Here is a 72,089-nt window from a genome sequence, read left to right as displayed (position 1 = left end):
AAAAGATCAGGAAGGTCAGGCCTGTGCGTTGTGGGCTTCCGTGGTGGAGCCGTCTAATAGCTAGTCCATTCCGAGCGGGGGGGGGGGGGGTGAAGAGAGAGGCCTAGGGTTGAAAGTAAGGGTAAAAAGTAATGCCAACAGATTCTGATACAAGAAGGCGCTGTATAGATCCAAGTTCACAGCGCGTTCGTGCCATCAACGCCGATCGCGCCTTCCAGCGTCAATATTTGCCTTATCATGGACAATTGTGTGCGCCTTCACTGCGTAATATCGGCCGAAAGCCGAACTTACGTGCGCTCTAGAAACTTTGCTTACCAGGTTTAAACAATGTTAACATTTATGGCTTCAATTTCATGTATGTATTGCGATCGATGCGCGAAACTGTTTGTTAAAAGTGACCGCCGTCGACGCTGTAGAGAAATTATATTTGCTTATACCTTTCGCCTAAATTATACACTGTGTTATGACCAGCCTGCGTACCCGGAGCACCAAAGCATGGACCCGGCGCACCCAAGGACGTTCCTCGGCGCTAATTAGCGCGTTCGTCGGTATTGGCTCGCGCCACGTGTCAAACCGCATTGGATTCGAGACAAGACAAGACAAGTGTATTCAAGACAATATTACAAAACATTGCCTTGGGGGGCACGGCTAGATGCAAACCAGTTGCTTGATGCAGGTTCATCGACCCTGCGGGAACCGTGCCCCTTCACCTCTAAGTGACCAAAGCGGAAACGAGCAGGCGTGTCCGGGCACGCGACGTCCTCAGCCATCCCCGCCCAGGCGATTCTGGTGAAACAGCAGCGATGTGTTCGGAAGAGTGGACCATGAAACCTGTAATCGGCGAGCATCGTTGATCAAACCCCGCCAGGCGTGCCTCGTACTGAGAAAAAGGGTCTTCTCGTACCGGCAGCGCCATCGCAGCCTCTCCCTCGTGGTCGCGTGGCCTCTCCCTCGCTGGTCGCGTGGGCAAGACACCAGAAAGGCTTCGCGCGACGTCGGTGCCAGTTTTAGAGATTTTGGGTCTGTGTTTAGACCAGACATTTGGGAGTTGAATTCCTTAGAAGGACTCTAGGGACTTTTGCTTGAACAAAAAAGCGGTGGTGGAAGCCGCTGAGTGTCGCTCTCGGGTTGCTGGTGTTGCTCTTGGGGTTGCTGTTAGAGTTGCTTCTGTTGCTGCGGCCGTTGATAGCACAGCATCCTAACTTGTACTCTACTTGTAAATAGGTGTATAAAGTTTTTCTCCTTCATCAGAAAGCATCAGTCTCTTGGTCAATGCCTCCGGTCACCGGTCACCCTACCAAGATGAATTCCCGAACCCCGGTGTCCGAATGGCTGGTGAACGCGGTGGGATCTGACCACCCAAGTCACAACTCTCGTCAACGGTGGGGTTAGTTCACCCGACGCCCACCAATTGGTGGCAGCTGGGTGATCAGACCACCTTACTCCCAAAAACTGCCACTATGTGGGCGCTAAACACCTTCGCTCACCATCCACCGTCACAGAGTGAAACACCTCCAGCATTTAACATTATGTGAATGTTCTTTAAAACTAACCTAAAGTTTCTCCAGAATCACCGGCATATGCTCAGATATTTTGATGCTTTATGTGCAAATATAATAAGCGGGTGTGCGATGTGTTCTCCGCCTGATAACTCACTGTAACTGCGTTACCAGCTTTTGGCAGGATAGCGCACTATCCTTATCCTCCGCTTCCCTGTGATACCCGCAGCAAGTGAGTTTACTATCGTTATGAATCAAGCAAACGTGAGGCAGCGTTCACTATCGGAAAATGACGAGTGTGAGCTGATTTAGTGGCTTCAGAGTAGAATGTCAGTTTTTGCCTATAGCTCACCACGTCTGCAAATTTGTTGTAAAACAGATCATGGTTCGAAGCCACATCAATATTTCTGACGGCTCTCGGCTGGAATAGTATATTGCCGTTGGGATTTTTAAATCAATCTTCAATTACTTGAGAAAAACTGGAGCATTTTCAATCATTCTTCAATTAATTGAGAAAAAATAGCATTTCATAAGAGAAAATAGTATACACGGGAAATTCTAAAGGAACACATTAAAGTCGGGAAATGTTTTCTCCCAACACAAAGAAAGCATCGCTCTCCCACAACGGGGAAGAACGGGCAGCACTGCTTTCACTAGGTTACGTAACATTTTGACAGGATTGAAATTGCTTCAAATCGATGCAATGGCAACTCTAGCATTTTAATTGAGATACTGTTGGCATGAAATAACATGCACCAGGCATAATTACATTGTTGCGCAGACTTTTTTTCGTTCTATGTCACATATGCTGTACAGCTGTTGAAATGGACAGAAATCTAGAGGTCAAATTGAGAAGCTGTATGTACCAAAGAGTTCCTTTGGAGATGAAATATTTTGGATGCTGGTTACCAGGGCGCACTTCATGCAGAGCGTCAATTTTTGTTTTCGAGGCCCCTCCTTGACAAGTCGCCGACAGTACAGCCCAGCAACCACATGCAAGGAGATTCGGGAACGACAGCAGATGAGCCGGGCTGCATACCAAGGACAGGCTTGCCTCTGCAGCGCCTGCTTTCACTGGACACGTGATCGCTGGTTGTCCCATTCACTTCTACACTCCGCGTCATCATGGGTTATCGCTAAGGGGAGAGGGACAGAAGAGGGCCCGTCTTTTCTTTCTTTCTGCTATTCCGCACTCTCGCTCTTTCATAAAGCATTGTGGTTTTATGTGCCACATATTGCAATGTTGAACGCTACGCCAACAGCTGTTCTGGTTGAAACGCTGTGACCTGTTTTCAGAAACAAGTGTAAGAAATCGCATGCAGGTAGCACCCCCCGCGTAGGAAGTCATATATCTGAAATTGCCTTGAAACTTTCTTCTCCCATACTAACACCTATAGGAATTTAATTATATTCTCTCTGGTTGTTGGTAGGCACTGTAATTGTTAATCTCTTAGGTGGTGATGCTTGAGCTATTGGTATTTGTTGATGAGTACAATGCCGTTTTGTACGGCGCAGTTCTTAAGCGCCCGTTGCTGGGCTTTCCCGGCGCCATCATCACTCGTTTTAACCGAGAGAACGAAGGGAACACCGAAGATAAGCAAGGTAGTATGAACATATAAGAGGAGGAGGAAACTGGCGAAAGTGTGACGAGGAGGCCGGTATGCAGAAACAGGGCAAGACATTCCCTCCGGCAGCACCGCACTACAAGATAACTATGTAGAAGAACGAAGAGGCCGCCGAATATTGAGCGAGCAGGAAAGCAGGTGATGAAGGTATGGCGAGGGGCGTGCTAAATTGTCCCACGGCGACGTGCCACAAGGCAACGTCAGAGTTACAGAGTATATGGTAGGCTTAGGTGCGTTCGCTGATGCGGCGATCACTTCGTGACACTCAACAAGTATGCGCCGTAACCCATAAAACTGCAGTTCACCCTGCACAGAAATATCGCAATAGAGAGTGTTGTCAAGGTCACCATTTTTTTTTTCTTGCTTTCCCTGCTTTCTTTCAGCTTTCTGTTTCGGAGTGAAAACACATCTCCGCTTGCTCCGTCGATTCCACGGATGTAAAATGAAGCATAATCAAGGGTACTTTGCTAACGACGAGATAGAAAAAAATGCTGCCAACGAAGCATTAAAAATTGAGAAATCAATATCAGAACTCAGAAGTTTGATCACTACCTGATTTAACGCGCGCAGTAGCGTTACTTATATGTTTTATTTTCACTGGCGATGCACGCAAACTGGAAAACCGTCTGTCGTACGCCTCCATACCTGCGCCTGCGTGTCCCCGTAGCTAAGGCGACCTCACATATACGGGCCAAGGCCTGCGCCGTAGGCCGCACCTCCTACATGTCTTCCGGGCTGCCTGCGACGCACTTCGCGCTTTTTTTTTGTACAAGGCATGTTCGAATGATTACAATAAGTAGGAGGTCCGGGATAACGTTGGTTATGCGAAGAGAGTGGCTGTTCCGGTCATCGGTGTGACAACCTTGTGCGGTAATTCCACCCCAACCCCCGCGTACACTACCGAGGGAGTACAAGTTATTCGTGTCTAAAATGTTGCGAAGTGAGCAGTGTAGTAGCGCTGTCGTGAGGCAGCGTTTCTTCGGGCACCAGAAGAAGCAGCAGGAGAAGTGTTGTGCCCCACGAAGCTGAAAAACACTACAACGGCGTCATCATCCTACCTCTCCCAAGACGCGAGTGAAGTCGGCGGCAAAAGTCAGCTGTTTGCCAGCTGCTCTGCTTTGGTGTCGGCCACGGATTTCTATGCTCTAGCCGAGCGCCTTCTCCTTTTGCCGTTCGGGCACTTGCCGATAGATGTCGATAGTCTCTAAGCTAACAATGCACTCACGGCTGCGTTACCGTTTTATCTCAATCGGCGTGCGCGTGCACACCCACAATTTCTTCTGAAGCGTTATTTGGCTTTTGTAGTAATCAACCTTGCCGTGCGCAAGGTTCGTGCGCAACTGCGTCGATATCCGCGCTCGAAGGCGGCTGCGTAGGAAATTCGTGCGTCGCGCCCCTTTCGAAAACGCGGCTCCATTCTGTGGTGGTGATGCGAAGTTGTCAAGGACAGTAGAGCATAACGACACCATGCACTCTGACTATTCGTATCTGTTGACCCTACGACCGAGAATCTGGTGGTAACGCCGGGTACGACAGACATTTGGGCCTGTTTTTTCCTCCGTGATGAGGACGCACGCGCAGTCACGGTGGGAACTTTAACGACATTTTGCAGTGTTGCCAAGAGACAAAATCCCCCATTATAAATTTATGGGGTTGCCATCTAGAGAACTGATCTCCTACCGCAACGACGCCTATTCCGCTGCAAGAGAATTCCAAGCTAACGTCAGGGTGGCGCATTAACGTTCAAATTCTGGTGAAGTTCCAACAAACACGTATGGTAGTGACGGTGTATCCATTTCAGCTGTAACATGGGTGATGTGAGGGCAGTAGATGTGCGCGGAGTAGACATGCTCATTTCAAGAATTGTCTAGAATATTCGTTATGTGGCCCATGCTTTCATTGTAGTTCACTGCAGAGAAGCAGGTAGAAAGCAAGAACAGTACAGCTTTAGGGGTGAAAATGCACTGAATGCTGCGAGAAGAATCAGTCACGGCTAACCACGCTAAGTCTCAGAGTAAAAAAACCACCGCACACTGGTTTCAGGCCAGTTGTTAGGAATTGCTTGCTAGCGCACGTGAAAAAAATTTGTAACGATAGCCTTTCTTGGCACCTTTGGCTTAACATTTCAGATGTCCTCTCATATCCGCGAGCGCGGAGGTTTTCCGGCGTGTGCGGATAGCCTGAGTCAAAGAATCGGAGCTATTGTAGATGATATAAAAGCGTGCTTCAAGTACAACTGCCCCTCAGACCGCCTTGAGGAAAGGGAAAGACGAATGAGTAAGGAAAAGGAACTGGCACCTAGACAACCAAACAAAACGTCATGGGCAGCGAGAGATAAGATCTTGCGAGAGCAATGCGCGTTTTTCTACAACATTTCCTATTCTTCCCTGTCTCTACTATTTCTTCCCTCTCTCAACTAATCCTATTTGTGCTCTCTCTACTAAATTAGTAATTTAGGAGGTGTACGCTCACCTAAAGATACTGAAAGAGCTTTCCAAACGTGCACTTCGTTCAGTGCACTTCATATGGGACCATCCGGTGCCTGTACCACCCATTATAGTTTCCTGCTGTCCCTTATGTTTATCAGTCGTCCGTATGCATACACAATGAAACACGTTGCGATGAGCAGTGTGTTTGAACAGTACAACCGCTTTTTATGTCCGTCCGCAGGAATCAAGCAAGGGTGAGTGTACAATTTCTCTGTCTGGTTAAAAAGGATAAAAAGTACCCGAATGTCGTTGCTTCTCTACAACTATACAATGTTTTATGCAATATACTGCGACATCCTCGCTGCATGCAAACGCGTGATTGGTGGTATAATTCCTAATCTCCTAGTGTTCACAATACTCACGGCTTTCGTCCGGCGGACATTCATGCTGACGAGGCAGACGTTGCACTGGTCAGTGTTGCGTACACGCAGCCATCGCTCGATGCAGGCCTTGTGCGTTAGCCCCATGGAGCCCTTACAGAAGCAAGGAGACACGAGTGGACCGCATTCCTTGTTTGCGCCTCGGAAGCAGATGCGGCACACTGGTTTGGATGTGTCTGCGCACCAGCTGCTGCCTGTGTCTCCCTCGTTGGCTTTCTTGTCGGCAGAGAGTTTCCCCGCGCTGGTGCTTCCGCTGGAATCGGGAACTTCCATCTCTGCGACGACTTCAGGCTCTAGGTCCAACTTAATTTTCTTCTTTACAGTTGTCTCTTCACCCATTCTGGGGCTGCACAATTTACGCGGTAATATTTTTGTTATTGTGGGACCATTCTCTCGCTACCGCCCTCCACAAATAAAGCGTGGATTCTTAACGTAACGGTTGCCTCGATAAAGATGCGCGTGGCCTTTGTCGGGAAAAATGAAATACGGTGGCTGCTCGTACTCGCCGTTGCTTGTTATATGATTATTCATGGCTACAATGCGACGTCTTTGAAACATTAATAACCATCCCGAAAGCTAAGATCAATTAGGGCAACCTTACGTTAGCTGTGATTATGTCAACTGTCTCCTTAGTAAATCCATTGAATGACTATAAATGGGGACAAAATGGAAATGCTATAAATGGAGATAAAAATGGAAGCTAAAGCGTCGTCACAGATGTACAGGGCTGAGAAAATAGACATGAGAAAAGAAAATTTCTACGATAACTCCCAGGGCAGTGGTTTCCTTTTTGAGGCTCGAGCAGGTCGAAAATAAGAGCTTTGGGTTGAAGTATTCACAAAATGACGGGGTATGCCTGGTCTGCGGTAAAGAAACAAACTATGCTGTCCATAGTGTTAGATTGCAAGGGTATGCAACCAAATCTATACGAGGGAAATATTCGGCTTCCAGTAGCCATAGGATTGAAGGGTAGCACAGAGGAAGGTCACTTCCAGGCTGTCGAGCCGACTAAAAGAAGACTAGAATGCTGATAGACGAAAAGCACGGAGGGGAATATTGCCTAGGACAGTTACCACCTGTAACTGGTAAAAAAAGTATTTTGCGCCTAATAAGTCATTTTTGCCTGCCCTAAGCAGCGCTAGGATTAAACCAAGAGTATAAAACATAGGTATAATAGTCCGTTTTGGTAAGATGACACGTCAGCACCCCGCAACAAAGGGGAAACCATTAGCAATCATCAATCATCATCAACTGTCAATGACTACTACGACTGCCAAATGCTGATTCAAGAAAATTAAGGCGATTTAGGATAAGTTACTACAAGTACAACTTAAATAGGCATAATTGACTTCAGGGTTACAGAGCTTTAAGAAACTTCTTTGCTGGCTGCTGAACTTTAGATACATGTTTCTAATAAACTGTTGGTATGTCAATATATTGTCTACTGCGTTTCATAACTTGTGGGCTCGAAAGAACAATTTTAGATGCAAAACATGATTTCTTAACAATACGTTCCGTGAAATTAAGTTGACGGGAAAAAATGATCATAATATTGCTACAATGAAGCGTTTTCTGTGGTAATAGCATTCTTCGGTCGATACAATTACAGAGTTTCCATTTATTTACTGGGATTTAAGTTTGCTGCGTAAAGAGATTAACTGAACAATTTATTTCAAGTCAAATTTAAAGGTTTAACACACCGAAGCTACGCCTGGGCTGTCGTGGGTGCTGTAGTTAACGCCTACGGATTATTGTCACATATGCAGGCTTTTAGCGTGTGCCGACACCTCGACAAATGGGCATAGTTTTTGTTGCGATCCATTAAAAAAGACTCAACGCACGGCATAGTGAGTCCTCGAGAATGACTCTACGTACGGTCCCCTATGCTCTGTGGCGTCGGGTACGACGCCTAGTACTCTGCTGGCCTTCAGGGTGTCAAATTCTTCCGACTCCTGCACAGATGCTCTAGGTTAGAGTTCTTGATCCTGCTGGTTGATTTTTTTTTAATGGCCACATTTTACTGAAGCAATGAAATAATTTTTTTATATGTCTGAGCTTTAGTTTTGTTAGCTGGATTGAGGAATATCTTCTACGCCTATTTGTCGAAAGGCATCTAAATCACCGCGCTAAAGGCCCAAACTCTTTTTTTCAAGAAATCCGTGTATTTTTTACGCTTAAATGCACTATTTTGAGAGAATACGGTGGGATGGTACTTTTGGATAGTTGTCGAAGCAGCTTTCACATAACGAATTGCTTAGAATTCGAAAACGAAGGAAATGGTGGGTTAGAAACTCACGTAGGATCGGGCAACATTTTGCTAATAGCCTCACACATTAAAAACGGCCACCATGGTCAGCATGCCACTCGCGTCTTCGCCCTCAGCAGGCAGCCTAAAGTGTTGACGTCTGAACCACCGCAGGGCATAGAGAGTGCGACACTCAATCGCAAAATGTTGGGTAAGTATGGTTCAAAAGACGATAAACTCGCACACCGGAAGAGAAAACCCTGATAATTGCAAAACCTACCTCTATTGTTGACTGCACAGGCGGTGTAGCCAAAGCGTCGTCCGGCAATGCTGCTCTAAGTCTTGTTCTTCAACCTTTTTTGGCAGAAGCAGGCATGAGGTGATTGGCCACGCCTTAGCCGTCTTACACTTATATTAACTTAACAACTAATGAATGGCGCGTTGAAGAATAAATTTCATATATAAACACGAAAAAACCCCCTTTACATTTCTGCATAAAAAATCTGGTGACACAACCGAAGTCTCGCGATTTCAGGGAGACCCGTTTTAAAACACCCGAAACGAGAAAAGAAAACGGTCGACTTCATTGGAATCGTACTACCCAAGCGGACGTCCCTTAAATTCGAAACGTGAGCGGAACTGCGGAGGAATGGTTCAATTTGGGTCACAGAAACACATAATTTGCTTAGCGAGGGACATCACCACACGAGGACATCTCCAATAACAATCGTGCACACCTCGGTCTAATGACGTGGATTATTGAACGCGAAGCTTCCCCGTGATGGATTCCTTGGTTGGGAAAAACCACACTGCGAGTATATGCTACTTTGGAGGTATGTACTCTTCCTATAGTATAAACGCAGCAACTATCAGGTATGCACTCCTTAGGCCTATCGTTTGTCTATGGGGTCTACGACGAGAATGGTTACTGCTGCTTGGTGTACACTGTGTAATTTTTAAATCAAAACTTTCTAGCTCTACCAGCCCATCGTTCTTTCGTTGTGTGGGGCACAACGAACTCCCAATCCGGCGGAGGCGGCGGCGGGGGGAGGGAAGGGGTCGGCGGAGGGTTTCACTCATGAAGCACACTTGACATGGCGCCGAAAATTTACCCAGCGTTCCCCGCGCGGGAATGCCTGCTCGCCAGCGGTGGCGGCAGCGGTACGACTTTGTCATCTGCTTCAGCGGCGGTTTTTTTGGGCCTGTTTTGGTGCAGTTTAGTGTCTATTGCGCGGTGCCTTCGCACGGCGTGATAAACTTGCTGTATGGCACATTCAGGGTAGCCCGCACTCGACGTAATTAGTGGTCGTATAGTAAACATGCGTTAAGGATCGCGTTGCAGGGCGGGAAAACAAAACCTAGAGACCACATAGACGCATCTGGCTGCTAGAGACAAGCTACCTTTTGCGCACAGCTTGCTACGAATGGCACTCTGCTTTCTCAATTGGTGATTACCAATTCGGATGTGTCTTAAAAGGTATAACAAAATGGGAAAGACGCAACTGGTCTTTATAACAAGCGTTTACAAAGTTCCCTCAGCTTTCTCTCAATTCGCAATCTTAATAAACTCACTAGTCTAAATCGGTGTAAATTAGAGTAACTAAGCTCACTTGTTCCATTGTATCGGTGTCTGCGCTTGTGTCGCGTGGTGATGTAGCACCAAGCTAGCACAACAGGATGGCTAGGTTCCGCTGTCCCACACTTTGGAAGACGCTCCTCTCTGTTTTCTTTCTCCAGACTCACGGTCGGGCTACAGCGGCGGTGTCCGCCGCTCTATCCCGACCTTGGCCGACGCTCCTGCTGCGTTCGGAACGCCGCCCCCGCCGCAGAATCTCTGGTTTCACTCGTTTTACAGATGCGTGTGTAAATTTAGATGATTTCGCATAGAAAATTGTTGTGGGTGTCGTTTAAAGCTTTGCTTTTAAACCACCTTCACAGTGTGGATTGGAGCCATTTTTTGAATAGGTGCCGGTTCATGGTGTTAAACATCAAATTGTGACGTTAGGGTAAACATCCTAAACACCAAAATGCGACATTACGCATAATGTCCGAGTCTAACAGACCAAAGGCATGCAGAGCTATTTTATTCTCATCCTACGTCGAGCTGTGGGTAACAGCTGTCGATGGGTCACATGAGAACATGTGCGTTACTCTATAGTTGTCGCGCCGTGGCACGTGTGAGTTACCTCTTTCCTATGTTGCACCTGATCCTTTAGCGGAGAATAATAACAGAAATTAAAAAAAATACGAAAAATGGAGACCCGTGTAACGCCCTGCATTTACACAATAAAATGAAGATTTCGCAGAAACTTCCGAATGGAACCATTTTAACAGCGTAAATGAAGATAATAGGTAGAAAAAAATTTTGAAAAAGGAGAAAATAACAAAAATTTTAAAAGTTACCGGAAATGGCCTACCGAGTTACGCCCCGCATTTCCTCAATATTGCAGATTTCAAGAAAAGTCCACGCGTAATCGTTACAATAGCGCAAATGAAGATAATTGGTCAAACAGTATTGAGACCGACAAAAAAAATGGTTTGTAAAGGACTCATTGTCAAGGCTAGCGGCATAAGAATGCTGCACATTGGTGGATAACTCTAAACTTCAGCAGAATTTTAAACGTTTATTCTCTCTATCTCTCTTTCACTAGTAACTTACAGGTTCTGCAGAGGGTATACCCTGGTGGAGCAGGTACTCTGGTACCAGGTTTTCGAGCCTCTGAAAACGATGGAAGCTTTACGGCGCTACTGAATTTACGGTGAGAAAAAACATCCCCCTAGCGAGGGGCACGATCAAATGCAGAGCATTTCCGCGGGGGGCGCGCCTGCAAGTCCTATGGATTACGTATTGGTTGTTGTTGTAATTGTTGTCTTCCAGCGTAGAGATTGTCGATGAAGTCGCTGGTGAAACGTGAAACGTGCCGTGAACCCCCTGCCGCGGCTTTGACGCAACGTGGAGCGGCTATGACGCAACGTGGCGCGGCTATGACGCAACACAATCCAACACAATACACTTTAATCCAATCCAATCCAAATCCAAACCAATCCAATCCAAGCCAAGCCAAGCCAAGCCTATCCAAGCCAATCCAAGCCAATCCAATCGAATCCAATCCAATGCCCCTCGCGAGAGAGTGTTATAGCGCCAAAATCGCGCCACCACACGAACGCGTGATGTTAACGTCACGATCACGCCACATATGTTAGCGACCGGAGCACGCGCGAACGACATACGCGGTTTAAGCGCGAACTGACCGCGGCGAGAGATCGCGATGCGAGCGCCCCCACCTGTTCTTGCGCGCGAACCGACTGTTGATCAGCGCGAACCCAACGCGGCGAGAGAGGGCGTTGCGAGCGGAGAGAAGGCGAGGAGGACGCGGGGGAGAGGGCGCACCTGTGGCCGACGGTTGAATGAGTCAAGGATATAAGGCGTGTTGGTAACCTTCCATTCTGTGTCGGCTTTGTGGTGCAGTTGGTAGAGCACCTTCCATAAGAAAGGCGACATGAAGGACTTTAAAAATTACAAGCCGATCAGCTTACTGTCAGTCGTCCACAAGGTATTGCGAAGGCAAGATAACCGTTGGTCATTAAGGGTAACAGAGTGGATCCCTAGAGAAGGCAAGGGTTGTAGGGGGCAGCCGAAAGTTAGATGGGCAGATGAGATCAAGAAGTTTGCGGGGATAAATTGGTCACAGTTGGCACAGGACCGAGATAATTGGAGAATAATGGGAGAGGCCTTTGCCCTGCAGTGGGCGTAGATATGCTGGTGATGATGATGATGATGGTAGAGCACCATGTACCTTGCGTTCCGCCCGCAGAGTCGTTGGTTCGAAACCTGGTGCCGGTAAGTATTATTTTTGTAATCGCTAACCAAGGTAATCGCTAACCAAGGTAATCGCTAACCGAATCTCTGCAACCATAGATTTCAGTCAACCTAAAGAACAAGCAGGGTTCCGTAAAGGTTATTCAACAATGGACTATATTCACACGATCAATCAGGTGATAGAGAAGTGCGCTGAGTATACTGAACCACTATATATAGCCTTCATAGATTATGAGAAAGCCTTTGACTCGGTCGAAACCCTAGCAGCCATTCAGGCATTACGAAACCAGGGGGTAGATGAGCATTGTGCAAGAATACTAGAGGATATCTACAATGGGTCTACAGCTACCATCATGCTCCATAGAGAGAGCAGTAAAATACCTAGAAGGAAGGGTGTCAGACAAGGAGACACAATCTCTCCAATGTTATTCACAGCATGCTTACAAGAAGTATTCAGAACGTTGGATTGGGAACAGGTGGGAGTAAGGATTAATGGAGAATACCTCAGTAACCTCAGATTTCCTGATGACGTTGCCTTGCTAAGTAACTCGGGGGACGAATTGCAAAGCATGCTTTCCGCACTGCGCGAACAGAGTAGAACCGTGGGCCTGAAAATTAATATGCAGAAAACTAAAGTAATGATCAATAACCTCGGGACAGCACAGCAGCTTGAGATAGGTGGCGAGGCAGTGGAAGTGGGAAGCGAATATATCTACTTAGGCCAAGTTGTGACCCCAGACCCCAACCATGAGGCAGAGATAATTAGAAGGATCAGAATGGGGTGGGGTGCATATGGCAGACATTGTCAGATAATGAATAGCAGCCTACCATTGTCGCTGAAGAAGAAAGTGTATAGCAGCTGCATCTTACCGGTACTCACCTACGGGGCAGAAATTTGGAGGCTCACTAAGAGGGTTCAACTTAAATACAGGACGACTCAGCGGGCAATGGAGCGGAAAATGATAGGTGTAACATTAAGGGACAAGAGGAGAGCGGAGTGGGTCAGGGAGCAAACTGGTGTTAAAGACATATTAGTAGAAATTAAGAAGAAGAAATGGACGTGGGCAGGGCATGTAATGCGAAGGCAAGATAACCGTTGGTCATTAAGGGTAACAGAGTGGATCCCTAGAGAAGGCAAGGGTTGTAGGGGGCGGCCGAAAGTTAGATGGGCAGATGAGATCAAGAAGTTTGCGGGGATAAATTGGTCACAGTTGGCACAGGACCGAGATAATTGGAGAATAATGGGAGAGGCCTTTGCCCTGCAGTGGGCGTAGATATGCTGGTGATGATGATGATGATGATGGTAGAGCACCATGTACCTTGCGTTCCGCCCGCAGAGTCGTTGGTTCGAAACCTGGTGCCGGTAAGTATTATTTTTTTATATAGTGTAGGGGAGCGATGCGGACTACGGACGCCAACGCGGGTGACATCGTGAGTTACTGAAATGCTCTGCATTTAACACTACTGACCCTACGCCCTCTTAGAGAGTAATACTCCAGGTATTCAGATACGGCAGTTTACAGCATAGCTGTTTAGGCTTGAGATTGACCCATTGGTGTTAGCAAAATAATCACCAAGGAAAAAACTCTCCCTCCCGAGGCACCCGGCACGACCGTCGCGTGGTGGCTTCAGCAAACAAGGCCGAGCAAGCCTGCGCTTGTGAGGAGCGCACGGTTCGTCCGGGCTTGTGCGTAGGCTTGCACCCCGTCACGGGCTTCTGGCTTCCTCGTCGTTGTCTTCGGCGCGGCGGCCCCGTGGCGCGTGGGTCGCTACAGGGCTCCCTCCCGTAGAACTGTAGGGGGCGTTGTGCTTCCCACGTGACGTTATTGGTCGGTTCAGCTTGAGAATTCCGGAGCGGAGTCGTTGACGCGGAGAATCCCCGGTTTTGTCGGACAGAGGCGACGTAAGGGGACTTGGCTCTGTCGGTGGCGACGGTGTGTTCGCGGCAATACATTTCGAGGGTGACAATCTTAGGTTGCTGATCGCCGCACCAGGAGTGTGCATAGACTTGATCTTAAAGTGAAACTTTAGTGTCCTCAGCGGTGCAGTTGTACGCCAATACAACTTGCAGGACGGCCACCTTTCTTTGACGACGATGATGCGTAATTCCGGGTAAACTGAAAGAAAAAAAAATGAAGGCACCTCACACTAACGCTAAGGACTTGAAGGAACCGAAGCTGTAGGCAACCTTCACGGCCATCACGACGGTTTGACTCCATGACTACAGCCGATTTGCTTCTTCACGCTGCCGCAACGACCTTTACTCCATCGTTCTTGCTATAGGTGTGAGCTTCTGTTATTTATTTGTAAGTTAAAATCTATGGACATCACTTGGAGCGTTGAGCGCACGCTAACATTAAGCGTATGTTATGACGTTTCTTTCCCCTTTCGAGCAAGTGTTGCCACGATTACGCTGAACGCTGGAGTGGTTTTTTTGCGAATCCTGGCCAATCTCCTTAAGTGGGTATGCATGGCTTGACAGGCGTGCTTTGGGGACGCTGGGCAGTCGCCTCGAGGCACGCACACACAAGAGCGCTCACTAGACCTCGGTATTTTCTTGCTATTTTTAATGACGGACACAACAAATACGATTCGCTAAACAGCTTCACAGTTAAAACGCGTGCCGTGGCCGGAATCGAAACAAGATCCCGGTCGTTATGAGTACCGCGTCTATCCCATCGCTCAATTGTCACATCGTTGAAACAAACTCCAAGCAGCAGGTGCTAATCGATTCCTTAGTGTCCCCACTGATTTATTTATTTATTTATTTATGTATTTATACATACTGCAGCCCCGTGGGGCTATGGCAGGAGTGGGGCATACAAAGCATACATCACCCGTACAACGTACACTGAAACCGTTCAACAGAACCGCACAAAAGGAAAAATAACAAGCACTCCAAATACACAGTATAATGAAAACAGTGACGGCATGGATATGTCGGTGCGTATTAAGAAACAGCAGATAGGAATGCAGACAAAGAAAGAGAGCAGGTGGAGTCAGCAAGTAAGTTCCATTGCTGTACAACACGTGGAAAAAAGCTGTATTTGAAAGTGTTGGTGCGGGCGAAGTAGGGGTTCAGGTTTACCTTGGACTGGCTTCAAGTGGGGCGTGGTTCGGAAAACGTTGTAAGCGAATCTTGTGAAAGGCGACGGGAGCCATTTATGATGCAGTGCTGAAATTTCAGAGCTTAAATGCACCTGCGCTGCGAGAGTGGTGTCAAATTCAAAGAAGACAGTGTTGAGGACGACAAAAATAACGGTCGTAGCGGTGGCAAATAAATCGTACAGCTTTCTTCTGAATCCCCTCAATTTGATTAATTTCAGTTTTCTTGTAAGGGCTCCAAACTGGAGAGGTATATTCGAGAAGCGGTCGTATGAGGGTGTTATATAACGTTAATTCAGTGTCCTTAGCAGTCTTTTTTAGTGCACGGCGTAGCTACCCTAACTTTTAATGATTTTTGCAGATGTAATCAATGTGTAATGATCAAGGGAGGTTCGGGGGGATTATAATTCCTAGGTACTTGTATTCTGTGACCCTTTTCAGAGTCTTATCGTTGAGGATGTAATGAAAACTGGAGAAGTGAGGACTGTTAGTGAAGGACAGTATAAACGCCTTGCGGAAGTTAATTTTCATGTCCCAGCTATCGCACCACCTGTAAAACCTTACAAAAGACTCCTGCAAGTGGCAGTGGTCCGCAGGTGAAGTGATCGTGTGGAACAAAACAGAATTATCAGCATAGAGGTGAATTTTGCAGTCAATGTCAGATGGCAAATCATAATAAATAGTTAGAAGAGTAACGGTCCCAAGACTGAACCCTGTGGTTCTCCCGAAGACACTGTGATAGTGCTGGAATTTTTGGACTTATAGGATGCATATTGACAACGATCTGAAAGAAAACCGGTGATCCAGGTGTCAAGAAGCGGGTTTTCTGGAATAGGGTTAAGTTTAGACAACAATTTAGTATGGGGCACAGAATCGAAGGCTTTAGCAAAGTAAAAAAAAAAATGGCCTCGACCTGTCTTCCCGCATCGAGGGCAGCTGAAATATCATGAAACAATTCACTCAATTGGGTTAGGGTACTAAACCCCTGCAGAAAACCATGTTGGGTTTTAGTCAAAATGTTGTTTTTCTCGAGAAATTCCATTATGTGTTTGGTGTCTTCCACGGCTAAAAGGAGCCAAATGAGATAGCAGACAATCAGAAACCGTGAGAGCATATGAGGAATCAAATCCAACGTTTATTAGCAACGATGAACTGCGAGAGTTTGTGATTGGCTGCTACCGGATCATTTAGCTCCTCCCTATCGCGAATCCACATTGTCCGTTTCGCTCTACACACCCCGAGTGGGGCAGTCATTCCAAGACCCGCATGCATGGCTCGCACGTCAAACTCGACCTCCATTTTCCCATGTGCGAACATGATTTTTATGTGTTTTCACAATAAACAGGTAAGTATTGTCGTTTTCTTGGTGTCAAACAGAATAGACCACGAAATACGACCTTTGTCTGAAATTTCAACGCAAACGGATCAGCGATCCAATCGGCAAAAAAATTTAATGTTCTATTTACTGTCGTAACAGCCAATATAACAAAATGGGTTAGGGCTTATTTTCTTCTGTTCCTGTCTCGTGCGTACTTCTTTTTATGTAAGATGATTTGCCCGAATCACCGGGCGATCATTTTAAAAGCAATTTTTTGCCATCAGATCGCTTCTGGTCAACACTGTTTCGAAAAACAACGTCGAAATTAAACTTGGGGGCCTGAAAAATGTCAAAATCAAAATTGAAAAAAAGCTCTGAGAAATGGTTTTCAAACAGCGCTTGTGGGGAGTGTATCATAAAACCAAACGGGATCGTTGTCTGTAAACATTGGTGAAGTATTTCGAATGAACGAATTGCTATTCTCGGTCACGTTGTATACAATCAAAAGTTGCCGATCGTTCGGCAAGTATGCTGCCCTCATTCACTTGCATTAGCTGAGTTGCGCTTCAAAGACTGCCACATGCATGCTGCTCCGCCCGCACTGCCGCCGCCCGAACCAGCCGTTGCCACTTGAGCTTTTCGCCACGCAGTTCCTCAGTGCTGCGAGCTTGGCAGCAAAAGACTCGTGTACGCTCCTTCTGATGCGTCGTTCCCTATACCAGCGTCGGTACTCGCAAGAGTAGCAACGTCACCTCTAAACGCAGCCAATCTCCCTCCCGTTCTAACTCCTCTACAGCCTGTTTTTGTTCAACGCATGGCCATGGAATTCGTGCTGGAGTTTTCTGCACACCGGAGCCGCGGGACGTATACGTTTGCCCGACACATAAGGTTCGCTTTAAAACTTGATACCGATAACATTATAGTGGTGAGGGGAAACTCCCTCGCATGTTCTTTCCAGCTATCCTTTGGTGACTGGGATGTGCCACAGTGCCAATAATTCGACGAGGGCGCATGACAACGGCACAACAACATGTATTCTTAAACCAAACACACGTATACGGCAGGCAATTACAGCTCAAAGCGAAACAACCTGTACATAACTCTGAGAACCACCAGTTCTAAAGGTAATACAAAGAAAATTGCCCACCGAAGGTTCACAGGAATAACGCGTTGTACGTACGGCGTCGTGGATGCTCCTGACAATGCGAGGAGTGGGGGCGTTGCTTGGCTACGATAACTGCGTCGCACTTGCCGTTACGTCGACGAGGAACATGCATCATTGTCTTCGTTGACAACGGTCTGCTCGGCACCCGCTCAAAGATCGGCCACCTCGTAGCATGGCAGTGGGTAGGGGCCAACCATGCACTGCCGGTCAGCGACGGGCACCAGGCGGGTGGTCAACCAAGGGCGGAGCACGCCAACGTTGCGTGCCTCCACGATTCAGGAGTCGCGCCTCGGCCCCAGGATGCAAAGGCGCCAGGTAGACAGTTCTCGAGCTCGGGTCCAAAAAAGCCGACGACCTTCGAATTTTCAACCTGGACGTCGCGCTCCTTCAACCTGCGCCCACCACTTCTCCCGATGTTCTTCTGTGTTCTCGGGTAGCCACCTCTAGCTGTTGGGCTGTGGCCGCCTCGTATTTGTCCCTGTCCTCCTCTTGTGAGACGTGCCACTTCATTATCTTCAGCAGGGCCGGATGAGGGCAATCCCTTCATGGTCATGTTCTCACGTCGAAACGAGTCATTGAACCGAGCGCGTCACCTCACAGTTCTATATCAAATCCTTCTTAGGCTCACAGTACTTATAACAAATACATGTTAGAAAACAACAGAGTTTGACAGCTGCATGGACAACTATCTGTGTAGAGAATTTCACCAGATTTGCCAGGCGGATGGGTTCACGTATGCTTACGTGTTGGGTGGTTCACCTCTGATATTGACGTTTTAGGGCGGAAAGAGCATTGGGCTGCAACGGCGGTGACCGAGCGTTTTTTTCGCTTATATTCTGAGCGTTGCGATGCTGGCAGGGTTAAATTAAAAGACTGCCACTCCACCCCAACCCTGCCAACTGATGACAGAATTTCTGCCCTGCTGAATCTGCTTATAGTGGTGCTGCGGTAAAGGTAAAACGTGATTAGAGCACTTGGAGGGATCAAGAATTAGGTCACGGCCATTTTGGAAAATAAATTCTATCTTATGGCCGGAAACTGGTGCAAATTCGCAGCCGCTGCATTTCCGATGCAATGTAAACAACTGGATGTTTTCCTAACGACTATTTTGTCAGTAAGGTCGTCTAGTCCAATGTACAGCCAGAAACAGAGCGCAAAACGCCTGCACATTGTCAGTACGTGCCCCGAACAGTACAGGATGCCAAAGCTGAGTGTTTTCGTTGTATAAACAAATATGCCTTTAATAGTAGGGACACATTCTCGACCCCAGACACCCAGAAACGGAATCAACGCTCTTGTTCCATAAACGTTTGTCAAGTAATATCTTTGAAGTGCTTAAGGACTTATCCGATTAGAGACATACGGGTTATTTCCTTGTCTGTATGAATGCTTGTTTTCAAAAAACAAGTACAGAGTCCGTCGTTGAAATTCCATGGCATATTCGCACACAATCTCCACCCATACAAACTATCAGAATCCACAAACATGACAAGGTGGTATAGCGGCTGCCCAAATGTTTCCGAATACGTCTATGAATATACGATAAAATGAGCCTAAAGTTAACGCGCTTACATCATATGAGTTTTTAATGGAGTCTTTGTCATCCACCAAAGCTTTTTTTCCGTGGTGTCGCAGTCATCATTTTAAAGAAGTACACAAAATAATTTAAAGAAGCCAGTCTCTCTTGATCTACTAAATCCGAAAAATTTGGTCTGTCTGTCTGTCTCTCTGTCTGTCTGTCTGTCTGTCTGTCTGCCTGTCTGTCTGTCTGCCTGTGTGTGCGTCTGTCTGTCTCTGTCTGTCTGTCTGTCTGTCTGTCTGTCTGTCTGTGTGTCTGTCTGTCTGTCCCTCGATACAGGCGCTCTTGCAAAACGTTAGAAAAATTCTGAAACTCAGGAGTATATATAGGCAAAGGTTCCCAAACCATTTCTCCTCGTGCCATACATCTTTCTCATCAACATTGCTGAGGAAACTGTGAATGATATATATGCTACTATATCAGTGTATAACTGATTATAGCCAGTGTTCTGTTGTGTAAGAATAAATAACATTTGATATTTGCGTCAGCAAGTTTAAAATACGTGCTAAAAACAATATTTTCACCCTAAACTACAAAACGACTTCGAAGCCGAACACAGGCGTTATGGCTGCATTCTAAGTCTACGATTAACAAAATGTTTCATAAAATGCACTTGGCCAAGAAGCTGCGAATCCCTTCAAGTAGAAGACGAACATCTCCAGTTGGAACGCCGGATTGATCCCATATTTCTTTTCAGCTTAGAAGGTCTTCCGAGCGACATTTTCGCCTGTGTCTTTCACGCCTCAGTGTGCGCCATTACCGGTTGCCGATGTATGAGTGCAAGGTTTGCAGGTGGAAAAGAGGGACGTGCACGCACACCTAGGTTTTGTGCTGCTACCGATGAAATGCCGGTTTTGCTGGTACTTAAATGTCGAAATTACATGGTTCAACGCGGTTGTCGGCTGTCCTTCTCAATCGAGTGGTTAGTTTGTGGGTTGATGTGTTGCACAGACATCTTACACAAACCATAGGATGCTTACCAGAGGGAAGGAAAACGGACAGCCACATGTTTGTGCGCGAGAATAGAGCTGAAATGCTTCCAGATTTTAAATCATTATGGGACAGATGCATGCCGTTCTTCTGGAGGAAGAAGAGCAAGGATCGAAGCGGTGGCCCAAACAAAAGCGCGGATGGGTGTTAGTACCGCAATTACCGCCTCAATTTCAGCTCGTGGAGTAGCGGCGAATCCCTCCCGGATGAACAGCAAAGTGCCCGTTTGGAATGCCGGTGTGAGCCAATAACACTTCTTCAGAGGGCTTTTAGGGGATATTTTTGACGGCGTCTGTCACTTCTAAGCACGCGCACATGACCGGTTGCCGGTTTATGCGTGCTTAGAAGTGACAGCTATAGGTTTCATGCCCCTACTGATGGGTGGCATGTCCGTTGCGCTGGTGCGAGATTTTAGAGCGGACGTTAAACGGCCCAATTAAGCCTTCCCGGAGCCCTACGTTGTAGACCGGATTGGGTTTGTGCGTTAGGCTGTGTTTAGATTACCGACGCAAAACCCGTGTCATGATCAATGGGCGTAAAAAATTCCATGTCACGCAGTTAGGTTGGTTGAGACGTGAAATGACGTCATTCTTTAAAGTTAATAGGACAGTTGCGGCAAAAGTTTGAACCCGGCACTTCACAAACAGTAAGATGCTTACGACGCGGGAGAGACACAGGCGGTTCCATTTTTATCTGCAAGACCAAAGCTTGGATCCGTCAGAGGTTATTTCAGCTAATTGGCTAGAAAATATGCTCCATCGCAAATTACGATAAAGAAGTTTTGTTTAGTGCACTCCGTCGATTGCATCCAGCTTTGCAGGTGATCCTTCTTCACACAGTGGAAAGGCAATAATTTTTAAATGCGGAGCATTTCTTCGGCTCGCCTTGTCCTGCGTCGGTAATGGCGGCGCCGTCCACACGCTCACTGCGCATGCGCAGCTCTCCTCCTTACACCCACAGCTCCGCGATACTACACTATAAAAACAAGAAATAGTTAGCGGCGCCCGGTTTCGATCCCACGACTCTCTGGCCGCAACGGGAGGTACGCGGTGCTCTTCCCACTTTGCTACCAATCCGGGACAGGAGCAAGTGCTACGAACGCGCCTTATGTCCCTGACTCATTCAAACTACGTGAAGAAGCTACTGATACAACAAAGGCACGCGAAGCTGAACGTCAACGGAAACGACGACCTGAAAACTTTAGAGGGGGATGCTGAATTTCCCGTGGGAAAGCTGTGGCGGGAAGCGACACGCGCCTTGCAGCTCCAGCTACCCCGTCCGCAGCGCCTCTGATGCTGATTGTGGCAGGATGCCCTTAGGGATTGGCCACCCAAAGAATCCATCACGAGATAGGTTCGCGTTCAACCACCGTCATCATCTTCCCGCTGGGGAACCGCCGAAGAAGAAGAAGAACGAGAAGACAAAGCTGCGAAGAGGAGGGCGTGTACATTGCTCTCAGCCGGTGCACCAATGTCAACAACCTTTACCTCACCAAAGCTGACGGAGACTACCGATACCACCACAGAGACAACATCGACAAGAACATGATGAACGAGTTTCGGCGCCTCGAGAACCACCGCCTACTCACCGTAACACAACAGCACTTGCGTGCCTTTGCCACCGGTATGGACCCAGACGCGCAATTCCCTCTGGTGCTAGTAAAAACCAGATCACTCAACATAACGGCAACACAATGGAACCACACGGAACCGCCACGATGCTTCGCATCCTCATCACGGTTCCCCACGGGAAGATGGTGTAATTTTTTTTGTTTGGAGCTGCAGTTTTCGGATCGCTCTCTCTGTGATGACTCGTACCGTTGCAACTGTTTCTATTGAGTTCGACAATTTCAAATCACTGATGAAAAAACTTCGATGAAGCCAGCCGAGTGCGACGACGCCAGCCGAGTCTGACGAATTGAATCACGTCAGGAATGAAAGCGACGATGAAAAAAAATCTATGAATTTATTAACACTATGTTTATAGCTGAGAAAGAAGAAAACGAACTTCTTGTGGCGAATAACAAACGTTTGGCAGCGTATAATGACCGGCTTTCGGCTCGCGTAGCACATACAGAGCAGTATTCACATTTGAATAACATTGATATTCGGTATTGGTCCGTCCCAAAGGGGCGGAGAAAATGGTGAGTGTCCTGTAACTTCAGATGACTTAGACACCGTTCACAGAGTTCCTACTCTCACCCCCTACCAAATAAAGATTATTGCCCACTTGTGATCCCGTGACAAGCTCTTTTAATTTGTCGCCAAAGCACGTAAGTCTCCCATAGAGTCCTCTACACTTGGCTTCACGGCCCACGAGGAATATCTAATTTTTGTCAATGAGCACCTCAAATAGTACAACAAGGCTCTGCTGGCAAAATGCAGCTGACTTAAAACGGAAAAGAACTGGATGTATGTTTGGACACAGAACTACAGCATTAATAAGGCGAAGAAAACAACGGACAGCAGTCTTTCGCATCCTTCCCGAGGCTGACGAGCATCTCCGACAACTGAGCCATGTCACTTTGCCGAAAAGGAGTGGAATATGGGATAAACATTTTTACTCCTAGGCAAGGTTCCCAGTACCCATCGACTTCTTAGAGTATTTCTAAACCCCACATTCCTGCGCTGAATTCTTTCATTATCTGTATCTTGATTGTGAAGGCGGCTCAACTCCGCATGGCCATTGTGTTAAGGTAGCTGTTTAGGAGGCAGTTCAGAAACCGCATCTGGTAACCGCGTTATGGTCGACAATCATTGAAAGGCAGCCACACAAGGTGGACAGCAGGCTGGGTATGGGGGAAGGGGGGGGGGGCAAGGGACTCCGCTAGACCCTTCAATTTAAGGCTCCACACTGTCAACACAATTGCGGTGCTAAGATTTTCCCCCGTGATCCTATGACCAGGTCAGCTCAATCCGGCTCACTGGCTGCAGCGTCCCACGAACAGCGTTATTGTGAGCCTGCTATTTTTTTCTCGTCGAAAAGAAGTGTCAGCGGAACCTGGTATATGGAGCCAGAGATAGTCCAATCGGTTTGCCAGACCACCGGTCAGGCAGGTACGCTTGACTTTACGCCTCGCGCCGAGGAAGTTGGGGCGGCCTAGGTCAGCGTTGGCCCAGACGACGCAGATTGGCTGGCAGGCAGTGAAGGGTCTAGACTGAGCGCCACTGATGTACCAGCGCTGCTGTCTGTCAGGCAGCGGGAATCAACTTTGCTCCTCATGAATCTTTGTCGAATGGTTGTCGAGCCGTCTTCTCGAACGGGTTTCTGTTGGCAGACACTGCCGCAGACAAGTGTGGTGGTGGAAATACGCTGGAACGGCGGTCAGTTTGAAGATATGACGCCGACGACGGATGCCCTCAGGAGCTACATGCACTCAAACGATACTGAGACGCCGTCGCCACAGGCAAGTACTTTTCCTCATAAGTGTCCGCAGTACTCATTTGCGTGGAAACGTGGTTAACGAGACCTGAAAACTGCTCAACTCTGGCGCTGGACAAACGTATGGGGCCTCTTATTTCTAGACGCACCTCTGCAGCGTAGAACAATAAAAAACTACTGCTTGCGCCCGCAGAAAGTTAGTGGTCAGACGTATAAATAAAGATCAAACAAGGATGGCGGGCATGTGCTGGAAGGAGGAATCGCAAACGGGGACAGGAGAAGGGAAGCGTCCTGAATCCCGCGCTTGTGGTTATGCGTGTGGGTCTCTGGTTGTGGCTTTCCCGCTCGGGTTGCAGAAGAACCATTCGAAGCCTCGGCGAACGCCAAACAACGTGGTTGGTGCAAGAACTTAGGTGTAGTCGCGCCCCCAGACACACCCGATTCGTTCGACTGTAACAAGTAGAAAGGAAAAGAAACTGTGGCTGACTGATTGAACGCTCGTGTAAGGTGCGTTCGGCTAACGTTTTTGCTTTCCTTATGTTTGTGAGGAACAGCAACGTTTCACTTTGTGTTTTGTGTAAAAATGTGTTGATCATTTCGCGGTCGCATTTCCTATTTGTCGTCCTTGTTCTCTAGCCGGAGCATTACTTCTAGATTTGTTCTTGTATTACATATCCAGTTACTTTCCTTTTATACTCCTTTTAAAATTTAATTCCTCCCATGTTGCTTTTCCTCTTCGTTAGTTTAGCACTTCATTGTGCGTTTTGCTTTCCTCGTGCGGTTTGATTTGATGATGCACTCCTCATTTTGTGTTTGAGTGCACGGGCACTGCAATAACTTTGTTTTGGTGCCGGTAGTAATTCAAGTATCCGACAAAGCATTTTATGCGGGGTAGTAGAGATGGCAGCGGGATGATTCCCGAAGGTGATGTCTTGCTTCACCTAGTGGTTGACGGCCAATAAGGTTGTGTGTTTTGTTCAAATTGCCTCCATCGGTAGCAAAGTCGAAATCAAATCAAAGCGCAAAAAAGAGTGTGGTTTCAATAGGTGAACATTCGAAGAGTTGAATCAGTCTCCCACTGCAGGCCTGAATCCTTTTTTCTATGATGAAAAACTTCCGAAGAAAAAAAAAAAAGACCCTTGAACCCGCCGCGGTGGCTCAGTGGTTAAGGCGTTGCGCTGCTGAGCACGAGTTCGCGGGTTCGATTCCCGGCCGCCGCGGCCGCTTTTCTGATGGAGGCGAAAAGCAAAAACGCCCGTGTGTTCGAGATTTCGGCGCACGATAAAGATCCACAGGTGGCCAAAATTAATCCGGAGCCCTCCACTACGGCGCGCCTCATCGCCTCCATCGCGTTGGCGCGTTAAACCCTACAATCAATCAATCAAAAGACCCATGAAAATTATTGTAAAAAGAAATCCGCATAAAAAACAAATATTTCATTCTTTTCCGATTATATTATTGACATACTCGTTGTTCATAATTCTTATGCTTGTTTCTCACACTATTCCCTTGTTTCCGCTCATTCCAAATTTAATATCGTAGAATATATCTTTCGTGTACACACGTCTGCCTTCTTGTGCGCTGTTCTTCAAAGAAATCTAAAAATTTTTGATAAATCAATTCAATATAGCCAGCAATCAAACAGTTGAGCTGTTATTCACACAATACACAAATGTAGTAAAACACAGACAACGAAAAGGTGATTGTTGTTCAAAAAAATTCACTCCGCATTTCGAACTATCCCGTCACTATCATTCCTTTTCCCTTTTCGCAACATCTGTTCGGAGTGCTGCATGGCAACATGTGCACAGTTTTCAACCCAATTACTTTGTGACAGGCAGTTAGACTTACCTCCAAACACATAACTGTAGTAGGAAACCCGGAAATGCAATTGCAGGGTAAGAGCCGCCTTAGTGCTACGTGGGACGGCGTAGTGATAACATGGGTTTTCTTGCAGTCGTCATTCTGGTGAGCTTTTACGGATTATCAGTAACCGTTCCTTACGTTTCGACTGAAGAGAAGCTCGAGCTACCACAAGACGTAATCGATTCCTTCAAGGTAAGCAACAAGATTCGAAGCGGTTTAATAAACGCTTAATGCGCCGGTTGTAGAGCGTCGTACGGTGGTCACACTGGGAGCAGACGTCGATTTGCTTGTGGTGCAGGAGCGTTCAACCGCATGTTCCCGTAACGCACGTAGATCGGAACCTTCGTACCTTCGAAGGCGATCACCAGGATCCTGGTCTTGCCAATTCGGTTCGCATGCAACGCTTGCGGATTGTGCTTGCACACCACTAGTTCTCGAAATAATTGGGCGGTGTCTTCTAGCGCGATGCCCCATATCACTCCTTTACTGTTCCGTGGGGCGCCGATTCGTAAGTGCAATGTCGATGCGTTCTACCATGGCGTACTTGTTGGCGTCCTCCCAATTCAAGGTACTCACGATGAATATCTTCTGCTGATGTGTTGGACAAAAAAGTAGTGCGTTTACACTCTGTGAAGAAGGATCACCTGCAAAGCTGGATGCAGTCCACGGAGTGCACAGCTATTGGCTCACGCCGGCGTTCGAAGCGGGCAGTTAGCTGTTCATCCGGGAGGGATTCACCGCTACTGCACGAGCTGATATTGAAGCGGTAACGGCGGTGCTAGCAGCTTTCCATTGTTTTTGACCCCATCCGTGGTTTTGTTCGGGCCAACGCTTCGATTCTTGCTCTTCTTTCTCCATACGAACGGCATGCATCCGTCCCAAGAAGATTTAATATCTGGAAGCCCTTCACCTCTATTCTCGCGTACAAACATGTGGCTGTTCGTTTTCCTTCCCCCTGGTATGCATCCTACGGTCTGTGTAAGAAGTCTGTGTAACACACCAACCCACACACGAACCACTTGATTGAGGAGGGCAGCCGACATCCACATTGAAACATGTAATTTCGAAATTTAAATACAAGCACAACCGGCATTTCATCGGTACCAGGATAAAACCTAGGTGTGTGCGCACGTCCTTCTTTTCCACATGCAAACCTTGCACTCATACACCGGCCAGCGGTGATGGCGCGCACTGAGGCGTGAAAGACACCGGCGAAAATGCCGCTCGGAAGACCTTCGCAGCTGAGAAAGAAAAATGGGATCAAGCCGGAGCTCGAACTGGGAAAGTTTCTCTTCTACATGGAGGGATTCGCAGCTACTTGGCCAAGTGAATTTGTGTGGAAACCGTGACGGCGGGTTTCGGGCGTTTTAGGGGGCCAGCCCTTTGCACCCGTTACGTGGGCTTCGCGGGAGTGGCGTGTGTTTATGTCCGCGTAACTGAGTGAACGAACGCTGCAGCGACGAAAGAAAGAAAACGGAGAGGAGCATCTAGCAAAGGGTGACGACGAGTGCGACACGTCAGGCTACGCTGTCATCTCACTCACTACATTTCCCTCACTAATGTTTCATGTATCGCCACCAAGGTGCGCCCTCCCCTGTCACTGTCCTCAGACGCTGTTCCATTCTCCACAAATCCAACCCAGGTAACGTTTGCCCGGGAGGTTCAAACACGATACGCAACGGCATGCTCGCCGCTCCCTTGTGCTTGGCTAATCAGAACCACGTGAAATTCGCGTGGGAGGTTCAAGCACGATTTGCAACGTGCTGGCCGGTCCGGCGACACACTGCGAGGTAGCAGCAGAGTAGCGCACGCCGCCGTACGTTCGCTAATCACGCGAACACTTCCTGAGATGTAGCAGAAATGCGCCGTGACCAACAAAACTGCAGCTCGCGCTGCGCAAAAATTTTACATTTGGGAGTAAAGCAATCCTCAGTGCATTTTTTTACGCTCATCTGTGCTTCTGTTTATTTTTCGCAATCATCTGGTAAACGCAGTACCGCCGCTAGGTGCTGACTGCGCAACATGCCAAAGAGGTATTGATGGAGGTGAGGGGGAAAATAGTTGTGAAAGAGGTGTCAGCGGTGGTGAGGAGGAGCCCCGGAGCGGCACCAAGTTTATTCGTTGACACCGGAATAAAAACAGGGGAGGGGGGGTTAAGCGTATACTGCTTTGCAGTAATAATGTATTCCCTTCCTGCAATTGGGTCGACTTGCGGCGCTGCCGTAATGGCTTAGATGATTTTGTCCTGGGGTACAGTCGGGGACTTAATTTTGCAGACCACGCGAGCGCGTGGCAAAAGCCGCCGATGCGCGCCCTGGAGGCCTGGCGCCTGTTGTCGAGATCGGCACGGCGCGCATGCGCGTCCTGTTTTACTCGCAGGCACGCCGATTTTCTCGCTTCCTGCAGCGGTGCTGCAATGTTCACTCAAGCACCGCATAGCGACGCCTTTGGAGCATTGATTTCTTCCTGATGGCACATTTGGGGCCTAACGTGACGATTGCGAGGGCTTTCGGGCAAGTGTTCCACGTGTCCTCATAAACACTCGCACGTAATGTTTTTTTTGTTTATTTTGTGCTTTATCGTTTATAGACGATGAAACTAGAGGCTTGCGAACGGCTTCCCAGAATGAAGCGCGTACGAAGCACAGTCTCGCGATACCGCGCTACCGACGACGAAATGTCAGCTATATGAATAGTGAACCTTTATTCACCTTGTTTATTGTGAAATTTGGCCACCGAACATATATTCCGCATCGCTCTCCGCTGCCCTTAAAGTATGCGATTTGCAAGTTGTATAGGAAAAATCCTCTGTTTTATTTTTAATGTATATTTCCTTACTTAAAAATGGTTGAAAGACATACCCATATGGCTTGTCTGTTCGTTCTGCGTGTCCGCATTATTCAAAATGGCACCTCGGGTTCCCATCGAAGAACGCCATAACATTATTCGCTACTTTTCGCCATAATATTATTCGCTATTTAAGGCCTTCCGAATGTTTTTGTCAGTAATGAACGGGTGTTTAACCACTGAAAAACCACCAGCTTCTCCTCCTGTTTCGTTGTCCAGTTTTGCCTTCCCCTCCGCTGGGCATCTGCAATTGCTGTTCTTTTCTGATGTAGGCGAAAAGCGAAAATGCTCGAGTGTGTTCGGGATTTAGGCGCATGTTACACATTCCCTGGTAATCAAAATTAATCCGGAGCGTCCAACTACGGCGCGCCTTATGGGCTGCGTAGCATCGGGGAGCTGAAACCTCATAATATCAATGCAAGCCGACCTTGAAGAATTGCTCCGGCCTTGGAGCAATTCATCCCCGTAGGCATAAACTCCTCAGCTAACAGCATCTATTGGCCTATTAGTAAACCGGCAAATGACCCTTTGAAAAACAGCTTCTCAAAAGTAGCGAATTTTACGGCATTCAAAGGGAGCCCGAGGTGCCATTTTTACGAATGCGACGGGCAGAGCGAACAGGCTATTTATGTGAGTACGTATTTCTATCGTTTTTAAGTAATGAAGTAGGCACCAAAAACGCCGAAATAATTTTTTTATAAACTTGCAAATCGCCTACTTTATCGGCAGCGGAGAGCGAAATGGAATATATGTTCAGTTGCCAAATTACACAATAAACAAGGTGAATAAAGGTTCGCTATTCCTATAGCTGGCATTTTGTCGTCGGTAGCGCGGTACCGTGAGACTGCGCTTCGTACGCGCTTCATTCGGGGACGCCGTTCGCAAGCCGCCAGTCTCATCGTCTATAAACGATGAGACTCACGATAAAGCACAAAACAAACAAATAAACATTACGCGAAAGTGTTTATCAGGACACGAGGAAAACTTGAGCCAAAGCCCTCGCAATCGTCACGTTAGGCTCCAAATGTGCCATCGGGAAGAAAAGAATGCTACAAATGCTACAAAGGCGTCGCTATGCGGTGCTTGAGTGACCATTGCAGCATCGCTGCAGGAAGCGAGAAAATCGGCGTGCCTGCGAGTAAAACAAGACGCGCATGCGCGCCGCGCTGGTCTCGGCAACAGGCGCCGGGACTCCAGAGCGCGCATCGGTGGCTTTTGCCACGCGCTCGCGTGGTCTGCAAAATTAAGTCCCCGACTGTACATCGCTCACTCGGAGCCCGCCGCGTGGCCGCTTTACAATCTTCCTGTCTTCGCACGGAGGTCTAAGATTAGCGTGCTCTTGAGCAGCTCTCTCTCGTTTTCTCTCTTTGTCCTATGCTATAGGCGCTTGCCGGTGGCACCATCGAGTTAATCGCCACGCCTGTTTCAGACGTCAGCGGCGGCTTCGGGGCTATCTTGGATTGCGTGGCTTCTGAGCGGTAGGCTTAGCTTCCCGACGCCGTTTTGCTTGAACTTCTCGCCGGCGGCTTTCCACCCCAATGCCCTAGTGCCCTGATCCGGCGAAATTCCTTTGCCATCCACCTCAATTTTCATAGCGGTCGACGTATTTGGTCCGTCTCCGCTTGCCTAATTAGCGATTTCTCGATAATTAGCTGCGGCTCGATGCTACCCTAGGCTAGGCCTACTGGTTCCTCCGGCTGAGGCCGGTGAGCGATCTTCGTGGGTCACAATATTGTATTTTTATTAATTTATTAATTTGTATGTTTATTTATTTATTCAGATACCTACATCACCCTCGTGTGCATTAGTGTAGGGGGAGGGGAAGAAAAATGGAAATACAAATGTACAAATACACTTGTCATACAAACCAAACAGATTGCTTCTCCTTAAACAATAGTTATGCATCAAAGCAGTGGAATTACGGATGCAATGTTAAAAAAACATAACTTCAAAATATGAATATAAAGAGAAAAAATTCATATCAAGGCAACAAGCACCTTAGCCGGGTTAACAAGGTCTAGGCCCATCAAACAAAACGGTGGGATATTACGTAAGCATATGATTTTGCAAACGCTTATAAAACAAGAAGGGGGAGCGCAGTCAATTTCTTTCGTCAAAGTGTTCCAGTCATGCATTATTCTATGAAAGAAGGTCTGCCTAAATGGGGTAGTCCCGGATATAAACTCACGAATCCTCAAACAGTGATCAGTGCTAGGGGCCACGTACTTTGGTTGTTTTAAATACGTTTCCTTGTTTATCCTTCTTTATGAGCGGAATATATAAAAAAAACAACGAGAGTCAGAGGTATTTCCGTCTTTTTGCGAGTAGAGGCCATTCAATCTTCTGCGAATGTCGGCTAATGCTTTAGAGAAATCGTAGTCGCCTGTTACGAAGTCGCGCGAGCCTCTATTCTTTCCAGTGCCTCAACGTTTGTCTTTGTGAATTGGTCCCAGACACTACAACCACATTCCCAAAAAAGAGCGCACAATTGGACTATACAAAGTCTCCATGACCTTATTCGGAACTTACCTAAAATTGGGCTTTAAGAAATTAAAGACACGGCTCGCTTTTATTGTTAAAATAAGGACGTGATGGTTCCAGGAAAGGTTGCTGCAGAAAAGGATTCCGAGGTATTTAAACTCTGGCTGCCGGCAAACATGCTGCGCCCATGTAGTAGGCAACAAGTAGCGGGTGCCGTTTATTACTGAACGTTACCAGATTACATTCAGTCAGATTGAGCGTCATCCCCCATGTCTGGGCCAAAGAAAAAACAGAGTTAAGATCAGGTTGCAACAACTCAGCGTCTGCTAAGTTGGTACATCACGATAGGTGCAGTTGTCATCAGCGTACAATCTAGTACGACTAGAAATGCAGTAAACAATACCATTATAAATATTAAAAAAAGAAGTTTGCCTAAAACGGATTCATGCGGGACACCGGACAACACCGAAATAGTTGAAGAACTTACGCCTTCAACCACACACACTGTTTTCTCTCAAAAAGATAGGCATCCAGCCACTTCAACAGTTCACTCGGCATGTTAAGAACAGATAGCTTGCGCTGTAACAAAGAAAGTGGAACAGAACCCATTGTTTTGCGAAAATCTAGAAATATACAATCGACCTGAGTGCCTCGTTAATGTGAGTTGCGATGTCATGTCCAAATTCAATCAGCTGAAAGTCGCACGAGAACCCCGCCCTAAAACCATGTTGCATTGGGGAGTAGAAATTATCGCTTTGAATTATTCATTAGATGTGTATAAATTATTTGTTTAAGTTCTTTACAGCAAACGCTTGTCAGCGAGGTAGGCTTATAGGCACGTTGCGCTGCTGCTTGCCTCGCAAGAAGCAGCGCCGTTTTATATATCCTGTTGGGTGGGGGGGGGTGGGGCATTTCTGCTGTGAAAGATGCCACGCATATCAGGGGTCGCTTCGTAGCTTTCATATTTCATCAGTGTCGGCACTCTGTCCCAGACACCAACAGCCGGGACCATCACTAGTCGCGCACGGGCGCCCACACGAAGAAGGCATCTAACGTAACGTCATGGTAACAAGGCCGAGAAAGAACGAACAGCTTTAGTGGCGCAGGCGAAAATACTTCACTCGCTGCTATTCTAGCCGACCTGCCAGATTGCGGATAATACAAATGGAAGGGAGGAACCGATGCATTCATCATGGTCGTATTTATTTACACCGTGTCTCAGTGTCAACCCCATAAATTGTTGGCACGGCATGCTGCAGGCATTAGGTGATAACGGGTCGAGGAATCGCCACTTCTTTACCGATGTCCTAGCGTGCGCTGCAGACAACTTTAGTAGGAAAAGTGCTGTGCTCACCGCGGCCTCTGTGCGGTGCAGCGTGCCTATAGTTAAAAAACTTTCTTTTGTCACCGCTTTTAGATACTCCATTTACAGTTGCACTCTTCCAGTCACACGGCTGAACACCCAGTAGCAGGGACGTTTGGAAAATGAGGGTTAGAAATGGGGCTATGGACACTGCACAGTGCTTTAAGATAAAGCTTGAAATGCCGTCTGGGCGAGAAGCTGACCGCACGTCCAATTTTTGTAAGTGAGGCATGATGCCGTGTTGGGATATTACTATGTCTGGCATTTGCGTATACCCGGTCAAATTTTGCGCGTAGTATTGGAGTAAGCTTGCCTATTAAACACGGATTGGAAGTACACGTTAAAGCTTTCGGCTTTGCCCTTTGTGTTTCCTACGTATGTAATGCCACCCATGACGCCAGAAATACTATCATTAGGTTTATTTTTCCTTTTGGCATATTTCCACATGACTTCAGGGTTGGTTTTTAGTCTTTCGCTCAGAGGCCCTACGTAAGTTTTATGCGCTTTGCGCATTTATTTGATGACTACTTCGCCCATCTTTTTTATTTTAGGTCGGAGCTCGGGCTGGGGCAAAAACAATACTTTTTAAACAGCCCATTCTTTCTGTGATCAAAGAACGAAGTACCCTGCTGAGCAACGATTTATTAGTGCGGCGCTTCGCTGACGTAATGCTTGAAGGAATGAATGCTTGCGTCAGGGACAGGAATTTTGTTTTAAACAAACTCCACTGTTCGTTCATGCCAAAAGATAAACTATGCAGCTGACATCCAGGAAAAAATGCGTCTAGTGCGCGCGACAGTGAGCTGTTGTTGCCTTCTGTCACAAGAGATTTCGTTGCTCTGTGGGCCAGTTGTGCTTGACAGAGCAGTGTACGCTTGCGATAACAACGTCATGATCGCTCATACCATGAATTGTGCGCACACATTACACAAGGTCAGGGCCATTGAAAAACAATAGATCTAGCAAAGTTGGGCTGCTAGCACCGATTCTAGTGGGCATTTCTACGAGGTGTAATAACAAATGCGTATTGATAAATTCGTGAAACGCTGAGTACACGACAAATAAATTGCGCAGTATCGGACTGGTGGACTGTCATTCTACAATGGGCAAATTAAAGATTCCACCCAAAATTCCATAACTTTCTTGCAAGTTAATAACGTGTCACTCAGCTGGAACAGAGGTTACGCTGCAGGGGGAATCTGTTAATGCAGATGTTTGCGTTTGCTGTGCGCCACCACGGACCCCGAGCACCCACGTGCAGACGTGCGTGGCAGTGCCGTGTGCGGGGAAAAGAGGATCCTTGTGGTTGAACGCACGATGAGTGCGCAGACCTTTAAGGCCCCTTGGTGAAGGCAACACTCCCCTTTGACCTCCGCTTCTCGTAGACGGTACCTCGGGGTTGACCCGCCCGGCAGGAATCCGCGGTAGCCTTTTCCAGTCCTGCCCTCCATCTTTCATTTTCCTGTCTTCTTTCTAACAACTTTCCTTTCATCTCATTGCTCCAAAGCTTCCGTTTTTCTTGGCGGCTAGGGTTAGCCTTATGTGGCGAACGACCCTGAGTTCAGCCATATTTGGTTATATTCGTGGTGTACCACTGGCGAAGGCAGGAATTGTCGTACGTTTCTGCCCCGTCCCCTTGTTGGGCTCCATCGTGGGCGGCTGGCACCCTAGCCGAACAGATGTTTCATTTTATGGCTTCTTTTTTCGATGAACAGATCCCTCTCCTAAACTAGGAGCACCGATGCAACCACAAAAGGTTTTGCGGAAAATGTCAACTTTCAACACTTGAATTTGGTGCACAGTAACGACCCCGACAAAACTGCCCAACTTGTCTCACCATTTGTAGTTGCAAAAACGCTAACAGCCACAATTGGTGAAGGCATCTCATCAGAAGCTAGCCAACGGAGACATCCTCCTATGCCTTAATCTACAAAAATTAGTGTGATAAACTGCCACAGCTAACGTCTTTTGGGGAGATCTCTGTAACTGTCAGCGAGCACCGATCACTAAATACAATCCACGTAGTCATCTCAGATGACGACCTAAAGTTCTTGTCCGAGGAGGAGCTTCTAGAAGGGCTGAAAGAACAAAATGACACAAATGTCTAGAGAATCAATATCAAACTGGAGAACAAAGAAATGGTGACTAAGCATATCGTCCTCACCTTCTCATCAAGCATCCTTCCAGAATCTGTAGACGTGGGTTACAAAAAGATGAAACTTAGACCATACATACCAAACCCACACCGATGCTACAATTGCCCACGCTACGGTCACGGCCCTATGAGCTGTCGGGGCAGGGAGACATGCGCCAAATATGCCTCTAACGAACTTGCCGACAACTGCGAATCTGCACAACAACTCGGTGTGAACTGCAAGGGTAACCAAGCATCATACTACCGTGCTTACCTAGCATGGAACAATGAAAAAGAAATAATCACACCCCAGGTGACGGAGAACCTAAAATTTCACGACGCGAGGAGGCGACTCTCACCGGCGCATACGCGATCCTTCTCCGTTGTGGTGCAAAAGGGCACAGCATCACAGCGGTTTTCGGCACCTGCTGAGGCCACACAAAGTGAGATTCCAGCAAGGCCCTACTCGGTTGACTACTCGGGAAATCTTTGTCACTGCATGACCCTCCTGTATACATGAACAAAGTGAAAGTTGGATTCATTCTCCTGTGAATACGATTAGCGAAAGTACCAAAGAAATGCATAACGTCATTACGGACTCACAAAAGGCATTATGCAGTTTTCTGGAGGCAGAATACCAAGCGCTTAGGTGGTATATTCCCATGTATAATGCAGAAAGCTAACAAAAGTGACCTGTATAGTCGCATCCAATGGTCTGAAAACCAACGATGCACTGTTCAAGAGTCACACGAACTCACTACCGTGCTCATGAAAACCACCACCACACTGCCCTCTTCCAAAAACGTGGAGGACGAATCCTCATCCTATGCCTCCAACAACGAGGTCTGAATTGCGAAGAACCACAAACTCTGTCGACTAAAAACAACTAGCGTTATCTGACAATCGATGTGCAGTAAGCTGTTCGGTATAAACATCAGATATTAACTTAGAACTGTCCTAAATAGACAAACATTCAACCTCTTGCGCCAAACCTACTCATGCCCAAGGGTATGGCCTGGGGACAGCAACTGAAACATAACATATTCCCCTTATTCGAAGCATGGGATCCTGATGTGACCCGCTGGTTGCCTCAAAATTAGCGGTAGGTGATTGAGAGGTCAAGGGAAGGAGCTGCTGCATCTGGTGCGGTAGACTCAGGTTCCAGCTTTCAGCTCCCTGCCATCTCTTTAAAGGGACACTGAAGTGATATGTAAACATTGCGGGATTACTAGCGCAAATTGTAGTCCGGAGTCCCCAGGCCATGTTTCGACCACTCTAGGCGCGTTTACGCGATTTTATTTAGTAGAAAAACTAATTCGAAAACGCTGTCCTCCTCTCTTTACGCTCGCCCATTTTCTGTGGCGTTTTCGTGTGACGTCAGGAGGGGATGAGCTGGCAACTGGCTGCGCAACGGCTGCGCTACTGCACGGCTCCCCGGCCGACAGAGTCAGTCGGCCCAGCGTTTCGTCCACCGGCCGCCGGCGGGTCGTCGCAATCAAGGAGGTTAAAAAAAATTGCTTGGTCGCAATTCGTTCGCTTAGTTGAAACGAAGCTAGGACACGTTTGTGAATGGAAGAATGTGCCTTTCTTTACTTGGTTTGTTTGTACACTGTATCTAGCTCCAAGTCAAGGTCGCTTCACACAAGCGCTGCACATGCGACGCTTCGCTGACTGGTACGCCAGTACGAAAATATAAGGCCTCTTGAAGGCGGGAGAAGAGTCAGCGAAGTCAATATAGGTACTAAGCAAATAAAATCAACTGATATTTTTACCGTACAGCGTAAAACTATGGCGCGGGAAGCACTTTTTTGCGCTGGGCGAACAAGCACAGCGGTCAGCAGCACGACTACGCATCTGCGAACGCTTTTCCGTCTACGAAATGCAATTGCTAGACGTGAGCTACTGTGGAAACTCGGGCGACGCTTACTGCACGATCGCAGTACAACAAATAGTCACCTAAGCGGCTTGAAATGCCAAAAATAAATAAAAGTGTAAACCTGTTGTACAATATATACCCTATATTAGCAGGGCAATCGCGTCCCGCTCCGTGGCCTAGCGGTCTGGGGCGCTCGGAATTCGCCGCAAATGTTTTGCGAGTCACGAGTTCGAATCCCAGCGGGTACGTGCTTTTTTTTTTTTTTGTAAGTTAACCTTTTTGTTTTCCGCCTATGTTTTCTATATTGAGTTCACCTTTTTTGGGGCCGCAACGTTCATGGCTACACGAACTAGTTCACAAAACGCGCGCAGGCTGGCACTGGCGCGCTAGCGAGTTCTCGTTGGCGTGCTGTTGCCATAAGCACCGACTGCTTGCAGGCAGTGTGCACAGGCCAGAATGAACAGACCCTTGGCCTGGTGCGAACACGCTTTTTACGATACAGGCATGAGGGAGGCAAGCTCCAAATATGGGGGAAAAAAGCGCATGACATTTGGGCGTCTGCGGGTACGCGGAGGGCGTTCATGCACTGCGTAGGTCTCGGCTAGTGAATGCTACGACTACAAGCCGTCCTGGGAGGCTTATCTTGTGCATTTTACAGCCGACAACATGGCAGAAGCGCGGTACGATGATTACTGAGATATTGAGAATGCCCATCCAACAAAGCCATTGGTTATGTTTTACAGAACCGAAACCGAAACTTGTGTGATTGCTAACCTTGGGCATCGTCCAATCACGGCGCCCCTCCTCTCAACGTCACAGCCTTAGTTGGTGGGGCCGCCGCAAACCGCGCATGGTAGTTTTTCTTCTTTCGCGCTTTGTAAAATAATTACCGATTTGTCGACCGGATAAACGATGAAAAGTGTGCTAATTTGAGCCAGTCTAAGCAGTGCAAGCAAAAACGGGAGCTTGACAAATTCACTTCAGTGTCCCTTTAAACACTTTTCGTAAACCACCACAATATCTTCCTGAACACAGATCTTCTCTCTCTCTCTTTTTATAAACAGTGAAATTGTTCAGCCAGGTCTAGACATCACGGAATAAACATTTTGATACAGTGCCACTCACCCATTGCTTAAACTGACAGACACCTCGCATTTGGGAGCTTTCACGCTCACATTTTAAGCCACAGAAGGATAGAGAGCCTTTGCCCCTGCGGGGACCAGGGATTAAAAAACATGGTTGTTAGTCTTTGTGTTTTCGATAAGCTTACGTGCTCGTGAAGCTTAGATCGGAAATGCAGAAGCTACGTACGGAAACGCTTGCGGGAGTCGAAGTATCGCTATCGTGCCCTACGTCTTAGGATGATAACGTAGATGTCCCTGGAACTTTTTTGCGCTTCTTTTCACCTGCACCCTTACCAAATCATCGAGTTTTATTTGTTACTTTCGCACATTTAGTCGTGGTTCGCGTGCCGCCGGATTGTGCCACAGGAAGGCTATCAAGGAGTTCCCGCACTGATCAGTTTTTCGAATTTTTTTTTTTTTTGTGTAGGTGTCGACGTTTCGTTGCATAAAATTTGAAAGTCTTACGATGCTTTTTGGGTCAAGCAAGGTTCTTGGAGCCCAAACCGAAGTTACGCGACTCAAATAGCCCGAGTGTTTTCCTTTACACCAGGTTGCACTTTGCTTTCGCTGCCCTTTTACGGCAGGGGTCTTCGGTGCGGTCGGCACCAGGCTTTTTTCATTTGCACATAGACAAAGCAGTACCCTCATTGTTGTGCCACATATATTTTGTATAAACTTTCCGCGTAAACCACACAAACAAGCATGGCCGTTGGCAGGATTCCGCCTTGAATGGGGCAAATCCATTCTATCCAGGCAGAAGAATGAGAGAGTGAGGGGGCTGTGCAATTGTGCTGGGCTGCCTCGCGAAAGTGGCGGCACCAAGTGCCCCATTTGCGCCCTGCTCGCCTTCCGACGCCCATGCTGACGAGCACACGCAAATATACAACCGCACCCACATACACGCAGGCACGCATATTCACGAACACCCGCTCACATGTATGCAGAACACGGTATACTCTAGTCACAGAAACACTTAGGCTTTCTGCTGCCAAGGTGCATCCGTTCTTACTTATGTTTTATTCAAACAAAGTTTGAATTGCCTAACAGGTGCCGTCGGTGGCGTCGGCCGAAAAGAATTGCCTCCTCCTTACGCTACCCTCTCCCCCTCCTTGCTCGCAGCTTTCGTTTCCGCTCCCGCAATAGACGAATGTCGGCGCACGAATTGGAGGCGCTCCCTGATTCTGGAGAGGAGTCGTCAATCTCAAGTCAAGTCAAGTCGTCAAGTGGCGCGGCGGATCACGCCATACTCCTACAGTCGGGGGAGTTTTTTGCATGCTTCGCTGGGCAGTCAGTTAATCGCCGGCCGCGTAAAACCCAGAATACATGGCGCAAACTTTCACTACGAAGTTCTCGCGGCGGAAAATCTACCGCGGCAGAACGCCGTATGTTCGTCGTGCTGCACTACATGGACAGAAGACACGTCGTCCGCCGCCGCGCTACCGCTGGGTTGCGTTCAGTGTGGCTATCCGACGCTCCATGCCCAGAATCAAAGTTGGCGTTCAGTAAGCAGACTAAGTTAATATGCTTCCCACTTGGATTGCAATTCGGTGAACGATCCTGCGTGAATATGAAACTTCTTTTCTACTTAATTATTCGTTTGCAGTTCTTAAAAGCAGTAAAAGTAGAAAAAAATAACGAACACCCGCGAAGAAAGACTCGAACTGTACTGCCTCTCAAAACATAAAGCCGGCATTCTACGTCGACTATATCCCAACAGATGTCGCCTTTTGGCAAAATACAGCATGTTAAACTGGGCTCTCAATACACACGACTGGCTGCTTCTAGTCCTTTTTGTGGCATTTGAGAGGCCCCCGCAGTGATACCGCCTGTTCCCCACTCGCCGATCCTGCTTACCAGCCTCATGTTGCTGTAATGCTAGACTGGTACCCGGATTGCTTTTAACATGATAAAAGCTATCGTACATGCCTATCTCGGTGACACAAGCGACGGCAGTTGGGACGCTACCGTGTTTCTCTTGCAACTCCAGCTATAGGAATCACGCGGACTGTACTTGTTGCAACCTGATTTTCCTTCAACAATCTGAGATTTACAGTCCCGCTTTTTAGCTCGAGTAGGTAGGAGCGAAGCTTACGTCTATAACCCACTTCCAAAGCTACCATCCTGCACGGTTTGTACACGCCATGGAGGGAAAATCCGAACACCTGATTGGTTTCTTCGGTTTCTCACTTCGCTGCCGCTCCGCCACCGACGAACTTTTCTTACCCATGAAGAGCTTTTCGAACGATTTTATTCCCACCGCCGCGCGTCGGGCGCGCACGGCCGGGCGTGGTTTGTCGTCTTTTCGACGCATAATCGCTCCATGTATTCTGGCCTTATTGGGTCGCGAGCGCTAGGTCCGCTCTCCCGAATTGCGGGCAGCCATGCAAGAACGCAAGTGTGAGCGCGACTGTGAACTTGCGTGTGCTCGTCGAGCTAATGCCGATCTTGTGGAAGTAGACAGCTGGACAAAACAACAATGGTGTGCCGGCGAAGTTTATTGGATTTGGCAAAAGGGATTGCTCCACGCTTCCAGTGGGGTCCAGCTTCGCGTGTGCTCCTTTTTCTACTGGGGGAGAGCTTCGGTAAGTTTCTCCCGCGCTCTCTCTCCGCTTTGAAAGAGGTGTCTTAAAATGGGCCCATTTTCGTGTAGCTGTGTTAGAGGAATCACTAACATCACTTTGCGAAATGCATAGGGCCTTCATGGTGACTGCACCTTTACATCTTTACACCTTTACTCAGAATACTGGGTTCCCAAGGAAGGCGAGATAAGTCATAAGGTGAAAGAGAGAAGACTTACGGTTCTTCCCATTTCGATCTAGACCCTTAAAATGAAATAATGTGCAATGGGAGAGCATGGACGGGTCCAACCTATGACGCGCCAAGTCGAAGAGGAAGCATTGAGACGAAAGAGTCGCACCAGCGCCTGCGTTTAACGCGACTCCAACCACACACGGTAGACCTAAAAGCACAATGAAATCGAATAAATGATAAATCCTACGAACTATGTGGCAACACGCCAATAAAAAAGTTTCAGCACAATTGTAATTGTGCTGTATGGAAGGGATAACTGTTGTGGCCGGAAAATGATTATCGCAGGTCATGTTAGCTGGTGGGTTGCGCCTCTGTAATTATTCCTGTTGAAGTTTTCACGACAGTTCGTTTTGTCGGAAGCTGTTTTTGTATGATTACGGTTGTAAAAATCAAATAATTTCAAGTAAACAACAATAATTTCCGCTAAGTAATTAAGCACATAATTCTTTTAAATCTTAACTAGTGTTTATATCAATATTTCTATGTGTACTGATCAGACTGCTTGATGATGATGATCGTTGGATGTTTATGGCGCAAGGCCAACTGGGGCAAAGAGCGCCAAAACAATAGTCGATGATAGGGGTGGAACCTTAAACACTAAGTAAAATCAGCAAAAACAAAAGTAAAATCACAACACGACAATGAGCATGGCTGGTGTATAGGGCCAGATTTCATGATGCGTGATAGGAAATGAGGTTTAAAAACTTGACGTCGGACAAATACTCAAACACACGTTTCACGGAAACAATGGCATCATCACCTAGGAAAAACGATGGATGTAGGGGAATATGTTGTCTGTAGAGCTCTCTGAAGTGTTTGTGTCGTGTTGTGTGAAGTGCCTTGCATGTGATTAGTATGTGCACTACGGATAGGGCCTCTCCGCACCTGCTGCACTGGGGTCTAGAAGATCCCGTCAGCAGATACGAGTGCGTCGCATGGGTGTGCCCTATCCGCAGCCTACCCAAGGCGACTTCAGTGTGTCTGTTGTGTGAGTCAGATGTGTACCGTCCCAAGTGTGGCTTTATTGCATGTAGTTTGTTGTCTGTCTCTTCGTCCCAGTGTGTTTGCCATGTTCTGCGCAGGTGTTGTCTTATGTGTGGCTTGAGGTCTGTGTAGGGTACCGTTGTAATGTCCACAGTGTTCCTGAGTGCAGCAGCACCGGCCCTCTCGTCTGCCAACTCGTTCCCAGCGATCCCTGCATGTCCTGGGACCCAGCAGAGGACCAGCTCATGCTTTTGTGCATACACGGACATGATAGTGCTGAATACAAGATTAACTATGTGGTTTTTGGGGGGCTTGTGCGATGACAGTGCACGAACAACACTCAATGAATCTGTATAGATGATGGAATTGGGAATCTGAGTTTCAAGAATGTGTCGTACAATCAGTAAAATCCCATACGCTTCTGCTGAAAAAATTGATGTGTGCACGCTCATGGTTCTGGCTGCATTGAAATTAGGACCATGAGCAGCGCACGACACCATACTGGAGGATTTAGAAGCGTCACTATAAAATTCTGCACATGTGTATTTAAACTGCAAAGACAGAAAGTGCTGCAGTATTGCAGCTCGTGGTACACGATTTTTGTCAAGTCTCATAAAAGAAAGGTCGCACGACACCGGGCGAACTTGCCAAGGCGGTAAACTGTTAGAAAAGGATGACCTGTACACATCTAAAAACGAAGCACTTAAATCCGAGGCTCGCTCTCTCACTCTAAGTGAAAAGGACAGAGGAACGGATGGGCGATTTGCAAAGAGCAGAGATGTTGATGTATCGTTAAAGACAGGATAAAAAGGATGATTATTCAGTGATGAAATTTTAATAGCATATAGCAAGTCCATGTACGTTCGTTGGTTCTCAAGGCTCCACTTATCACACTCGACATACAGACTCTCGACAGGGCTAGTGCGAAAAGCACCCGAGCCGAGACGAAGCCCCAAGTGCAGCACTGGGTCAAGCATTCGCAACGCTGTTTTAGTCGCCGACCCATATACCACACTGCCATAGTCTAAACGAGACCCAACCAAAGCAGTATAGAGCCGTAGTAGGAGTTCTTTGTCGGAACCATAAGATTGATGGGAGAGAACCTTAAGTATATTCATTGTTTTCAGACATTTATGTTTAAGTTCCTTGATGTGTGGAATGAATGTGAGTTTCTGGTCAAACACAACACCTAAGAACTTGTGCTCCTTGTTCACAGGAAGCGACACGCCATTAAGAGTAATGTCTGGGTCCATATGGATCCCGCGCTTCCTGGAGAACACAACGCAGGAGCTTTTTACAGGATTTAATTTAAAACCATTCTTGTCTGCCCAGCCGGCAAGTTTCTTTACACCAAGCTGGACTTGACGTTCGCAGATTGACAGATTGCATGATTTATAGGATATCTGCACGTCATCTACATACATGGAATAAGAGATTGTAGGTGGCAGTGCCTTACCAAGAGAGTTCATTTTTACTATGAAGAGAGTGCAGCTCAACACGCCACCCTGTGGCACGCCATTTTCTTGCACGTAAACGTTTGAGAGTGCACAACCAACTCTTACTCGAAACGTTCTGTCTGACAAGTAACTAACAAGAGTGTTTAACATGTTACCCGATACACCGAATGACTTGAGGTCCCTAAGGATCCCATAACGCCACGCGGTGTCGTATGCCTTTTCAAGGTCGAAGAAGACAGTTAAACAATACTGCTTATGCGCGAAGGCATCCTTGATGTACGAGTCAAGAGCTACCAGTTGATCGTTCGTCGATCGCCCCACCCTAAAGCCTGCCTGGCAGCTCTCGAGAAGACCGTTGTACTCGAGGAAGTACACGAGCCTGCGATTTACCATCTTCTCGAAGAGCTTGCACAGGCAGCTCGTCAGGGCTATAGGACGGTAGCTTGAGGGGGACGACGGGTCCTTTCCCTCCTTCAGGAAAGCTACAACTATAGCCTCCTTCCAAGAGTTTGGAATGTACCCCGAAAGCCAGATCTTGTTATAGAGGTGTAAGAGTGTTAGAAGTGTGTCTGCGTGCAGGTGTTGTATCATTGTGTATGTGATGTTGTCTGGGCCTGGAGCTGAGGGTTTACACGTGCTTAGAGCAGCCCTCAGCTCATGTAGTGAAAACAGGGAGTTGTAAGAAGTCTGTGATTTGTTGCTGTCGCGTAGGGACTTCTTTTCACAACAGGCTTTATGTTTCAAGAAAGTGTTTGTGTAGTGTGCTGAACTGGACACGTGTTGGAAGTGTTGTGCGAGTGTGTCAGCCTGGTCTTCGAGTGTGTCCCCTGTTGTGCTGACCAGAGGCAGGCTGTGTGTTTGTTGTCCCTTGAGTTTACGTATTCGTGTCCATACTTTCCTTGTGTCTGTGTAAGAGTTTATTGATGTTATGAATGTACGCCAACTCTCTCGTTTTGCCCCACGGCGCACACGTTTTCCTAACGCCTTGGCCCGTTTGAACAAGAGGAGGTTTCCCGACGTGGGGTACCGACGGAGGATACCCCACGCCTTGTTCTGGGCCTCTCGCGCCCGCCTACAGTCCTCATTCCACCACGGCCTCCGCTGGTTGCGCGGGGCACCAGAGGCGTGGGGAATGGACCTTTCGGCGGCGTCGAGGATGTGCGCCGTGAGGAGTTGTGCGGCTTCATCTACGTGTAGGTGTCCTATGAATGTGTGGTGTAGTTTGGATGTCTCTGTAAATGTATTCCAGTTAGCTCGTGCTTCATTGAACCTATTATGGGAAGATGGACTGCATGGGCCTTTACCTTTGTATGTAAGTGAGGTGGGGAAGTGGTCACTACCGTATGGGTCAGTTGCCACACCCCACTCCAGAAGAGGAAAGAGAACTGCGGAGCCAATAGCCAAGTCAAGACATGAGTATGTGTTGTGTCCTATGTTATGATATGTAGGCTGTTTATTGTTGAAAAGGCATGCTCCTGAAGATGTAAGGAATTTCTCTATAAGGCGACCTCGGGCATCCGTGCGAGAAGAGCCCCAAAGAGTGTTGTGAGCATTAAGGTCGCCTGTCAGGATGTATGGTTCGGGCAGCTGGTCAACCAGCGCCTCGAAGTCAGAGCTTAAAAGTGAAACATCAGGAGGAATGTATATGGAGCATACCGTTATCAACCTATTAAATATTATCAAGCGTATTGCTACAGCCTCAAGGATAGTGTTCAGAGTGACAGGGTGGCATGCTAAAGATTTCCGGGCGATTATGGCCACACCCCCAGAAGAGTGTGTGCAGCCATCCCTGTCTTTCCTGTATACCAGGTAACTATTCAAGAAATTTGTGTGTTTAGAATTCAAATGTGTTTCCTGAACACACATTACACTTGGCTGATTGGTATGCAGAATCTCATACACGTCGTCAAGATTATTCATAAGGCCTCTGCAGTTCCATTGAACAATATTTTCTCTTCCCATTATTTAGTGTGAGAGCTACTGGAGTGTGTATGTTTATGTGTCGTCTTTCGGGGCTGTGACTCTTGGATTGGGCTTTTTGGGCGGCCTATCTGTAGGCTTGGACGACGGAGGCCGCTCCTTGCGCTGCGTTGCAGGCAAGAACGGCACGACGTCCATCTCGTCGTCCGATGTCCTGGGTGTGCCCGTCGAACCGGGCCCCCCGGACTTGGCCCCCCTTCGGGGGCCCTTCGTTTGACCCGCCACCGCCGCTGGTGTCGGGGGCACCAGAAGTGGCACGGTCGGTGCGGTGGTGGTGGGAGCCGGTCCGGGGCCCGTGGTGTCCATGGCACCCTCCAACGCACTGGACGATGGGGAGGCACGGACGGGAGCGGCACCGGTCCCGATGGAAGAGGTTGCCACCACAACCGCTGCTGGCTCAGCGAGCGGCGTGGAGGCGGACTGGGCTGCCAGAGGCAACCCAGGGGGGGGCGGGGGCGGGACCAAGTCCGACTCGCGGTACTGGGTCCCCGCCGAAACCAGACGCCGCTCCGCCCCCCGGCGAGCTGCGTCGGCATACCTCCCCAGGGGGAAAGAGGCGAACCTCTTTCGCGCCTCTGGGAAGGTAAGATTCTCAGTCACTTTTACCTTGATGATCTCCTTCTCCTGTTTGAATTTCTCACATGTTCTAGAGTAGGCCCCGTGGGGTCCCTTGCAGTTAGCACAGATGAGGGTTTGTGATGGGCAGTTGTCAGATGCGTGATCATGTTGTGCACACTTGGCGCATGTTAGTCGACCACGACAAGCATTAGTGCCATGTCCGAACCGCTGACACTTGTAGCAGCGGCGTGGGTTCGGCACGTAGGGTCGGACCGGACATCTCAGGAAACCTGCGCTGACCGATTCGGGAAGTGTTGAGCGGTCAAATGTCAAGATTATGTGTTTAGTAGGTATTATTTGGTCATTTCGGCGTATCGTGATTCGCCGCACAGCTGTTACGCCCTGATCGCTAAGCCCTTCCAGCAGATCTGCTTCAGTCTCATTTATTAGATCTCTATCAGAGATCACGCCCTGGCAGCTATTAAGACTGCGATGGGGCGTGATCTTGATGTCGACATCGACCATGCGCGTTTGCTTCAAGAGGTTACAAGATTGTTGCTTGTTTTGAACTTCAATTAGGACTTCTCCCGTTGTGAGCTTTTTAGCTTTGTATGATTTGCCTACAAGGCTTTCAAGGAACTTGGAGATGATAAAGACAGACTGGGAAGTGATGGGGTTTGATTTATCCATGGATTCCATTACCAGGAAGCGCGAGAAATTATCGGGCTTTGGAATGGAGATCGAAGACAAAGGAGGAAAAGATACTTCGGTGCGGCCCCTTTTCAGGGACCGATCACGTTTGGGGGGGGGGTTTTGAAAATGCCATACAGTATGTATAGAAGCAGGGGACGGGGGTACTTTCTTCCACAACCTTACCCTGATAGCTGAGGAGGTCCCGGAGCTCCCTGCCTGGTGAACAGACAGGGAACCCATCCGCCGGAGCTTGACCTGGGCTCCGACGGCCACCGTTCGTGGTTTCTAACCCTCCACCTATAAACACATTGCCACGGTTGGATCCAGCGTATGTTTGGGGGCTCGGGGTCCGCGGTATCGCCAGTACCGTCACCAAGATTGCTCAAGGTGCCCCGTGCGGGGATCAGACTGCTTCGTCTGTTTTCATTCTTGACACATACTAGGCACCGTTTTAGGTCACGGTTCTGCACCTAACTGAAAGTGTGTAACACCATATATTTATCCCTGTCTTTTTTGTTTGTTTCAGGTACTCGAAAAGCATACGTACGGCTTGGCTATTTACGACCAAGATCTCGATGGGGACCTCGACTGCTTGGTTGCAAAGCGCACCGAGCTTGATAAAAACACTCGCACAGCAACCTTTCTATTCGAATTTGGCAGGCCTGGTAGCCCACAGAGGTGAGCTCAATCTTACCTTCTGCATCACATTGCGTCTCCATTCTGGCTGCGGTATAGGCAAGGTGTCAATGTCGGAAATTTTTAACAGACCCAACGAGTAGGTGGGCAGAGGTCTATTCACATATGTGTTCTATATTTAAACGTCTACTGCAATCAATTAATCCCATAACACAACCGGCAGGAGAATATTGCCCCGACACCTACCCCGACGTCACGGATATATTGGAGTTTTAACCGATGATAGTTGCAGCATTTACGTCTGATGACATCGCTTTTCACCATATACACTAATTCATACATTGCTCAGAGGACAATAATGCGTATGTAAACGAAAGCCTTGAAACGTAATAACTAAAACATTACTGATCTGGATCACGAACAGAGATATCACGCATATTTCCTAACACTACCTAGGTTTCACGGCGTTTGCGTAGCATAACGCAGAGCTGTGGGATTTGCAATGTTACATTTTCTCAGTATCATCATGCAACAGTGCTTTCCAAAGTGCGCTAAGTTATACGTATTTCGTTCAGATTACGCTGATAGTTCGCGAATAATATCGTAAAACAAAACGCTGTTGTAGAGAACAAAACTCCAGAAGTTGCCAGAATTGTCTAGTTTACCGTAGAATTCTTATGCCGCTTGTCTAGAACGAGTAGCAAAAAGCGTTAGATTATTTTATTATTTTCAAGTTTATCATTGTTTCTTTCGTAATGATGTACATTTATATCATTATCGTGATAAGTTGCGTTTCCTTCGCTATTTTGTTTTATTTTCAAAATGCAACACGTACTGCAGAGTTGCACCTTCTACGCTATTTTTATACATACTTTTAATATTCTTTTGCAAAATGTTGTGTTTATTCTACGGTTTTTGGGAGAGATCTACCAGATGCATATGTTAGATTTTGACTGATAATTTAATTAAAAATATTCTTTTTTCTAACTTTGTGGATTTCCAAAATTTTGTCCGACCAATAATTTGCATTTACGCTATTATAACGATTACAGACGTTGTTTTCGCCATTTCCGCATTTTTTTAAAATCCAGGGCATTACAGGGTTCGCCATTTTTGCCATGTCTTTTTTGCGGAATTTGAACGCTATCTTGCGGAATTTTGTGTTGATTCTTCGGTTTATGGGGGAGCTGTATAAGATTCTTATTTTTTAATTGGCCCGATTGGTTTTGGGAATTTCTTTTATTCGGTTTTTGTTATTATTTTCTTTTGTTTTCAGAAATTTTGTGCAAATATTTATCTCCACCTACTACTTACTAACGATAAAAGGTGTCACTTCCTTTTCGTGGCCCCGCATTTTTTCCTCTCTCTACTGCACCGAGCGAATTTTTTCGTTAACATTCCGCTAGGCCAAGAAGTTCGACAGAAAGTGGCAAGGAGGCACGGGGCCCAACAGCAGGGCTGAGAGTGCGCACGCACGAATAAAAACACTTCCCGCAGGCGGCATCGCACATTGGTTACTCGCATTATAAATGCGAGTAACCGGTAGCGTCCATCCGGTTGCGCTACCATTGCATTCAGTGCAACGCCTAGGCGAATTACCCGGGTACGTGGCCTCCTTACGGCGGGTTAAGCCCCCAGGAAGGTCAGTCCAACGCGGAGGAAGAAGGGCACGTGTGCAGCGCCGAAGAGACTCTTTTATCAGAGCGTCCTACCATGGCCTCTCGATTGCTTCTTTCGTTCGAGCGGCCGTGGCCCTGCAGTGAAAACTACAGAAGTGGGATCGGGTATATAACTTGCTGAGTATATGAGCAGCCACGTCGGCCTCAACGTGTTGCAGGCGTGCTATGGCGGGTCCAGAGGATGCGAACAGAGCTTGAGAGCGAGTGCCGTATCCCGTACACATCGCAAGTAATGCCCAATGTGCTGTCTACACTACGTATCTCGCGAGTAGCCTGTGTTGAACCGGCGTAGATGATCAGGCTAGGTGGTGGGGCAACACAAGGGCGAGGGACGAGGGCTCACAAGCCATCAGAGACAGTTACGAGGTTTTCAAACACCGAGGGGAGTGGTGCCTCCGTAACATAAGAGCATGCGTGGTTTACAGACGGCATAGAAGGGTAAACTAGGCTAGTGTGGATTATGCCATTTTTCACCCGTGCATCCAGATGGCCCTGGAGGCCATCTAGTGTGTCGATAGGGAGTGGTGGGCTGGTCTGCTGCCCTTGGCGAATACTTTTTAGACGCCCGAGAGGCCGGTTCTCGGTCACCTGTAGCCGGTGCTATGGTGGTGGCGCACCTGGAAGGTATATCAGAGGTGATGCGGGATCACAGTAGTACGCTAGTGCATCGGCGGCCGGAAGCGTTTTAGGTTTTAGAAGACGAGCCAATCGACGCTGGTGTCTAAGTTCGTCCAATGTTTTAATTTGTGATACAACGGGAATAACAACACCGACCAAAAAATATATCCCGTAAAAAAAACTCCCACCTCCCCTTGCGGGAACCCCTGTGTAGATGGGACGCATAGGCGGAGCGGCGAAGGGACCGCGCATAACGTTGAGGGGACTGCGTAAGCCGGTCCCAGTCGATGACGACGTTGGCGTACTCTTAGAGCGGCTTGGACTCTAGGTGTTTGAGCCCAGCGTGGATGTTGCTTCGCAGGAGAACTGAACACCGGTTACATGCGCAGCGCGCCCGAAGGAGAGGAAACCGCGGAAGAGAAAGTACTGCACATGCGCCGGCCCCAGCGCGTCTGCCGCGGCTATGACGCAACACAATCCAACACAATCCACTTTAATTCAATCCAATCGAAATTCAATCCAATCCAAGCCAAGCCAAGCCAAGCCAATCCAATCCAATCGAATCCAATTCAATGCCCCTCGCGAGAGAGTGTTCGCTATCGGAGAGGAGAGGGGGTGCGCGGCGGAGAGAATGGGGGAGGGGCAGACAACGCCGCCGACGGCGACGACGCCGGAGGGACAAGGCGAGTGAATCAGATGCTCTGCATCTAAAAAACGTTCCGGCTCTCACACAGGAGCCTTGTTCACAATGAATTCGCCAGTACAATGCCGCCTGTATAAACAGTGCCTAACGCGTGAGCGAAAAATGGCCAAACAGCCACTCTCCTGTTGCTCTCTCCTACCCTTCCCCGCTCCGTAGCCTTCCAGCGTGCTTTCGTGTCCACCAGCCAGCGCCGCTTCTCAGAAACTATGAAAAATAGTGGAAAGTTTGTTTAGCGTTCCCGAGGCGGCGCCCCTACGCCATTTTGTTTTTCACCATGCCTGTCTGGCTTGGTCTGTCACTGATAAAACTTCCTTTGTCACGAAGCAAAATCCATTGCGCTGCCGCAGGCTGATGCCGGCTTTGCGCGCTTATCTGATCACTGATCACTCTGATCACAGGCCCTGAAATTTTCTGAGTGGGGCATCCCCCCTCTATCCCCTCCGCATTTAGGTATTGTTTTGACCCCCCTGTTCGTACTCCGCATCAGTACGCATTTCTGAAATTGAGGAGCGTACTGTAGAAGCGCCCAGACAGCGTGGCGGGATCGCAGCTGCTTATCGTTTTGTTTCCTATAATTTTCTGAAGTTTACAAGCACGTGATATTATTGGAAAGTAATCGTAGAAGTGAGCGCCTGAACAAAAAACGTGCACGCAATTTTTTCTTCTCTAAATACTCCAGAAAGAAAAATATCAGTAAAATAACGGCTGCCCCATCCGAAAATATCGTTTTTCTGTTAGCTATATGTCTACCCGACAATCAGTATGTTCTTAGACTATTTCAGTCCGCCTCCGTATTTATCTTTGCAAAAATGCAGCAAGTATGAAGCGAGCGACACGTTGAACGAGATCCTCAGTGCGCCACAGAACTAGCGCCCCGTCACGGCTAAGATGTAGGCGAAACGGCCTTTGAAGCCCAACACGCAAGCTGACAGACACACGTCGTAGAAGTGGGTGCAGCGTTTGCGACTCGCGAGCGGTGACGTAAGGCGAGATGTCCGCCGGCACGCGCCACATACCGGATCAGTGCCTGAACTAAGAGTCCCTACCCTTCCCATTGAAAAGCGCGCGACGCGTCAGGCAATGTTAATACAGGAGGCGTTGGCCAGTACATCACCAAGTTTTATGTACGTCTAATAATGTGACGTAGGCAGTGGGAGTGAACTGGAGGCAGATTGCCCTGCGTTCTATTCTATGTTCGCTCCGTTGTCTGTATGATCAATGATTCGAAATAAAGTCGTGACGTCAGGTTCTTCTGTTTTGCAAGAATGCGTACCGCGCCCCAGTTTATCTCGTGGCCCGAAGTGTCAGCATGCTCAGCCAGAGCGTTTGAAGCCAAGTGGCGTTTCCTGACGTCGTAGTCAAGTTGTTTTATCCGCCTGGCCCGTGTTGTTCACCCGCCTGGCCCGTGATCCCACTGCACAACTTCAAAAGTAGTTCCAGAAGCTGTTGTCCGATGTTTTCCGGTTCGTTCTCCCGCAACACAAGTGGCTGTATTATTCGCTTCTTTGTCACAATGGTTCTGCCCCTGCAATATACGGCCTCCCAAAAATTCACAAGCCCGATGTGCCCGTGCGCTTAATTGTCGACTATACGCGTTCGCCCCTTCACAGGCTTTATGGTTTCTTGCACCGTATCCTGTCCCCTCTGATTGGAAGAATTAGTGCGCATGTACGCAATTCTCAGATTTTATTGAGAAGGTTCGCGACGTGGCACTTGACGACGGGGACGTGATGGTTTCCTTTGGTGTGAAATACCTCTTCACAAGTGTTCCCGTTGATCTGACTGTGTCACTTTGCAAGGACGCCATCGAAGCTGATGATACGATGCCCGAAAGGTGCCCCATTGAAGCAGCCGACCTGACGAAACTTCTGCATTTTCTGCTCAGCGAACGCGTATTTCAGCTTCCAGCAGGAATTCTTCAAGCAGGTGCAAGGAACGGCTATGGGTGCGGCCATTTCAGTCACGGCCACGAAATTAACCATGGAATCCCTCGCCGGCCGCTCGCAACGTTTTCTTCGCCCCCTAAAATATTCGAGCGCTACGTTGATGACTGCTTTTGTGTAATACAAAGAAGTGCCTTGACTCGTTTTACCTCGCACTTAAATAGCATGCAAGCGGCAATACAGATCACTGTGGGAGAGGAAGTCAATTGCACACTGTTATTTCTGGATGTCCTCGTGAAGCGGAGTTGGCCAAATCTCTGAGCATCTGCAGGAAGCCGACGCACACGGGCCGCTACCTGGACTTCACTTCTGTGCATCCGGCCTCTCACAAGAGGTCCGTGGTGACCACCCTGTTGCAATGAGCTAATAGCGCTTTCCATTGGGCGAACTGGAGCACTTCTAACTGCACCCAAAGTGGTCTCGCGAGTTATGGCGTCTTACAGTGGTCGGGCAGGAGCAGGGGCGTTGTGTTTCATTGGTCGATGAGGAGCACTTTTTTGGTGCTGAGAGCAGCCGAGAGCAGTTTTCGGTGCTCCGTCGCCAGCGGCGGAGTAACAGGGAACGCCGAGGAAGTCACATGACCTCTTTTGCGTCACTTCTGGTTGTCCCCGGGTGGCGGAGGAAAAATGGCGGAATCCAGCAGCCGCGGTAGTCGCTCAGCGTGTACGGCAGCAGCTAAGCGCGGCCGTCTGGACAAGGAATTGCTGCTACTTTTAGATGATGAAAGCACAACAGATTCAAGCGCAAGCTCATCATCGGACAGCAGCAGCAGCGACGACGACGACGATTTGACATTGCATGAGTTTATGTTCGAGCACCTGTTCACCCCGCCGGAGCAGCGACCGAAGGTAGAGTCGTATTTGGAAAAGACGGCGGACGCTGTTATCGTTCGCAGCTAATTTTTTGGAGACACGATGGTGACCCCTTTATCATGAACATGAACATCCGCTCGGCTTCTTCATTCGTCGCCATGCGGAAGGCAGACAGAAAACCACCGGCACGTATCTGGCAAAACTGGCGAGGAATAACTGCGTGCGGACATCACGAGCGCGCGAAATGCTCCGGGAAGCGAGCGCGGGAAACGTTTGGTCACATGACTCTTGACATCTCGCCCTCCCCCTGTTTTCACTGCTCCCGGAGCAGCGCGAATGTTTCATTCGCGGAACGAAAGCAGACGTCCCCGTTACTCCCGTGTGCTGCTCTGGCAGCTCGCTCCACTTGCTCCTGTTCGCCCAATGGAATTCGCCATGAACTTGCACTGAGCAGAACGACCTCGCCATTGACTCTGTCAGTGTTCGTCGGGACCTTGGTGACGGCGGCTACCCCCCCCCCGCCTTTCTTTATTTCGACGGTGGAACGCCAGCTGTCTCGCCCGGTACTTCCTTCGGCCTCTTCAAAACCGATGCGTCCACCTGTTCCGTACGTTCCTGGAATCAGCGAGACCCTTTCTCGTGTAATGCGCACGTACAGCGTCCAGATAGCGCACGTGCCTACTCGCAAACTGAAGCATGCCCTGGTCAATGTAAAAGACAAATTATCGAAGAAAAATTCCCAGGAGTGGTATACTCCGTCCCTTGTGGCGATAGCAAGTACAGGTACACAGGAGAGACCGACAACTTCGAAAAACGGATAAAGCAACAGGACTACGACATCAGAAAACGCCACGTGGCTTCAAGCGCTCTGGCTGAGTACGCTGACACTTTGGGCCACGAGATAAACTGGGGCGCGGCACCCATTCTTGCAAAAGAGAAGAACCCGACGTCACGAGTTCATTTGGAACCATTAATCATACAGACAACGGTGCGAACATTGAATCGAAAGCAGGGCAATCTGCCTCCAGTTTACTCCCACTCCCACGTCACATTCTTAGACGTACATAAAACGTGATGTGATATACTGACGAATTCACTGTGGACAAGGCTCCCGTGTGGGAGCAGAAACGTCTTTTATTTGACGAAATGTATTTTTGGTCGGTGTTTTTTTCCCGTTGTATTATGAGCCACCCCGACCAGACGGGATTCCGTCCAACCATAGATTTAAATAATTTAATTTGGGCCTCTGCTTGCAGGGTCGGAATGCAGGTCATGCTAGGAAGGCCGGTGTTCCCTCCCATTTCTTCCCTGTTTGTGGTTTCCAAACTATCCCAGTGACGCGAAGTAAGATGCTAGAACGGGGCTTGATAGACGATACGTGGCTGAAAGGCAGTAAAAAAAATAACACCATCTTCCCTTAGGGGAACCCTGAGTAGTATGAGAAGCAGCGATGGGGTCGACTGAATTTCCCATTAGTTTTCACTTTCAGTTCGTCGTTTACGTAGACGTTCAGTTTTGCGTGCCTTCGTTGTATCAGTATCTTCTTGACGTAGTTTGAATGAGTGAAGGACATCAGGCCTGTTGGTAGCACATGGTCCCTGTCACGGTTTGTAGCGCCGTGGGAAGAGCACCACGTACCTCCCGTTGCGGAAAGAAAGTCGTGGGATCGAAACCGGGCACCGACTAAGCATTTATTTTTAATATGGACTGCCCTGACGTCAGCCCAAAAGCTGACGGGTCTGAAGAGACGCGTATTCGCAGTAGAGTGGGGGCGGCGGTCAACGACAACGAGGGAGGGAGAGACACAGCCCTGAGCATGAAATGCTTCGCATCTCCAATACCAAGAAACTGCCGAGCGCGTGCACACGAGCGCGGGCCTCGCGCCGACCGCCGGGTACTTCCAACCGCTTCCCTGCACAGATCACCCACGTGACAACTGTGATGTCACTGCGCGCGCTATTGTTTTGAGCGCCTGCGTAAACCAACAGGAACACCAACAGGGTTCTGGCTCTGTAGCCTCAGCATAGAGCACAGAGTACTGGCCATGACGGCTTGGGTTCGAGCCCCAGCAGATCTACCTGTTAGTTTTTCTTCCATTGCCTATTTATTTCCTATATGCAATTTTTTTCTAAACTCAAACCTACACGTCGTTTTTGTTAATATAGGTGATTAGGTATGTTTTAGGTCACTTTAGGTTTGGGGTGCAACCAATAACCACGTTGCATTACCGTTCTCTATCGCGCGAATACACATGTCACATGGTTGCTCTGTGCAGCGAAGCGTTTGGAAATACGCGGCCGTTAATCCGAAGAAAATGCCTAGCGCTTTCCTGGCGTGCCTCGCGACTACGGCCAACCTTCCCCTGATCACGTTTGTCAAGCCAAGCCAACTCACTTAGAGAGGTAGTCCAGGATTGCAGCGACTGCCGGCAGTTAAAAAATACCGAAAACATGCCGAAGGCTCGTATGTGCGTTGCCTCACGGTGACCGCCAAGCGTAATCGGCGCACGTTTGCAAGCCAGGCGTACCCACTTGGGAGATTGGCCAAGATTTGCCAAAAAAACTCTAGCGTTAGCCGTATTCGGGGCAAATCTTCATCGGAACAAGAAAGACAGGTCATAGCGTATGCCCCTCCAAGGGCATGTCCAATGATTATAACTTCCAAAAAAATGAGGGAAGATCACAGGTATACCAACAATGATAGTTTAAAGGTCGTTGTGGCTCCTCAGATGAAGCAAATCGGCTGCAATCTGGGGCTTTGACCATCCTGATGGTCTTGAAGCTTGCATACAGCTTCGCTACCTTTAAATCTTACGCGTTAGTGTGAGTTTCCTTCATTTTTGCGTGTGCTGGTGGTTTTTGCACTTTTCTTGATGAATCAAGCCCCGGATCCTAATAGCGGAGAAAGGGAGGGTAGTACGTCCGTCCAGTGTAATGATTAGGTCCACGGCAGTGTCGCGTGGCACTAGTAATACCTAGGATTTTGGGGGGACGCAGTTTTGTCCTAAGCCTTTTTTTGTATAGCCCTGGACCACTTTGGCGGCCTGTTGGAGGCGGTTTGCGTAATTCCTGTAGATTTTTTCTGATTGCATCTAGGAATGTCGTCGGCATATATTCCGTGAACGATACTTCGGATATCAGCCAGCTTCAATTGGAGATTAATCAGGGCGATGTTGAACTATAACGGGAACAAGAGCGCTCCTTGCGGAGTTCCTCTCTTCCCGGACGAAATATTTCCAGACCACAGGTCTCCAACCAGAACTACGAATTCTTGTCTTTGATCAAGTCTAAAATAGTTTCTTTCCCCGTATGCCGAAGTAGCCGAGGTTCGTGAGAGTGAAGGCAGGGGCTACATATTCAGGAGGAGGAGGAATGCCTTTATTGTAGAAGAGAAGTCAGCCTGGCAGCGAACTTGGCTTGCTACTCCCCTTGAACTTGAGATGTGCGAAAGGGAAAGGAAACGAAGACAAAACTCACACACACATTACAAAAGCAAATAAGCACACAAACTGACATCCTTGGAGTTGGATAAACCTGTAGCCTTGCATTTCATGGTGCAGTAAGTATTGATGACAAATATTCACTGGTCCTTTGTTTTCTGAGGAACTAGATTAGTGAAATTGTGGTGCATGTCCACGTAAACGGCTAACGCTGGACCGCTATGATGTTTTTTTCGGTGAGAGTGTATATCTCCCTGCCAGTATACACCGATATCTTTTTTTATCTGGGCTGAGCACAAAGACGTGGTTGCAATTCCCGCGGCGGCGGCCGGGTATCGGAGGGTAACGAAAAGCAAAAAGAACTGTGTGTTCGAAATTCCGACGTACGTTAAAGATCCCCAGGTGGTCAAAATAATCCCGAGCCCTTCACTACGGCGTGTCCCATCATCTGCGTAGCGTCGGCACGTAAAAACCACCCAATAAATCAATCCATAAATGATTTTTTCAATCAATCAATCAATTTTTATATCCGAAATTTTGGCACTGTGGTTCATTTCCTGTAAAGCTGTGATGTCGGGGAGGGGACGGGGGAGTTTGTCCGAGAGGATACGTATTTTTGGAGGTTTCCTGTTGTTTGAACTGCGCCGCTTTTATTGCCGAATAAGTAGACTGGGCTGAATCGTTCAGGGGGTTAGCGTTCATTGTTGTTTAAAAGTTTTTTTGTATTCGTATCAGTGGCATCTCGGTGAAGGTACAGATTGTATTTTCTGAAATTGCGTCCAGCTCCTGTTTGCTGTTAAAAATCGAGGTGCTCAATTTTTGTCTGCATGCTTTGCATAAACGACCATACCTGCGTGAATTCATATGTCATTTTCCCAATGTGGATTGTCAGTGTTTGCAATGGATGCGCACAATTTCGGTGAGCTTCACGGAACTGGTTTGAAACCTTTAATCGGTGATAAAACCTTTGAAACCTTTAATCGGTATCTTTTCTGGCTCTATTTGGGGTGTCTGATGTAATCTTGTTTTCGTTTTTGTGACATTGTTTCGTGTGAGGCTCCCAAGCATTGCGTCCGGTGTATAGGTCTCACCGGTGTGACGGCGAGTGTAGAGGGATTGTGTGGTTGGTAAATTAAATTTGCTTTATCATGACAACTTTAAACGATTTTAACTCGGCTATGTGTGCTCTTGATTTTATCTTGTAGCTTATCACATTCCCCGCACTGGGATTTCGGGGACTGAGCAGTGGGTGAAAAAAACTGTCCCCAGATCAGTACGATCTGCGCAATTATTTTTCAAAATTTTGCTTCTCATTTGGCGGCTTGGAACAGCTCCCGTCGGCCCTGGCCGATATTCATGCCGAGCGCAGGAAGAATCGAGAAGCTCAGGTTGTGCCCCGGGAACAGCGTATAGTCTCCGTTTAGATTGAGGAGGACTCTCTTTTCTATTTTTTTTCAGAAGAAGATAGGGTTCACAAAACCGCTGTTTCCAGGCATTGCTGTCTGTCAGCTGATCGCATTGGCAAAATTTGCACGTGGGGTTACAGAAATGTTTGCACGGTGGTCCTTGGACGCCGCACCTTGTTGCCTGCATTATTGTCCTGCATGGGGCATACGTCGCAGTGATGGGCCTGTGGGCAGCACCTGCAGCACTATGGTACTGATTTCTTGTAAAGGTAGCAGCGTTTTTAAAGACGATAGTCTTTCTTGGGCTACTTTAACCCAGAAATTTTGGTCTGTCTGTATGTCTGTCTGTCTGTATGTCTGTCTGTCTGTCTGTCTTTGACTCTATTCCGCCACCTGGCCAAAGTAAAATTGACATTGCTTAATAGTCTTATATACTCACAGCCACTTGTGAACGTCTAAGCCCGGTTTATATGTTCATACTTGTCAACTTTGTTGAACAAGAACCAGACATTACGCAAATATAAGACAGAAAATTAGTACACAAGGGAAATTTACAGTGTTCCTTTATTAAAAATTCCTGGGTGCTTGGTTTTTCAATAGCAAATGATTTTCTACATCTTCTGCTAAAAACAGCCTCCTTGTGGAGGCCAATGAAAAATCACGCGGCAACAGGAACGAAAGGTTCCACTATCTAGGTTGTATGTTTTGCTTGGAACGCACTCTACGTGCGTTCCAAGCACGGCCACGCGGCTCTATAAACCTTCTAGTTGACCGCCTCCATTCACGCGCGTCTCCGCCGTACTGCAGCGCTGCCGTACTGCAGTGCAGTGGAAAGCGGTAAATACAAATCGCCTTGCGCAAACATTTAGTGTGTTTACCTCGGAATGAGCAAGCCGGTACAGGAACAGCATGAGAGGTTAGCGGGAAAGCAAAGGTTGGCCTTTCATTGGCAAATATATACAAAGACTATCGTATTTTGACGACATTTGCAATGAAAGGAGCAGAGACGCGGCCAATTTTCACCTTTACAGTAGATGGATGAGGGATGTTTTGTGCAAATGATGATAATAAATATTGAGCTGGACTGGCGTAGTTGTCGGCACGCTACGAACTAAAAGGTGGTCATTTATAGGTTATATAATTCAGTGCGAAGTGGCAGTCTGGGCGAAAAATTTGGGAAGGCTAATAACAATAAACAGGCCAAAGAACTTCACACTGAGGCCAAAGTGTCTCAGAACGTCCTCTAGGGAAAGCGAAGTTGTTCAATAGAGAAAATCAATGTTTATATTTGTACTGAGTTCCTCAAAATTTTAACACAAATAATAAATCCCTACTTAACAGTAATTTCATGCCTTTCGCGAACTGAATATCAACCCAGAGAATGTGTTTTGGCGGTTCAGTTTGGCGGAGGGGGAGGGGGTAATTACGGAACTAGCCATTAGGCGAAAATCAAAGTGCGTTTGTACGAAATGACCTCTTGTATGGCTTGCAAAAATATCCCCATCATGCCGCGTATGCTGACAAGTGTTGTTATGCGGCGTTTCGGCAGCAGAGGGCACGCGAGCAATGCGTATTATGGTGTGCGCTGGCCAAACATAAGGTCAGAAGTTTGAGTTTTAGCGTTGTTGTAATCAATAAGTACTTAAAATGAAATTGACGAATAGCAAGCTTTACACTACTTGTCTAGTTCTACAAGTTCAGAGATACGGCTACTTCACGTGGTACGTCGAAATAAGAACAACAAAAACATTGCCCACATCACCTACTCATGTTATACCTAAGAAGAAAGAGAAAGCACATTGAAGAAAGCATGATGATGTTATTATGGCACGTTCGGGGATTCCTCACTAATGCTCGAGTATTTACTATATCTTAACCCGCAGTCAGCTGTAATAATTTTCCAAAATGTTCTATGCAGCACTTGACGCGGAATGTTCTCTATTTACAGGCATTCCCAGAAGTGGAATTTTAAAGCTGGAGAAACACCAGATCAACTGGTTACTACGGTCGACGATGGTAAATAACACAAACCCACATAAAGCCTTATGAACAAATATTACCTCATTTTAACTAATAAATTCTGGGATGTAAGTACGTATCTTCAAAAAGAATTTATCGACATTTCAATGCATTTTATTATAATACATGCAGAGCCACACTATACATACTTCCTTCAATTAAGAAAACTTTAGTATGTATGTGCCCAACCAACTATAACCACTTTTCACACCTAGACAAACACCACCTGATTCCTTTCGCTACTTATGCTTCAAGAAGAAGCCTTTTGTCCTTTGAGTTCAAAAACAAGCCCCATTGTTTTATCGCATTGCAACCTCGCAGTAATCATAGTAATTTTCATTTCTCGCAGATGAGGACCACCCATTTATAAGCAGGTTTTCTTACACTGACTACGCTACGTGTGGAGTATTCGAAGCACCTTTCAACGGCAGGCAAGGTGAGACTCCAGATGAGGCATGCACAAGGTACACGCAAAAATTAGCATACTTCTATAAGAGGAGGAAATAGCATAACGCCTGAGTGCAAATTGCAAATTAGCGCCAGTGTGTCCAGAATGTACGGGAACTCAGCTTGCACTTGGACGAAACACGCCGACAGACAAGACATTCACGGATTTCAGCTATTTTTGATGGTTCTGGAGTAGAATATGCGGTAATATGACGCGGATTTAGTGCTCATCGAACGCAGAAACTGTTCCGGTCCACGCAGAGATAAAACTTTTGTCGGTGAGTGGACTTTTCGGCCATTTACGACTGTTTTTCGCGAAGGCCACGCCGGAGCGTAGCTAAGCCTAACGCCGACGGCCGCTCCTGGGCATAAGCGGCAGCGCTCTGAGCCCATGCCCGAGGTGGAAATGGTAGAGGGGATGGATATTTCCCCGGAAGAAGTCAACTCTCCAGGATGGCGTACTTCACTATCAAAGAAGAGGTATTCCCGACCCGAGTTTCCCTCCTCGGCGGACACTTCACCTTCAAGTACAAGCAGCTCGGTAAGCCGCCGCACGACCGACCCGCGTAGCACTGCCAGGCGATTGGCTGCAGCCTCGCGGCTCCCACACTTACCAAGGGGCCAAGTTCGTGTTATTATTCGTCCCAGGGAAGGAATTGATATGAAGAAAATGAGCCTGTACGCGGCCATGAGAGCCCTGACGACGGCGGAGGGAATCACTGAGGAAGCCTGCAAGCGAGACCTGCTCTGTCCCAACCCGATGCAAAATATTTACGTACTTACGACGCCGGCTGTAAAAAACGCGGAGGCATACGCCAAGGTAAACCAAAGAATCCTCGGCACCAAGCAACATGCAATTGCTGCTTACGTAGCTGCGCCCGAAAACACGTGCAAAGGGTCGTCCGCAACATCGACGCGCACCTCACGGACATTCAACCTAAGGAGCTTCTCGTCACCGAAAGAAATCCGTCGGTCCTCGAGGCCAAGCGTATCAAGACCTCTACGACTGTCGTGCTCCTCTTTGAGGGTATGCAGGTACCGAGGTATGTCGTCTTTGGCATGTGCCTCGTCAAGTGCTCTCTTCACTAGCGTCAAGTCGACGTTTGCTACTCGTGCGGCAAGCCGGGTCACCGAGCCGACGTCTGCATCAACCCCAAGCGGGATAATTGCAGGGGTTGCGGAGCCGAAAACCCGGGTGAAGAACACAACTGTAGACCAAAGTGCGGCCTGTGCGGCGGTGGCCACGTCACCGGCGACAAGAGCTGCAAGCAAAAATTCCAAGTGCCTTTCCTCGTGCGTCAGCGCCGACGTCAGAGGAGCCGGGAGCGCAAACACCAGCGGTTGCAATCGCGAGACCGCTCCGGTGGCGCCGATGACTTCAACCACCAGGCGGGCGCCGGTGGCCTCCGCAGCGCCCTCAAGGGAGGGACGCGCTCGCCCAGTAACAGAGGCAGCAGTTCGAATGTCGACGCCAGTTCGAGCAGGTCGCAATCCACGATGCGATCCCGTTCCGGTGCCAGGCGGAGCCATTCGAGCCATCGGTCGCAGTCCCGCAGCCTACGCGGTTCGAGCAGGTCGCAGTCCAGGAGACGATCGAGATGCGGACGTGACTGTTCCAGCCAGCAGGTGCGCCTGCAGTCTCCCTCCTGGGCTGATCGAGTCCAGGGCGGGCGGAACAAGCCGCCAACGTCGTCGAGAAACGCCCAGGTAACGCCTAGGGCACTGCCAGAGCATATCAATAACAGGATAGACGAAGTATTGAGGGAAAACAAAGAAATTAAGGGGCAGCTCGATCAGCTCACACATGATATCACCAATATGGCCGAGGAAAACATGAGACTTAGAGCCAGGAACGCCTCGCTTAAAACAGAGACAGATCAGCTACAGTCGCAGAGGGGAACTACCCCATCGCGCAGTACCAAGCGCCGAATGTCGCCGTGCTCGGGGGGATGGCTGATGGGGAAGACAAACTTGAGGCCGTCATGCAATCCTTGAGAAGGCAATCCGAAGACCTTAATGCAATATTCCAAAGTATGGCCACGATGGAGAGTACCATGGCGGCACATATACCAAGTAATGCTGCACAATCTAACGGAGCAACAGGATTACCTCACTCGGCGAAATTCCCAAACCCAAACGGACCCTGCAACGGCCAGTAAAACAAAGAACTCTCACATCTGGCAGTGGAACAGCGCTTGTTTCAAGCAAAGAAGAGCCACATTACAGCAATATTCATAATCGCAACCCGAGAAACCCAAGGTAATCCCCCTACAAGAAACGCTCTGCCAAGCCCTTGCAATTCCAGGATATCGAGTCGTCGCGGCTAGAGAGCAAGGAAAGAGAGGACTTGCCACGCTCGTATCTATGCAAGTTTCATTCCAAGAGCACGTGCTCAAAATCAATTCGGCCAAGCTCGAACACATCATGATCGAAATTGTCCCCAATGTAAAGTTGAGCGCACGGCTTTTCCTTCTCAACGTTTACTACTCCCCGATTGACTATAAACAAAATTTCAATACGTTAATCTCCAAGGCTGCAACGCTAGCGAGGGACGTCCCCATCTTTATGGCAGGGGATTTCAATGCGGCGCACGAGGCCTGGGGTTGCCAGAAAACAACGGTTCAGAAGAAGGGTTGTAGGCTCCTACAGGCGGTCACAGACTGCTCGTTTAACTTGATCACGGACCCCCAATTCCCTACGCGGTTTGGGACGTCCGTGACAAGAGATACAACACCGGATCTAACCTTCATAAAGAACATCCAGGAAGTGACCTGGCGCAATACCCTAGAGAACTTAGGCAGTGACCATTACATCATTTGCCACTACCCTTCAAATGGGAGCGCAAAACCCCAGGCAACATAAAATCGTTGATTGGGACGCGTTTCGCAGGATCCGCAAGGAAGACCAAACCGAATACGAGACACTGCAGGATCTTCTCGACAGGCTTAAGACGGATGTCGGGGCCGCCACCAAAACCGTCGACGCCCCACCAAATATCACGCAGATGGACACCAGACTCGCAAATCTGTTTGAAGCAAGAAATTCAATTCAAGCAAGATGGCGCAAGCAACGACCCAATAGACGACTGAGGAAGAAGACTTCGGAACTCAACTGCAAGACAGAGGAACACGCACTCGCACTCAATACTCAGAAATGGGACGAGATCTGCGCCCTCACAGACGGTCGCATGCGTATGGGTGTAAGTGGAATCTACTCAAGAAGCTCATCGACGACAAACAGTGGAAAGGCAATCAACAACTCGCACTCGACAAACTCATGCACAACCCGCGAACGTCGGGCATGACGGATGAAAATATTTTTCATAAATTAGCTAGCATCTACCTCTCTGTGGGTCAGAGCTCAGACCAAGACTACCCCGAATACCAAGGAGGACAGAACGAGGTTCTTGACGGCCCAGTCACGGAGCAGCCCAGTCACGGAGCACGACGTCTGAGCGGCTCTGCAGGAGCTGAACAGCCGTTCTGCCCCGGGGCTTGATGGTAACACGAATCGCATGCTGCGTAACTTCGACGCCAAATCGGTCAAGACCCTCACGGAAGAAGCGAACAAGGTCTGGACAACTGGCCAAGTGCCCAAAAACTGGAAAGAAGCAACGGTCGTCATGATTCCCAAACAGGGTAAGCCCCTAGCACTCGACAACATGAGACCGATATCGCTGATCTCTTGTGTCGGCAAAGTCGTTGAACGCGTGGTCAAATCAAGGATCTCACGTCACATCAAGCAAAAAAGAGATCTTTCCGCACAACATGGTCGGCTTTAGACCCGGACTGTCCACGCAAGACGTCATGTTGCTTCTCAAGAACCAAGTCCTGGAAGTGTATTCGAGAGATGTCAGGGGCATCCTAGCCTTCGACCTCACAAAAGCCTTCGACATGATTCGTCACCAATACGTGTTGAAGATGATATTGAAACTCAATCTCGGCAGAAACGTTCCCTCATACATAAGATCCTTCTTCAGGGACCGCATGGCCTTCTTGAATCTCGGCCAGGTGCGGTCGAAAGAGTACAGACTCGGTCCGAAGGGCACCAAGCAGGGAGCAGTACTGTCTCTGCTGCTCTTCAATCTCGTTATGCGGGACCTGTTTCTCGAGCTGGGACGAATCCCCGGAATCAATCATGCTCTGTATGCGGACAACTTCACGGTCTGGAGCCGTGGTGGTTCGGAAGCTCAGAAGGAAGAAGCCCTGCAAACGGCGCTAGACATCACAGAAGAGTACCTTCAGGACACGAGGCTAAAACTGTCGCCGGGCGAGTCGAAACTCCTTTTATACCGGTCCAACCGTAAGGGCGGAGCGGGGCAACTGCACCCCAATCAAGCGGCCATCGAGCTGCGCACGAGAGACGGCTCCCTCATACCGAAAGTTGATGTCATCAGGATACTCGGTACGCTCATTTAAAGTCGAGGGAACAACACCAAGACCATCGAGAACCTGACCGGTAAAACGGAAGCGACGATCCGACACATGATGCGCGTCTCCAACCGCAGGGGTGGCCTCTCCGAGCGCAACTTCCTGCGACTGTACAACGCCTTCTTATTGAGCCACATTAACTACGTGGCGGGTGCCCTCGACTGGTCCCGCACGGAAGAGAGTAAAGTCGATACGCTCATGAGGAAGAGCATAAACAGGGTGCTCGGTATCCCCTTATCAGCAAGCACGGAAAAGTTGGAACAACTGGGCATCCACAATTCGCTGGTAGAAATCGCAGAGGCGCAAAGAACCGCGCAAGAACACAGGCTGCTTTCCACCAAGGCCGGAGGAAGATTCTTCGAGACATCGGCTACATGAACGAAGATTTTGTGGATCACACTGCACAGGTCCCCGGAACAGTGAGGGAAACGTTCCAGGTATACCCGTTACCGAGGAATGTACATCACCAATATAACGAGGAGAGAAGGCGAGCCAGGGAGCGAACCATCTTACAGCTCGCAAATACAGGATCGGCCAAAGCTCTGTTCGTGGATGTCACCCAGTACGGCCGCTCGGGCAGGTTTGGCATGGCAGCGGTGGATGTCAAAGAAAACCTCGTCCCCTCGGCGTCCTTCTATGTACCAAAGGCCACTATTGCCGAACAAATCGCCTTATCCATCGCCATGACGGAAACCCGGTTTAAGCAAATCTACACGGACTCCCGCTCGGCGGCAAGAGCCTTCCTCAAAGGAACTATTGCCAAAGAGGCAGCCAGGATTATACAGGGAAGAAAACAAGAGACGTTCCATAACATCACATGGTTCCCGGCCCACATGGGCCACGGAGTCCACGACACCCTCCCCAACGCCAACGTGTCGCTAACGATCGCGCGCGAGAAGCCGTCAGCCGCGGCAATCGAACAGGCCGAGCTCCCGATGCCCCCAGAGAGTTCCGAGACGCGTTACTCACGTTCAACGATGTAGTCACACACTACCAACTTACGCGAAGAACACTCCCGCTGGCCCACCCTGCCCTCACACACCCACAGTCAGCAGCCTTTAGAATGCTTCAGACCGGTTCCTTCCCAACCAGGAGCCGGTTTAGCTTATTTCACCTGGACATTGACCCTCACTGTCCTCTCTGCGACGCAGCTTACTGTAACTTAGATCATATGCTATGGCAGTGTCCGGCGTTACAAGAGGACGCCGAACTCATCACAGAGAAAGAATGGACCATGGCGCTCCACAGCGAAGACTACTACACACAACTCCGGGCTGTCCAGAAGGCCTGCGTTAGGGCAGAGGTCCTAAACGTCCCGCCACCCGCGAAGGTGCGGCCGGCATCTACTCTGGACGGTCCTCTGGGCCGCTAGGTTAGACCTTCCAGACCTAATAAAGTTCAATGTCTGTCTGTCTGTCTATTGTATATCATGCATTTCCCTAAGCGGTCCGTGCTTTACTGGTCTGCCTGTTTTCGTCCTAGTTGCAAGTGTTTCCTACAAGTGCAGTTAGATGAATACACCGTCAAGTGAGTTGGGCATAACTTCTGTCCCTTGAAAATATTTACGATGTTTATACATTGTAATTTTTGGTGCGGCAACAGTTCTTACAGCCCACACACACACAAAAAACACTGCAACTGGTTTAACACATATACAGAAATGAAAGCGTTCAATGCAGCTGCTTTTATTACGTGTCTTGATTTCAAGAAAAGAACGTTTAACTTGAACACGCAATGAAGTAGGTCCACGTTGATTTCTACGGCATCTTTTGTGAATGAATAGGTAATATTAATCCTATAACGGTATTTTGACGCGCACATGCTCTCTTTCACAGAATGCATTCTCTTTACAACAAAAGAAGTAAAAGACGACGTTTCGCAAAACTGTATGGATCAATTTCAAGACATCTGCGAGCTTTCAGCGCTCGTGTTTGACGACAACTGCTACGAAGACGACGAATAGAATCAAGCTATTACCGTGAATCTTCTTCATACTTTGGTTTTAGTATACCGTTTGCCTAACCCAGAATTAAGACGACAGAATAAAACTTTACTTATACATGTACAGGGTGTTACGAGGGTAATTGGAACAATTTAAATTTTTTTTGGGTGAACTGGTTAGCGCTCAAACTTGACCCGAAGGTCGCATTTTGTGGTCTTTTTTCTTTGACACGGGAACAGCGACGTACTTACCTGTTTTATATAAAAATAAAAAAAGGATTTTTGCGTATGGGAAAAATGGCGGCCGATTTTGACGTGTGAGCCGGTCCAAGCGGATTGCGGAACGAAGGAGTCACCTAGGAAAGTGAAACGAACGATGGGGATTCACGCTTCTTTAACGGAGCAAGGAGCCAAATGGGGTAGCAGACGATTAGAAAATCTGAAGCAGGTTTTGTGATCGTCTGCTTCTTCATTTGGTGTCTTCCACGGTAGGAAGGGGCCAAATGAGATAGCAGACAAACAGAAACTGTGAAAGCAGATGAGGAAACAAATCCAACGTTTATTAGCAACGATGAACTGCGAGATTTTCTGATCGGCTGCTACCTCATTTGGCTCCTGCCTACCATGAATCCAGATTGTCCGTTTCGCTCTACATACCCCAAGTGGGGCCGTGATTCCAAGACCTGCTTGCAGTGGCTCGCACGCTCAAACTGGACCTCCATTTTCCAATATACGGAAATCAATTTTGTTCCTTTTCACAATAAAAATGTAAGTACTGCCGTTCTTTTTGGTGTCAAACAAAATAGACCGCGAAATACGATCTTTGTCTGAAATATTAACGCGAACAGATCAGCGGTCCAATCAGAAAAAAACTTTAATGTGTTCCAATTATTGTCGTAACAGCATCCATAACCTGTGCGGTTAAGGCTCGTTTTTTCGGGTTCTGTCTCGTGCGTACTGCTTTTTGTGTGAGGTGATTTGCATGAATCAACAGGCGATGTTTTTAAAAGCATTTTTTTGCCATCCGAACGCTTCTAACCAATACTGTATCGAAAAACGACGTAAAAATAAACTTTCGGGCCTCAAAATGTCAAAATCAAATAAAAAAAATTGCTCTGCGAAATGGTTTTGAAACAGCGCCTATGGTGAGCGCATTATGAAAACCAAACCGGATCGTTCTCTGTAAACATTCGTTATGTATTTGGAATAAACGAATTGCTATTCTCGGTCACGTTGTTTACAATAAAACTAGGCGTTGGTTCGGCAAGTATGCTGTCCTGATTCACTTGCATTAGCTGAGTTGCGCTATAAAGATTGCCACATGGATGCTGCTCCGTCCGCACTGCCGCCGCCCGAACCAGCCGTAGGAACTTGAGCTATCCGCCACGCATTTGCTCAGTTCTGCGAGCGTGGCAGCAAGAGACTGCTGTAGCACTCCTTCCGGTGTGCCGTTTCCTGTGCCAGTGTTGGTATATGCAAGAGTAGCAACGTAATCTCTAAACACAGCCAATCTCTCGCCCTTTCTAACTCCTCTAGAACCTGTTTTTATTGATTTCATGGTCATGGAACTTTGTGCTGGAGTTTTCTGCGCACCGGAGCCGCGGTATTTATTCGTTTGCCCGACACATAAGGTTCGCTTTAAAACGTGACACCGAGAACATTGTTGTGGTGAGGGGAAACTCCCTCGCAGGTTCTTTCCAGCTATTCGTTAGTGTCTGGGACGTGCCACAGTGCCAACAATTAGACGAGGGCGCATGAGAACGATACAAAAGCTTGTATTCTTAAACCAAACACGCACAAGGCAGGCAATTACAGCTCAAAGCAAAACAATCTGTACATAACTCTGAGAACCACTCGTTCTAAATATAATACAAAGAAAATTCCCTGCGGAATGTTCAGGGCAATGACGTGTTGTATGCAGGGCGTTGTGGGTGCTGGTGACGATGCGAGGGCTGGTGTTGCTTGGCTACGATGACGGCGTCGCTCTTTCCGTAACGTCGACGAGAAACTGCATCGCTGTCTTTGTTGACAACAGCCTGCTCGGCACCCGCTCAAGGATCGGGTACCCCTTAGCATGGCAGTGGGTAGGAGACAACCGTGCACTGGCGGTCGCCGACGGGCAGCAGGCGGCGGGTCATCCAAGGGTGGAGCACGCCACCTCCACTTTCAAGAGTCGCGCCTCGGCCTCAGGATGCCAAGGCACCGGGTAGACCGTTCTCGAGCTCGGGTCCCAAAAAGCCTATGTCCTTCGAATCTTCAATCTGTACGCCGCGCTCCTTCAACCTGCTAGGACCACTACTCCCGGCGTTCTCCTCTGTTCTCGCCTGGCCACGACTTGCTCTTCGGCTGTGGCCGCCTCGTATAGTTCCGCGTCCTCCCCTCGTGTGACGTGCCGCTTCTTTTTCTTCAGCACAGCAGGATGAGGGCAATCCCTTCATGGTCATGTTCCCACGTCAAAACGAGTCGTCGAACCAAGCGTGTCACCTCACAGTTGCATAACAAAACCTTTTAGGATCACTATACGTCGCGCCTATATAGCATGGTAGAAAACAACCGAGTTTGACAGCTGCATGGGCAGCTAGCTCTGTAGAGAATTGCACCAGATTTTGCGCACGAATGGGTTCACGTATGCCTATGTGTTCGGTGGTTCACCTGCAACATCGGTGTTTTAGGGTGCAAAGAGCAATGCGCTGCAACAGAGCGCTATTACTGCAGTGACCGAGCGTTTTTTTCGCTTTTAAATGCCGAGCATTCCTTTAACTCACGATGCCACCGTGCGTTGTCGGCGTTGGCGTGCCTCGGCGTCCGCAACAGCCGTTCCAGGTGCGCCCTCTCCCCCACTCCTGCCCTCCCGCATCACGCTACCATCCTCGCTCTCAACAACAGGTCCGCACCCCTCTCCCTACACTATATAAAAAATAATACTTACCGGCGCCTGGTTGCAATCCCACGACCCTGCGGGCGGAATGCAAGGTACATGGTGCTCTACCCACCGCGCCACAAAGCCGACACAGAATAGAAGGCTACGAACGCGCCTTATATCCTTGACTCATTCAAACTACGTCAAGAAGCTGCTGATACAACGCATTCACTACCACCAACTCCCCAAACACTAAACGTTAACGCAATACACCCACCCCCTATGCGACGCATTTACTCGAGTCCCCCTCGCGGGGAGATGGGCCCTTTCATTCTGAAAGAAGCGGTCCTGGCAGGGTTCAAAATACTGCCGCTCCACCCCAGCCCTGCCAACTGATGGCGGAATCTCCGCCCTGCTCAAGTTTCTTATAGCGCTGCGTTAAGGGTACAACTTGACTAGAACGCATTCAGGGATCAAGAATTACGTCACGGCCATTGTGGCAAATACGTTCTATCGTCTGGCTGGAAACTGGGGAAAATTCGCAGCCGCTGCATTAACTATGCACTGCAAACAACTGGATGTTTTCAGAACGACTATTTTGTCAGCAAGGTTGTCTAGTCAACATACAGCTAGAAACAAATCGCGAAACGCCTACACATTTCCGATATGTGCCCCGAACCTTACTGTATGCCAGAGCTGAATGTTTTCGTCATATAAACAAATATGCCATTGATATTAGGGACACATTCTCCCCACCAGAGACCCAGAAACTGAATCAACGCTTTTGTCCGTAAGCGTTTGTCAAGCAATCTCTTTGAACTGCTTGATGACTCATCCCATTATTGACATACCGGTTATTTACTGGTCTCTATGAATGCTTGTCTGCCAAACACAAGTTCATAGTCTGTCGTTGAGATTCCTTCGCATATTCCAACACAATTTCCACCCTTACAAGGTATCAAAATCCCCAAACATTACAAGGAGGTTTAGCGGCTGCCAAAATATTTCGGAACACGTTCTGTGCATATACGATAAAATTAGCCTAATATAAGGCGCTTATGTCATATGTATTTTAATGGAGGCTTTGTTATCCACCAAAGCTTTTAGCGCGGTGTCCCAGTCTTCATTATAACGAAGTACACAAAATATTTTAAAGAAGCCAGTCTCCCTTGGTCTACTAAATCCGAAAAATTTGTTCTGTCTGTCTGTCTATCTGTCTGTCTGTCTGTCTGTCTGTCTGTCTGTCTGTCTGTCTGTCTGTCTGTCTGTCTGTCTGTCTGTCTGTCTGTCTGTCCGTCCGTCCGTCCGTCTGTCCGTCTGTCTGCCTGTTTGTCTGTCTGAAAAGATTTCCAAACCGTTTCTTCTCGGGCCATACTTCTGTCTTATCAACATTGTTGAGAAAAACAGTAATGGTATATAAGGTACTACATCAATGCATAACTGATACTAACCAGTGTTCTTTTGTGAAAGGATAAATTAACCTTTCATATTTCCGTCAGCGAATAAAAATACGCGCTGAAAATATTTTCACCTGAAACTACAAAAAAGACCTTACAGCCGAACTTACGCGTTATGGCTGCATTCAAAGTCTACGAGTAACCAAAGGTTCCATTAAACACAAGTGAGCAGTGGTGCGCGACCAATATGAACTGACTGCAGCAACCTCTACATTGCTTACTGTGGGAGGACCGAGACGGGAGAGGAAGAGCGTTAGTGGTAGGCGGGGGAGAGGAGACAGGCATTCAGCTGGCAATGGCAGCTGAAGACTATCGTCTTTCGACGACATACTGCAACAAAGTGAGCGGGTACGTTGAGATTTTATTGTACAATTATTTTGTACCTCACAAAGCGCGCGCTTCGAGCGTAGAGATCCCTCTAAAAGCGCTGCGTGGTGGAGCAGCCGAGATCGAATCTGAGCCTTCTGGCGCTGTCGGAGGGGACGAAGAGAAGCCGGGGAAACCGACAATACAGCAGACCCTCGAGTTCTTCATGGCTGCACCTGCAGACAAAGCCTCAGCCGAATGATGTATAGCTGTTTTTTTAGTTTTGGTTGCGCTATTTTAGAACACACGATTAAATGTGTACAGAAACGATACAAATCCGTGAAGGGCTTCGTTTAAAAGAAAGCAAGGGGGCTCAAAGACAAAGATTTCTGTGACAATCTGCCAAATATGCTCCGCTTTATTGTCAATATACGCCATACACGCGCGCTTCAAAAGCGTTATCACATAGGACATAGAGATGCACGTGGTCGTTTCTCCACAGAAACTCCTGGGAATCACAATATGTGATAAGACGAAAAAGTTGCGGCTCACACTGCCTGCGTCCATTCTTCTTCGTACATTCCTTAAGTGTAAGTACATCAGATTCCGATAAAGTTCTCGGTGTTTTCATGCGTAGTTTCAATTCGCATGAACACACCAACGCATAAGAAGGGGGAAATTGTAATGCATTATTGTATGTACACTAAAAACCCAATAAAACCAATATTCGCCATGAAGAGCAGATATTCTTGTTGCTTGCGAATAGAGGTCAAAATACATTTGCTTAGTAAATATTTTTATATGGCTCCAGAATATTTTCACATGTAAAAAACGCCCGCAGTCACACCGTATGATTGCGTGAAATTTCATTGCAGGACGAGTCATGCTGTTCGGAGTGATGTTTGCCCTCCATCACCCAAGAACAGCCTTCCCGCTTGTCCGCTCTGCATGGTTCCCGCTGTTGGGCTGCTAGCCTATAATAAAAATAAAACCAACACAACCATGACCCTTAACCAAAAACGCAAAGCTCACGGAGTAGTTTTTCTTCGAAGAACATGAAACATGAGGAAGCTGTTCCACTAGAATAGAGGCGACGTTCTGCCGGTCCAAAGAGACTTGCCCATTATCGTCTTTCTGCTAGACATCACCGCGTCCAAAGAATAGCAGTTTTTCTGGGTCTCAAAGACGGCGCTGTGAAAAACATACCAGCATTCGCGTAAGCAGATGAAATTGCTACATAGATTCTGCATATTTTCGTCGTACTTCGCCCTAGCAAATTATGTGCGTCAGGAGTTTTGTCCGGACGCTTCACGGGCGCCTATAGCTTATGCATGAAATTCCAAACAGCATCAACCACGCGCACAAATGTAGGCAGATAATTCATATTTTGTTGAGCAAGTTTGTACTCGGATACACAACTATAACACGGCTACTTGATAACAAACTATCGTAACAACCCGCTGTCACGTGTTCTGTAAGGCAATCGTCCACTTGTCGAGCTTGTGTGCCTTATTTGGCGTATTGCAAGTCACGTAAAACATTGGTGGTTCACACGGTTACGTCGCAATAAATTTAAAGCAATGGTTTATCTTTGTGCTTGGATCCTGACTTATCATTTGCACGT

At 48.0% G+C, this 72,089-nt stretch overlaps 1 protein-coding gene across 2 annotated transcripts; it reads left to right on the top strand.

Annotated features, from left to right (window-relative positions):
- Positions 1 to 25,455: 25,455 nt before the first annotated feature.
- Positions 25,456 to 67,103, top strand: LOC144169245 (uncharacterized). 2 transcript variants are annotated; one of them, XM_077698303.1, is made up of 6 exons: positions 25,456 to 25,494; positions 25,554 to 25,654; positions 46,296 to 46,447; positions 58,954 to 59,021; positions 59,374 to 59,460; positions 65,737 to 67,103. In XM_077698303.1, the coding sequence occupies exons 1-6, from the start codon at positions 25,482 to 25,484 to the stop codon at positions 65,862 to 65,864; spliced, it is 549 nt and encodes a 182-aa protein (XP_077554429.1). In that variant the 5' UTR covers positions 25,456 to 25,481; the 3' UTR covers positions 65,865 to 67,103. The 2 variants fall into 2 exon arrangements, with proteins under 2 accessions (XP_077554429.1, XP_077554428.1); XM_077698302.1 differs by lacking the exon at positions 25,456 to 25,494 and having other exon boundaries at positions 25,501 to 25,654.
- Positions 67,104 to 72,089: the final 4,986 nt, after the last annotated feature.

This window comes from Haemaphysalis longicornis, unplaced genomic scaffold (genome assembly GCF_048455015.1).
Source record: "Haemaphysalis longicornis isolate Haplotype H1 unplaced genomic scaffold, Haemaphysalis longicornis Haplotype H1 scaffold_2, whole genome shotgun sequence".
NCBI lineage: Eukaryota > Metazoa > Arthropoda > Arachnida > Ixodida > Ixodidae > Haemaphysalis > Haemaphysalis longicornis.
The sequence above is the reverse complement of the archived record's forward strand: the minus strand, read 5'-3'. Positions and strand labels throughout refer to the sequence as shown.

Coding starts and splice junctions, on each gene's coding strand:
- LOC144169245 (XM_077698302.1), top strand. CDS start 25,538: ATGGGTTTTCTTGCAGTCGTCATTCTGGTGAGCTTTTACGGATTATCA. Junction 25,655..46,295: donor ACGTAATCGATTCCTTCAAG/GTAAGCAACAAG, acceptor TGTTTGTTTCAG/GTACTCGAAAAGCATACGTA. Junction 46,448..58,953: donor AGGCCTGGTAGCCCACAGAG/GTGAGCTCAATC, acceptor CTCTATTTACAG/GCATTCCCAGAAGTGGAATT.